The 72,089-nt window shown below is 42.5% G+C and overlaps 1 long non-coding RNA gene across 1 annotated transcript; it reads left to right on the forward strand.

Moving 5' to 3' along the window:
- The first annotated feature begins 35,431 nt into the window (after positions 1–35,431).
- LOC112630746 lies at positions 35,432–51,563 on the forward strand. Its single transcript, XR_003120928.1, has 4 exons — positions 35,432–35,476; positions 46,708–46,839; positions 47,207–47,384; positions 51,339–51,563. It is a non-coding gene; the product is annotated as an uncharacterized LOC112630746 (long non-coding RNA).
- Positions 51,564–72,089: the final 20,526 nt, after the last annotated feature.

Below are 72,089 nucleotides of genomic sequence, written 5' to 3' on the forward strand. Positions count from 1 at the left end.
AGAATACCTTGAACTTGGGCATCAAAAAGACCTGGATCAAACCCTAGCTCTGTCATGTATCACCTTTGTGGCTCTGAGCAAATTTCTCTCTTGCCTCAGGGCTCGTTCCCATAACCTGGGGTGTTCTTTCCGGATGCCCTTCAAGGAAGAAGACATATTCCACTCCTTCAGGTCTCTGCTCAAAAGACCACTTGATCAGGGAAGGTTGCTGAGTGCCCTGCATCACTCCTTTACCCTGCTTGAGGTGGTCATCTGACATAATGACTTTTGAGTTCTTTTATCTTCTGTCTCCTCTAGTGACAATGCAAGCTCTTTGAGAACAAAGATATCTGTGTGTTTTATTCCCTGCTAAACCTCTACATCCTAGAATGCCACCTGGCATAGACAAGGTACATAATGCATATTTGTTGGATAGATGTGGAATGAAAGGGTCTTAATTTCTCTAAGCTTAAATTCTTCATGGAATGAAAACACCTGTCTCCCAAGATCGTTGTGGAGATAGCTTTTAAATGCTTGGCATCAGCACATGGATTGCTGGCAGATGTCAGTGCAATAATAACGGTGAGGTCTATAGATCCCTGTGGCTGTGGCAACACTTTTCATAGGCTGCCCCTGCCCCTGAAAGCTTTTGTCAAAGAAGGAGGATTTGGGTCAGTGTTTCCCACATCTGGCTGCAGATCAGCATCACATGGGAGCCTTGTAGAAGCACAGCTTTCTGGGCCCTGCTGTGATCATTCTGACCCAGATCCCTGGATGGAGCTCAGGAATCAGTGTGTTTTAAATATTGCAGTAGCCCTGGAATTTCCCATTTAGGAATTAGAAAGGAGGCAACTCCAGAGAGAGGTATCGTGATGTCAGTTACCAGTGCTTCCTGTGAGGATCATTATTATTATAAAGAATAAACACTTCCTGAACAATGTAAAGGCTATGTATAAAAAGCACAATTATAAGTGAAGGAAAGGGAGCAAAGAGCTATTGACCAGAGACACCTTGCTTGCAAGGAGCAAGCAGCTTGGTCAGATTCAGAAACTACTCTAGCCATGTCCATAGCATACAGGCTGCATTTCTATAGATGAAGCCAATGAAAGCAACATGATAATTATATTTCTTTTTTAAAATGCTGACACTGCTGAGTAGCAAGCAGGTAGTAAATGCTTGCAAGACTGTTTGCATTGCTGAGTGTTTAATCTTTTAATTATTACTCTTGGAGTTTTTTTCTTTTTTTTTTTTCAATGTAATGCTAATAAGCAAACACATGGCCTCTTTCTTGAACTTAATTTCATGCATGGAGTGTTTACACAACTGTGAATCCCTGCAGTGAAAAATACTGGGGCCAAGAGTTAAACCCATTGGATAAACAAACTGAAATCATTCTGTGTTTACAATAAAATAAGCATATACATAAGTAACCAGGCTGATATTTTCTTAGTAATTATCTAGATCCGTGCTCTCCAATACTGTAGCCATTAGTCACATGTGGCTTTTTAAATTTAATTCAAATCAAATTAAAAATTCAATTCCTCAGTTGCCCTAGCCACTGTTCAAGTGCTCAGTGACCACATGGGGCTGTGGGGTATCATGCTGGACAACACAAACTAGAGCATTTCCCTCATTATATATGCTGCTGGACATGCTGATGGAAATGTTCTAGAAGTGTGTGGAAATCTGCAATGCCTGGTATATGCTAAACAACAAAATGGGCCCAAAGCACAAAAGATGTGTTGTTGAGAAATTTGAGTCTTAGAACCAGATTTTATAAACTTGCTGCCTTGGACATTTAAGAAGGGGCTGTAAATTTTTGATAGGAGGACACTATCCATATATTAAGCAGACGATTGAAGTGGCTGTGCATTGATGTTTGGAAGCTCTCTCCCAAAGACAGTGACTTTGCTTGGGAAGGAAATAGAAAGATGAGACTTCTGTTCTTCCTAGTCTCCCTTGCAAGGATGGCTGTGCTTCTCACAGCCCCTCACCATGGGGAAGGAAGATAAAATGAGAAGCGTTCATATTTGCATCGGTATTTGCATTGCTACACCCTAAGAAAGAAAACCAGATTGGATCTGAGAGTGATGTTACCTGAACTCACGCTGTCTCTGTCCTGTTGATCACCTTCTCTTCTCGTAACAAAGACAAGCTGGAGTCATGCAAACCGGGGGCTGCTTCACTGTGACATTTAAACCACAGAATCAGCCTTAATAAGATCTGACTGTGTAACGTTGGTCAAGTGATTTCACCTCTATAAGCTTCTGCTATCCTGTCAGTAAAATAGCAATAACAGTGTGTCCATCTGATGGAGCTGTTTTCAGAGGAAAATGAGACAGTGCACAAATGCACTGAACACGGTGCCTGCCTCACGACACACACATAATACATGGTTTATCATAGTGCATGCACGCGGCACCAATCTCAGCTTTGCTATTAATTATCTGCTTCACTAAATGTATTAATGCTTTTGTGTTGATTTCCTCATCCGTAAGTTGTCAGTGATGTTACCGTTTATGTGGAAGTTTGTTATGAGAATCAAATGGAACGAACCACACCAAGGAGCACTGACATAGGTTGACACACAGTAGGAGCTTCATTGACGCTGTTGCTACTTTTGGCCTAAAAACATCTTTGGGAGCAAAACCTTTTTAATTCTGAAGCTTTTAAAGTTTCTCTATCAAGACTGAGCTGGACCATATTCAACAGTAAGTGGATTTCCCCTCTATTCATGAGCTCTGCTGGCCCAAGCATCCCCTTCCACTCCCCAGAGGACAGGGTGGAGAGCTCCATTCCATATCAGAGGGTCCCTGAGTACCATGGGCAGGTTCAGTGGATGAGAACAGAAAATGTCAACTGGGCTTGTTGCTGAAGCCTCAGCTTCTTATGTAGAGAGACTCCATCCACTGGAAGCTGCCTCCCTGCAAAAGCTGGGCTGTGTGCTGGTGGGAGAGTGGCAGCACTGTGGATCTGCTCTGCTTTCTCCCCCTACAGTAACTAATCTGCATGTTTACCTGGAGATTTTTTTAAAAATTTTTTTTAAAAGGGTTTAACCTTTTTTAGAGACAGGGTCTTGTTCTGTTGCCCTGGCTGGAGTATAGTGGCAGGATCAGAGCTCACTGCAGCCTTCAACTCCTGACCTCAAACAATCCTCCCATCTCAGCCTCCTAAAGTGCTGGGATTAAAAACATGAGCCACCACACCCGGCCACCCATGTGGTTTTCACATGGTGAAAAGGCAGGCAGAAGGCAGATTGTACAGATGTGGAAGCTGGCCCTCAGAAAGGAGGAATACTTTCTGCAAAGATGTAGCTTGTACATGGCCAGGCTGGGCTGAGAGCCTAAGACCTTGAATCCTACTTCTGTTTTGCTTTGTCTTTTTCACTGTAACTTCCCTTGCACTGTCTCTCAGAGCTCTGTATCTTCTGTAGCATCCCCCAGGCCCTGCCCAGCCTTGTTTTGCCTACTGCAGCCCCTGCTCCATGCATACCCCATCTCCTCTAATAGCTTCATCCTCACAGCATGACTGAAGTAAATGTAACTTGACCAAAATGATTCTTTCTAAAGGCACAATGATGAATATTTACCAGCTCAAGAAGGTTTGGAAAAAAAGAGACTGGATTGTTCTAACCACATCCCATTGTGGCGAATTCCAGGCACTTAATAACAGCAGATATCGAGGCAAGAGGCAGAGTGGGAGGCATGGTTTTGCTGCTAATCGGCAGGTGACATCAGGCTGGCTTCTTAAACCTGAACCTCAGCCTCTTCATGTATGAAATGAAGTCATTCAACCCTAAAGCTTTCAGAAGGCACATCCAGCTCTAGGATTCTTTGAAATAAGGAGAAACATTTCAACCGCTGAAGAGATCATGTTGCTCCATTCTTCTCCTCCTGTTTTGGGTAAGGATGCACCTGGATTTGGAGGCCATATCAAGGCGAGACATGGTCAGTTTCCCTTGACGTCCTGCAGCAACTCCCTGTGCAGGGAGCTATGGGCACATAAAGCTCAAGATTCCACCCTCCTTGGAAATACCTAAGGATTCTTCCTTTTTCTTTAGGCTCCGGGGAATCTCCTGTTCCCTTTTGGACCAGGTCCAAAGGTTGTCACTATTCAATTCTTACGTTTGTCTCCGTATCTTCTCCTGCCAACAGCCTGCACAGTTCCCCTAATAGCCGGGAGAAGTGACTGTGTGTGTCTAAAGTTTCTTCAGCTTTTGACACAGCCACAAATAAAACCTTTAGTCAAGGAAATAAAGCTGTAGTAGAGAAGAGCAAACTATCTCTGATGGTGAAGATGAAATACAAATTAATACTCCAATTCTGTCGTCTACGTGTATACGTATACATCAGCCAGGGGCTAATGAGCACAATTCAATACTCGCCAAACATCTATTGAGCACCTACCATATAGGTGCTTATTTGCAAATAGCTTTATAGTTTACAGAGCATAGATTATACGCTGAATTAGTGAAGGTTCTACTGGTGGCAAAAAAATAAAAACCAGTTCTAACCGTAACCAACTTTTTAAAAACGTAGGCATATGTGTGCGCATGTGCATGTGTGGCGGGTGAGATTTACTGGACGAATACTAGGGCAGTTCAGAGAAACAAACAAAGAACACCTAAGATACAGGGGGGTAGGAACCTTGGGCCCTTTGGGACTGCATCAGTCCGAGTCGAACTTAGTGAAATGAAACTATTCTAGGTCTTTTGAACGGATGGCATTTAATACAGGGAAGTGGTTATACAAGAGATGGAATAACTGAAAATCCAAATGGAGGACAGCAACATTACCCAGATTAGCAGTAGCAAAAAGCCTACTTCTTCTGGGGCTAAATGTTTTCATTTCATTGGGAGAAGGTGATACTCAAATTCACAAGTGGGACTCTGTACTAAGAGCTGGAACCATGATAGGGCTGTCTCCTCAGGTGCTAGGACATCGGGGTGAGAGGGTTACTCTAACTTGGCATTGAAGCTACTGAAAAGAGACAAAGCCACTACTGAAGACGCTAGAGGGAACAGAAAAGTGGGAGAAATACCTGGTTCTTCCCTCCCCTTGCCCATCAGTCTTCTGTCTGAGCTTCCTACTTCCTGAGCCTACCCAGAAGGCAGCTGGCAAGGGAACTGGGGTATGCAGCTGCCTGCAATGCAGAGTATTGCAGAAGAGAAGGGTCTGCAAGGAGGCAGGCAAATGGCCAGCTTGGAAACCTCAGCCATCCTTACTCCAGAGCACAGCCCCCAGTATGACTCAGCTAAGCCAACTTTAGTCCCTAGCTTATTCTCTTAAAGGTTCAAGTTCCCAGCAAGGAATGTAGTGGACCCAGCTTGCTTCAGGCAATTCCTCTGGAAGCTCAACTATGGTCAAGGCACAGGTTCAGTAAGGGAACTGTTGGGAGTTTCCCCATCCCTGACCTCCTCCAATATAAAATTATAGCAGATACATTTTCTCATTGAATGTCCTGGGAACTGGTCTTTATTTTCAGCTTACTCTGCAGACAAAGACACTGAAGCTCAGCAAGACAGAATAATTTCCCACATAGTGTGTGATGGCCAAGAGCTATGTGGAGTCACAGAGTTTGGATTCAAATTATGACTTTGACTCTCATTGGCTGGGTAATGTTGAACAGACAATTTGACCTCACAGCATTATTGAGAAGATACAATGAGATCACACACACACACACACACACACGCGCACATGCAGGTACACACAGACCTGGCAAAGCTGGTATTCAGAAATCCCTGTTTCCAACAGAGCAGCTGCTTTTCTTTGCATGCCATGGCCCAACTCATGGAAGGTTTTAGCCAGGTTAGTGAGCTTTCCCAGCTCATTAAATAAGGCTGTTGTGATGCAAAAGGTCACTCAGAGTGATCTGTATTACACGGAAAGATGGAATTAATATCTTATAATCCATGCATTCTCAACATGACGCCAGGGGATGGTGGTGGTGCAAAAATATGTTCTTCAGGAAAGAAAATATGTTACTCTTTTTGTGCACAGAGCACATATACATATATATAATATGTGAAGGACTATAGAATAATGCTTTTGGTATTAAAATGTCATGGGGGGAAGTGGTGATTAGGAAAAACATATGTAAAATGCTCCTGAGGCAGGCAATAATAAGATCCCCTTAGCTCTCACTAGAAAGTCTTTTATTGTTCAATAGAGAGTCATTCCTGCCATGCCAGGTGAGACTTTTGGGGGCAGGTAGCTTATATCCTCTGACTTAAGAGAAGCACCGGACATAGGGGTCATGCTATGAGCATGAATGAATCAGATAGAAGTGACAGTCTCTATTGCATCCTAACTACATGCCCTGGGATGCTGCTGTGCCTCTCTGAGCCTCAATTTCTTTAACTCTGAATTGTGTATGGTGATTTTTCCTTGCAGAGATGTGGAAAGTAAGGGAGACAAAGCCTGTGAGGCACAGTAAGTGGCACATTTTTGCTGCTCCATGCAAGGTGCTTGGATCACCCTAACTTTGCTCAAGGCTGAGACTTGAAGCCTTTTTCTCATTTCTGATTTTCATGTCATGCTGTCTTGTTCTCTCTCTCTCCCATCTCCTGACTCCTTACTCCTCCCCACCCCTGACTCATGGGCCTGATATCTTTCCCTGCATCTGACTTCCCTCCAATGTATAGGACCCACCCTGGGGTCCACACCGGTCCTCCCAAGTGCTAGGCTTTCCTTGCCTGCCCTTAGTGCCTTTTGAGAGTAGATCAGACAGTCTTGTCTGTCCCTGAGTCCTGTCTACTCACCCTCAGCCATACACTAGATGCAACAATCATCCCATGCAACGATTATCCTGTGTGGCTTAGATAGTGGTTCTGTCTTCAGAATTCCAAGGCAAGGCATTGTTCCTCATGCAGTCTCAGAGGCCTGGCATTGCACAGCCGATATCCCTGTGCCCAAGCTGGCAATTCTCTAGCTTCCTGCCTGGGTGCTAAGTCTTTAATTCTGCCCTTCCTATATTATTGCCAGAGAGTGGTGGAGAAGTTCTGTGCAAACACTCAAGATCTGTCTCCTTCACAAACGACTGCTTATGCTTTGTCTCAGTTCACCTATAGGTTCTTCAAATACAGACCTGGCTCTAAATCCCTCTGCATTGGTGTTTTTTACTAATTCATTCACCATTCATCCATCCAGCCATTTGATCACTCAGCAAACATGTATCAATCACTTACTGTGTTAGTTTCTTAGTGCTGTCCTAACAAAGTGCCATAAAATAAATGGCTTGGAACAACAGAAATGTACTGTCTCATGGTTCTGGAGGGTAGGATTCCACATTCAAGGTGTGGTCATGCTCCCTCTAAAGGCTCTAGAGAAGTCTTCCTTGTCTCTTCCTAGCTTCTGGTGGTTCCTGGAAATCTCTTGGGTTCTTCAGCATGCAGATGGATCACACCAATATATTCCTCCTTCTTCATACCATCTTCCCTGTGTGTCTCTCAGTCTCTTAAATTTTTTTTGTAGAAATGGGATCTCCCATTTCTGGGCTGGTCTTAACTCCTGTCCTCAAGTGATTTTCCCACCTTAGCCACTCAAAGTGCTGGAATTACAGGCATAAGTCACTGTACCTGGCCTCTCTCTGTCTCTTCACATATCATTTTTATCTCTGTGTATCTCTCTGCAAATTTCCCTCATTTTATAAGGACCCGAGTCATAGAATTTGAGCCCACCCTAATCCAGTATGGCCTCATCTCAACTTGACTACATCTGCCAAGTCCCTGTTTCCAAATAAGGTCAGATTTACAGATAACGAGGGTTAGGATATCAACTAATCTTTTCAGGAATATGATTCAACCCACAACGTCTACTATTGGCCAAGGCCTGTCTGTGCTAGACTGTGCCCAAGCAGTGGACTCATTGCTCAACTTTATTGTGAGTCTGGGAAGGAGACAGGAGGTGACACTCAAAGCTGTCTCCCAGATCTGGGATGAGCCAAGCTTTTATCTCCCGGATGTGGGATGAATCAAGCTTTTATGGCTTTTCTAACTAGTCCCAGGTGATGCTAATGCAGCTGCTCAGCCTGGCTGGTCGTGTTAACAATTAGAAGGTTAAGGCTTTTTCCCATTGAGCATGCCCAAGCTACATGACTTGCAGTCTTTGCTCTACCTTATCTATAGCAACTTAAGCAATGACTAATTGACTTGAGCTGGTCCCATGGTTACAGTATTACTGCCTAATTCTTAGTGTGGGCTCCATGAGTTCATACCTTCAGGGTACATTCAAGCCATAAGGGGTCATCAAACTAATTCCTTGTTTCTGCCTAGTCATCATTCTCAGGCAGCTACCTGGATCTCTGGCCATCTCTTTCCACTAGAGCCAAAAGTTTCAGATTGTTAAAAAATTTTAAAAAATCATCCCATTTTCTTTGTCTAACTTCTAGGAAACAAAAAGTTTAGCTCAGTGGCCTATCTGTGCAAACATCTGCCAGGATGAGGCTGTGCTGCTAGCTCAGAGTACAATAAGGAGAAGAAATGAGAAAAGGAATTGAATTAGAGGGAACAAGAATAATCACCTGTCTCATGTTCTCTTGGAGGGAGAAAAAAAAACATGATTTCAATCATTTTCAGAGGAATCCTCTCTTCCAGCTTCACAGATCCAATAGCTCTATGCAATTTTCCCTTTGGAAACTGGCAGATTCAACAGTTTCTCAGAAAAATCAGTTACTGCAAGGGTCAGCAAACTCATTCTACAAAGGGCCCAATCGTGAATACTTGTAGCTTTGTGGCCACAGGGTCTCCATCACAACCACTCAGCTCTGCTGTTACAGTGAAAGCAGCTGTGGACAATCCACAAAGGACTCCCCCTGGCTGTGTCCGAATAAAACCTTGTTTGCAAAAAGAGGCAGTGAACTGGACTTGGCATGTGGACCATACTTTGCCAGCCCTTGGGTTATGGCAGAGAATTATGAAGAACCTCCAAGGAACTGCATCTGAGAACCAGAAAGGGCCTTGAGTATGAGCTGGTGGCAGGGGGTTGGACCATCTCTGCACAGTCAGCCTAGCTTGCATGTCTCACAATGGCGATGGGTACTTCTCCAGATCATGCACTCCATCCATTCTGGAAGGAAGTTCTTACTTATGCTGACCTGAGATCCATCTCCCTGTATCTTCCTCTATCGGTCCTTGGGGCCACATAGAACTGCCCCAAACTCTCACACCCAATAGCCCTTTGAATATTTATATCTCCCGCGTCTTCTCTCCTCCAGATAAAACATTCTAAGTTCCTGTGATTATCTTTTTGGCTAACATGGCTTTAATTACTCCCCTTTTCAAATCACCCTCATCATATGGAATGTTGGTTACAGACAGAAAATCAGAAAAGCAGAAAGAGTTGTTACCTGAGACACTCACCTGGAGGGCGAGGTGATTGGCTTCTGGGTGGCAGAGGCCCCTCACCTGGGGAATGGGGTAAGGATGCTGAGCTCACAGGGTTGCTGTGAAGAGGAGATGGAAACTATTTGTTCCTATGGGGCCTGGCACACAGAGGGCTCTAGGTAAGTAATTCAGGTCCTATCTTGGGACTCCAGAAGGAATGGTCAGGGCCGATGAGGAGAGATGACTCCTGACACAGCTGTAGGGGGAGTAAAACCAGGCAAATGAGGGAACCCACCTGAGTCAATCAGGGCGTGCCCCATTGGGGAGATTTATTCAGGTGTTGGTGGTGATGCAGGTATGCCAACAAGCCAGAGGAGACCAGAGCAGAGGTGGTCTTGGCCTCGAAGGGACTGGCAAAATGTCAGCTTGCTCTTCTCTCAGGATGACTTAAGGATTCTTCGTGTCTCCTCAATTATGTTAATTCCGATCTTGCAGAATTCTATTTTCAAAGTGTGCTTGATTAGAAGGATGGGGACTGGGTTGGCGTTGGGAAAGTCTATGGGCCTCTCTGTCTCTTTCCTTCTCTCTCTCTCTCTCTCCCCCGCTCCCCACCACCCCCATCTCAATCTCTTCCTCTCCCCATCAACCTAGTCCAAAGGTTTGAAACAGTGGTACTTGCTTTGCTTCAAAATATCCCACCTCCTCACCATCCCTCTCCCTCTGTTAAAACAGACTTTGCAAACTATTCAGATTACATAGGAAGAATGGGGACCAAACTTGGCCTGAATAATGTTAACAATTGCTATTTTGTAAGTTTAAGGTTCTGAGGACAGGCCTGACTGGGTGATAAACTGCCCTTATTTCTCCAAGAGCAATGAATTATTAACCACCCACCCACTTTATCCCTGCCATCCCCCTCCCTCAAGGAAATAAAGCATTAACTACCCTGAGGTTATTCTCTTCCTAGTGTGGTGAAATACCAAACTCCCTTCCCGTGATGTTCCAACTTGGGGTTCATCCTCTTTCTGGTCCCTCTCCTGGTAGATAAAGTTAACATGGGGATTCTGATTTAATCTATATGTTTGGTCAAATAGACTTTCAATTTAAAAACATGTGTTGAAGTCTACTATATATAAGCCCCCTGCGCTGGGCAATAGAGGTACAAGTATGAAAATACTGCCTTTGACTTGTAAAATACCGCAGTTCAATTTGGGTGATAGACTCATAAGCAAAAATTATCCTGTGACAACATGATTAATTAAGGTGTGTATTTGTGGTATTGGGACCATAGGAGAATAAGCTTAAATGTCACAGGCAGGAATAGAAAAGCAGGCACACGGCTGGGCACGCTGGCTTACACCTGTAGTCCCAGCACTTTCGAAGGCCGAGGCGGGCGGATCACCTGAGGTCAGGAGCTTGAGAACAGCCTGGCCAACATGGTGAAACCCCGTCTCTACTAAAAAAATATAAAAATTAGCTGGGAGTGGTGGCAGGCATCTGTAATCCCAGCTACTTGGGAGGGTGAGGCAAGAGAACCCCTTGAACCCAGGAGGCAGAGGTTGCAGTGAGCCGAGATCCCACCACTGCACTCTAGCCTGGGCAACAAGAGCGAGACGCCGTCTCAGAGAAAAAAAAAGAAAAAAAGAAAAGAAAAGAAAAGAAAAGCAGGAACACAGGGTTCCATGAAGGAGGCAGCATGAGAGCTGAGTTTCCTAAGCAAAGACACTTGTGGCTGCAAAGAAACAGTTTGTACAAAGTGTTGAAAGAAGCATCATCTTTGGACATCCCAACCTGGAGATGAGAACAATTTTCTTCATGACTCAGTAGTGTTCTAATTGGATGCCATTCGTGAAAAATAAAGCCTTTATTGACTCCCAGTTGATCTCCTGATTGGCACTTTTTTGACATGTAGGCTGGGGGTCTGGTATTTAACGTAGATTGTGTTCATGCATTCATGATTTTTATGGACCCTCTGCCATTTGCCAAGCACTGTGGTAGGAAATGGGGATTTCCTGATATCAGTTTGGGTTCTCTGGAAGCAGATGCTGAGGCTGAGTTTTGGGTGCAAGACATTTGTTTGGAACCAATGCCTGTAAAAGGGATGAGGAGGAAGCAGGGCTAGGTGAAAAAAGAGTTTGAATTTCGAGGCTGACTGCAAGAAGCTTATGTTAGTAAACCCAGCGTTTCTCAGACTCAGCCCTGTTGACATTTGGGGCTGGATAATTCTTAGTTGTGGGGGCTGTGTTGCGCATGATAGGACATTTAACAACATCTCTGGCCTCCACCCACTAAGTGCCAGCAGCACCCTGCTACGTCATGACAACAAAAATTATCTCCAAAAATTGTCAGATCTTTTGGGAGGAGATGGGGGCACAATCACCCTTGGTTGAGGGCCACTGAATGGTGGGCTTGGATCAAGATTCATCTCTCCGAGTTGCTTCAGGGTGAGCAGAGACATGCAGGTCTCCACTGCTCAGTCACTGCCTGGGGCTGTCCTGGTGGAGCTTGACCCAGAAAGGAGCCGACAGAGGTGGTGAGCCACATTCTGCACAGCAGGGCAGCCTGCCCTTTCTTGAAGGGGGTCCAGGGCATCTCTCCTGTGTAACAGCCCACGCTTGCATCTTCAGCTTCACTTCTCCATACACCGTGGGAGGCAGCTGCTCTAGGATGTTGGCTAGCTCTTTGTCCTAAGGAGAGGACCACAGCCCCTGCCACAGCCATTGGCATGAGGATCACAGTTGACACTCACTGCTTCACTTCTCCTGTCTCCAATCTAAATTCCCCTCAGCCTTAAATACCACCCATCCATCTGGCTACCTCTGAAATCTCATCTTTATAGATGGCTGGATGCAATGCCCAATGCTGTGCTCACTGGGAAGCATTTCTCTTGCTACTATCCTTCAAGGCCCCTGAATGGGGCCAAAGTCCACGTTGGGTTGCAGCTACCCAGCAAATTGACCCATCTGTGAACTAAGCTCAGACATTTTTCCCAACTTCAGCTAGCCATACGACATCCCCCATACAGGCCTGGGTGTGAGCTGGGAGGCATCCTGCTGTGACAGCGGGGAGGCCATGGTAGTCTGCAACGCCCATTCATGCAGCTGGCACGTGCTCTCCAGTCCTGCTTGAGCTTGGATGACCACTTCCATTTTGCACTGGATGGCTGCTCATCCTGCCCAGCCTGCGTTAGTGGTTCTGAGTGGACCCAGCTCATGATGGGCAATTCCAGTCAGATGGTCACATGGTGTTACCTGGCCAGCCAGTCTGTCTCCACCAAGGGGCCAGTAATAAAAAGGAGTTGTTTCGAAAAGACATGTGGTTCTGTTTTGTAAGTGACATAGCTTTCGGCTAAAATCCAAGGAACTGTCTGGGATCCAGTTCCTGGAGCTTGCCACAAACTCCATATGGCATCTCTCTCCACCACTGACACCTCCAGCGGCATAGGCTTTGTTGAGTCCTATGGCCCATGAGGTACAGCTGTTTGCACCACAGGCTGGACCTGTTGTAGAGGCCCTGTGTGGTCCTGTTTCCCCTCAAAGCTGGCCGTCTGTTATGTCATCAGCCTAAGAATCAAAGCATAGAATACTAAGGGTGGCATGTGCTCTGACAAAAACCTGAAAAGACCCACCAGATGCTGTGCTTTCTGATTTGTGGAGGGAGGTTCAAGATGAGGGAAGTTCCCTGTTACTTTGTAGGCAATGTCCAGGCCTACATGCATGCCTCTGGCCACTGGATCCATAAACATTCTAGGGATGATGGCAGGACTTGAATCTTGGTAGGATTTCTCTGCTAACCTGGGGAACATGTGCCTTATCAATGCCTCCAGTGTGCCAGCACCTCTTGCTCATTGGGTCCTATCAATATAACATCACCAAGGCAATAGATCAAAGGGAAGGTCCGTGGCACATCCAGTGAGTTCCAAGCTCTTTGATAATGTTATGAAAGGAGGCCAGAGAGCTGATATAGCCCTGGGCTCTGAATATTCATGGTTGTCTGATCTGCACGAGTGAAACTATCTGTGATCTTCCTTTCTTATTTTGTTACAACAGAACACATCTGCCAAACCAGTGACTGCATACCATGCCCTGAGGTTATTTTAATGTGCTCTAGTAAAGATACCACAGCTGGCATATAGGCTACCATCAAGGGCAACCTGTTGTCTGAGCTCGCAGTTGTCTAGAGTTGTTCTCTTGGATCGATCTGATTTCTGCAGGGGCCACACCCATGAACTGAATGGAAATACAGTGAAGATTACCAACCCTACCTGCAACCTTAGATTCTTAAGAGGGGCTCTTTTTTTCCCCACCTCCCTCAATCGGGGATTGTTTTTATTTGCCATTTACTGTATTGACCAGTTGGGGGAGGGCACAATTTTAGAAGTTCCTTCTTAGTCTTCCTCTCTGTGATAGCTCTTATTCCTCAGGCCCAGGGCCCAAAGTAGAGCATGACATAACCAACTACCTACTTTCTAGTCTCTTAGAACATGTGTTTCCAACCTTTCTCTAGATCAATAACTGTTACGTGGATTTGGTATTTGCCCCATCTGTAGCTATAAGATTTCAGGAAGGATGTGTATGAATTAAACTCATGTCTTTGGTACCAAGATGTCAAGAGCACCCAGGGCTCACGGGAAGGTACTGATGTCAGCAGGGGACCAAATGCTCATAGGAGAGCCAGGTCCATCCTCAGAAGACCATGTCTCCACTGTGGCTGCTTTGAGGCTCTCACTCCTGCCCCACTGTGCTCACTCCTCTTTTGTATTTATTTATTTATTTTTGAGATGGAGTCTTGCTCTGTCACCCAGGTTGGAGTGCAGTGGCGTGATCTTGGCTCACTGTAACCTCTGCTTCCCAGGTCCAAGCAATTCTCTTGCCTCAGACTCCTGAGTAGCTGGTTTTTGTAATTTTTAGTGGAGATGGGGTTTCACCATGTTGGCCAGGCTGGTCCCAAACTCCTGATCTCAGGGTGATCCTCCCACCTTGGCCTCCCAAGTGCTGGGATTACAGGCATGAGCCACCACGTCCGGCCTCACTCCTCTTTTTATAGGATGTGATTGTTATGCTGATAGAAGAATGAACTTGGAGCATCTATAAAAGTGGGGAAATTGGGAAGATGTAATTTAATCAAAAATACTGCTCCAAATTACTCTTTTACAATGGTCCTGAGGGGTCACATTGCATCACCAACAAAAGACTCAGCAGAGGCAACCAACACAGAAGATCACAAAGGACCATGGAGGTCACACCTATTTCCTTTGGTCATCCCGATGAATCCTGGGGTCCTGAGCTGAAATTCTAGATGGAGGAGAGAAGAACAGGTAACAGTAAAGTCTCTTAATAGTAAAAGCTGCTTGAAAATGACCAAGTGATCCACTGATGGGCTTCCCGTTGTGGGTAACCCAACCTTTCTCTCTGGCTGCCCTTAACATTTTTTCCTTCATTTCAACTTTGGTGAATCTGACAATTACGTGTCTTGGAGCTGCTCTTCTCAAGGAGTATCTTTGTGACATTCTTTGTATTTCCTGAATTTGAATGTTGGCCTGCCTTGCTAGGTTGGGGAAGTTCTCCTGGATAATATCCTGCAGGGTGTTTTCCAACTTGGTTCCATTCTCCCCGTCACTTTCAGGTACACCAATCAGACATAGATTTTGTCTTTTCACATAGTCCCATATTTCATGGAGGCTTTGTTCATTTCTTTTTACTCTTTTTTCTCCAAACTTCTCTTCTTGCTTCATTTCATTCATTTGATCTTCAATCACTGACACCCTTTCTTTCACTTGATCAAATTGGCTACTGAAGCTTGTGCATGCATCACGTAGTTCTCGTGCCATGGTTTTCAGCTCCATCAGGTCATTTAAGGTGTTCTCTATGCTGTTTATTCTAGTTAGCCATTCGTCTAACCTTTTTTCAAGGTTTTTAGCTTCTTTGAGATGGTTTCGAACATCCTCCTTTAGCTCAGAGAAGTTTGTTATTACCAATCGTTAACACCCCACTGTCAACATTAGACAGATCATCGAGACAGAAAGTTAACAAGGATATCCAGGATTTGAACTCAGCTCTGCATCAAGCAGACCTAATAGACATCTACAGAACTCTCCACCCCAAATTAACAGAATATACATTCTTTTCAGCACCACATTGCACTTATTCCAAAATTGACCACATAGTTGGAAGTAAAGCACTCCTCAGCAAATGTAAAAGAACATAAATTATAAAAAACTGTCTCTCAGACCACAGTGCAATCAAACTAGAACTCAGGATTAAGAAACTCACTCAAAATTGCTCAAGTACATGGAAACTGAACAACCAGCTCCTGAATGATGACTGGGTACACAAAGAAATGAAGGCAGAAATAAAGATGTTCTTTGAAACCAATGAGAACAAAGACACAACATATCAGAATCTCTGGAACACATTTAAAGCAGTGTGTAGAGAGAAATTTACAGCACTAAATGCCCACAAGAGAAAGCAGGAAAGATCTAAAATTGACACCCTAACATCACAATTAGAAGAACTAGAGAAGCAAGAGCGAACACATTCAAAAGCTAGCAGAAAGCAAGAAATAACTAAGATTAGAGCAGAACTGAAGGAGATAGAGACACAAAACACCCTTCAAAAAATCAATGAATCCAGGAGCTGGTTTTTTGAAAACATCAACAAAATAGATAGACCGCTAGTGAGACTAATAAAGAAGAAAAGAGAGAAGAATCAAATAGATGTAATAAAAAATGATAAAGGGGATATCACCACTGATCCGACAGAAATACAAACTACCATTGGAAAATACTATAAACACCTCTACACAAATAAACTAGAAAATCAAGAATAAATGGATAAATTCCTGGACACATACACCGTCCCAAGACTAAACCAGGAAGAAGTTGAATCCCTGAATAGACCAATAACAGGCTCTGAAATTGAGGCAAAAATTAATAGCCTGCCAACCAAAAAAAGTCCAGGACCAGACGGATTCACAGCCGAATTCCACCAGAGGTACAAAGAGAAGCTGGTGCAATTCCTTCTGAAACTATTCCAATCAATGGAAAAAGAGGGAATCCTTCCTAACTCATTTTATGAGGCCAGCATCATCCTGATACCAAAGCCTGGCAGAGACACAACAAAAAAAAAGAATTTTAGACCAATATCCCTGATGAACATCGATGCAAAAATCCTCAATAAAATACTGGCAAACCGAATCCAGCAGCATATCAAAAAGCTTACCCACCACGATCAAGTTGGCTTCATCCCTGGGATGCAAGGCTAGTTCAACATATGCAAATCAATAAACGTAATCCATCGTATAAACAGAACCAAAGACAAAAAAACCACATGATTATCTCAATAGATGCAGAAAAGTCCTTTGACGAAATTCAACAGCCCATCAGGCTAAAAACTCTCAATAAATTACGTATTGATGGGACGTATCTCAAAATAATAAGAGCTACTTATGACAAACCCACAGCCAATATCATACTGAATGGGCAAAAACTGGAAGCATTCCCTTTGAAAACTGGCACAAGACAGGGATGCCCTCTCTCACCACTCCTATTCAACATAGTGTTGGAAGTTCTGGCCAGGGCAATCAGGCAGGAGAAAGAAATAAAGGGTATTCAGTTAGGAAAAGAGGAAGTCAAATTGTCCCTGTTTGCAGATGATATGATTGTATATTTAGAAAACCCCATTGTCTCAGCCCCAAATCTCCTTAAGCTGATAAGCAACTTCAGCAAAGTCTCAGGATACAAAATCAATGTGCAAAAATCCTGAGCATTCCTATACACCAATAAGAGACAAACAGAGAGCCAAATCATGAGTGAACTCCCATTCACAATTGCTTCAAAGAGAATAAAATACCTAGGAATCCAACTTACAAGGGATGTAAAGGACCTCTTCAAGGAGACCTACAAACCACTGCTCAACGAAATAAAAGAGGACACAAACAAATGGAAGAATATTCCATGCTCATGGATAGGAAGAATCAATATCGTGAAAATGGCCATACTGCCCAAGGTAATTTATAGATTCAATGCCATCCCCATCAAGCTACCAATGACTTTCTTCACTGAATTGGAAAAAACTACTTTAAAGTTCGTATGGAACCAAAATAGAGCCCATATTGCCAAGACAATCTTAAGCCAAAAGAACAAAGCTAGAGGCATTACGCTACCTGACTTCAAACTATTCTACAAGGTTACAGTAACCCAAACAGCATGGTACTGGTACCAAAACAGATATATAGACCAATGGAACAGAACAGAGCCCTCATAAATAATACCACACATCTACAACCATCTGATGTTTGACAAACCTGACAAAAACAAGAAATGGGGAAAGGATTCCCTATTTAATAAATGGTGCTGGGAAAACTGGCTAGCCATATGTAGAAAGCTGAAGTTGGATCCCTTCCTTACACCTTATACAAAAATTAACTGAGGATGGGTTAAAGACTTAAATGTTAGACCTAAAACCATAACAACCCTAGAAGAAAAGCTAGGCAATACCATTCACGACATAGACCTAGGCAAGGACTTCATGACTAAATCAGCAAAAGCAGTGGCAACAAAAGCCAAAATTGACAAATGGGATCTAATTAAACTAAAGAGCTTCTGTACAGCAAAAGAAATTACTATCAGAGTGAATAGGCAACCTACAGAATGGGAGAAAATTTTTACAATCTACCCATCTGACAAAGGGCTAATATCCAGAATCTACAAAGAACTTAAACAAATGTACAAGAAAAAAATCAAACAACCCCATCAAAACGTCAGCAAAGGATATGAACAGACGCTTCTCAAAAGAAGACATTTACACAGTCAACAGACACATGAAAAAGTGCTCATCATCACTGGCCATTAGAAAAATGCAAATCAAAACCACAATGAGATATCATCTCACACCAGTTAGAATGGCAATCATTAAAAAGTCAGGAAACAGCAGGTGCTGGAGAGGATGTGGAGAAATAGGAACACTTTTACACTGTTGGTGGGACTGTAAACTAGTTCAGCCGTTAGGGAAGACAGTGTGGCGATTCCCCAAGGATCTAGAACTAGAAATACCATTTGACCCAGCCATCACATTACTGGCTATATACCCAGAGGATTATACATCATGCAGCTATAAAGACACATGTACACGTATGTTTGCCACGGCACTATTCACAATAGCAAAGACTTGGAATCAACCCAAATGTCCATCAGTGACAGACTGGATTAAGGAAATGTGGCACATTTACACCATGGAATACTATGCAGCCATAAAAAAGGATGAGTTAATGTCCTTTGTGGGGACATGGATGAAGCTGGAAACCATCATTCTGAGCAAACTATCACAAGGACAGAAAACCAAACACCACATGTTCTCACTCATAGGTGGGAATTGAACAATGAGAACACTTAGATACAGGTTGGGGAACATCACACACCAGGGCCTGTTGGTGGGGGGGAGGGGGGAGGGATAGCATTAGGAGATATACCTAATGTAAATGACAAGTTAATGGGTGTAGCACAGCAACATGACACACGTATACGTACGTAACAAATCTGCACATTGTGCACATGTACCCTAGAACTTAAAGTATAATAAAAAAAAGAAAAAAATGACCAAGTGAATCAGCACCTGCTCACCTCTTTATCACTGTAGCTAGATTGATGTGAGGTTGACAGGGAAGACATGGTGATCCCGTTTTACAAAGAATGGAAAAGAGGATCTGGGAGATGCAGTGAGTTTCCAAGGCCACGTGGTCAGTGAGAGGCAGTGCTAGGCCATTCTCCAGGAACCCAAGCTAGTTCAGTGCTTGTGTGACCACCATACTCTATCACAGGCAGCTTAGAGCCAGAGCTGGGACCAAAAGCCTGTCTGCCTTGGCATTATTGTCCCTGCTGTGTGGGAGTAGTGAGGGTATGTACTCTGTGCCTTCTTTAGCAGAATCCTGAGGCTCATCAGTGTCAGTGAAGAGGAAAGTGACAGCCAGCACCAGCCCATCTCAAAGAAAAGCATCCAGTCATCTCAAAGAAAAGCAGTTGGGGAGACAATCTGTGGCAGACACTGTGTTATTAGCTTCCAGGATAGGCAGTGGGACTCAGGAGGGAGCCTGCTGAAGAGGATGGATCCCAGGAAAGTGTTGGGACACAGCCCTGGGGCAGGTGAGGGAGGGATGGGCCAGCAAGCTTACCGAGCCATTGGGACACTAAGCCCACCCCTGGATGCCAGCCTGGCAAGGATGGAGGTGGAAGAAATGGCAGGTCTAGAGAATGGCTCAGACCCAGAGAGAGAAGTGGTGGGGTCAAGTCCTTGCAACTTGGTAGCCTTCAGGGTGAGATTAGAAACCCATCTCTAGATTGCAAGGCTCAGACTTTGGTATACAGCCAGCACTGCTCATGGAGCCTCACCGCAATACTCAGCTGTCCTTCCTTTCCACATCCACCCTCCCCACACATGTACCCTGGGCTGGGCAGGGCTATAGGCACCATGCGGCCCCCATCCTCCCTCCATGTAAGCTCTGACCCTGTATCCCCATCTCTAGTAAGTTCTCAACAGCTACCTCAGTCACTGCCACCCAGGCTGGGACACAAGCTGTCCCCCAGCACCTCTGCTATTCTCTAGCCTGTCCGGCATTAAGCCCTGGTAGCCTGCAGAGCTATGAGTTCATTCCCTGCCTGTCACCCCTGTCATCTCGGCCGGCTTCACCAGATTTTTCCCTGACTGGCCTCCCGCTCCTTCCTCACCCTCCTTTCAGTTCACCAGCACCACTCTTTCATCCAAGCACTTGCTTGATCATTTAACCAATATGGGTTGAAGCCCTGCTATGTGCTGGTCACTTTTTTAGACACAGCTGTGAATGAAATGAATAAACCTTGTCCTCATGAAGCTTATATCCCAGAGGCGAGAATGCAGACAATAAGCAAATCAGTAAGCAAATGTGGTATGTTGGGATGATAAAAATACACACAGCAACACACACACATACATACACATACACACGAACACACACATGCACACACACACACGAAAGAGGGATAGGGAACCTGGGGTGAAAGGTTGGTGTTTTAAACATTTTGGTTAAGAAACACCTTATGGAATGGGGACTTTTTTTAAGTGGCTAAAATTTATCTTTTTAAACATTTTATTTTATTTTATTTTATTTTAAGCTCTGGGATACATGTGCAGGATGTGCAGGTTTGTTACATAGGTAAACATGTGCCATGGTGGTTTGCTGCACATATCAAACCATCACCTGGGTATTAAGCCCCCCATGCATTAGCTATTTATCCTGATGCTCTCCCTCCCCATACCCCCCCCAAGAGGCCCAACCCAGTGTGTGTTGTTCTTATCCCTGTGTCCACACTTTCTCATTGTTCAGCTCACACTTATAAGTGAGAACATGTGGTGACTGGTTTTCTGTTCCTGTGTTGCTTTCCTAAGGATAATGGCTTCCACCTCCATCCATGTCCCTGGGAAGGACATGATCTCATTCTTTTTCATGGCTGCATAGTATTCCATGGTGTATAGTTACCACATTTTCTTTATCCAGTTTATGATTGATGGGCATTTGGGCTGACTCCATGTCTTTGCTATTGTGAATAGTGCTGCAATGAATATACACGTGCATGTGTCTTTATAATAGAATGATTTCTATTTCTTTGGGTATATACCTAGTAATGGGATTGCTGGGTCAAATGGTATTTCTGGTTCTAGGTCTTTAAGGAGTCGCCACACTGTATTCCACAATGGTTGAATGAAATTTACATTCCCACTAACAGTGTAAAATTGAGGAACGGGATATTTGGGCAGGCCCTGAAGGAGGCCAGGGAGGGGTCCTGTAGCTATCTGGAGGAGAACATTCTAGGCAGAGGAAAGAGAAAGTACAATGACCCTAAAGTAGGAATCACTGGGTGTGTCCAAGGCACCAAGGAGGCCGTGGGCTGCAGTGAGAGGGACCCATGGAGAGACTGGCAGGGGAGGAGGTCAGAGGGGAAATGGGGCTAGCTCTGGAGGCTAGCGCAGGCCAAGGCAGGGAATTTGGCTCTTCCGCTGAGTGAGATGGGAAGACATCAGTATTTGGAGTTCAGGAGTTGTGCATCTGACTTGCACTTTGAAAGGATTCTTTTGCTACCACTGATCCACTGTTCTTGGCAACAATCAGGTGACAGAAAAGGGTGGGTGGGAGGGTGCTGGCAGTGGAGATGGTGGGATGGGGTCAGGTTCTGGCTATGTTGTAGTGCGGGAAGAATTTGCTACACTTTGGGTGTGAGTGGAAGAGAAGGGGCAAGTTTTTTGACCTAGAATCTTAGAAGACTGGAAGGACCATTTACAGAGATAGAGAAAAGATTAAAAGAAGTAGGTTTTGCAGGGAAAAGATGAGGTGTTTAGTTTTGATACCATCCAAATTATCAAGCATTTGCTGTTACAGAGCATTTTTAGTATACATTCTTTGATCGGATTTCATCCTTATAACAAACCTGTAAAGTAAGCAGAAGAGTGCACGTGCGCTCATGCACACCGCACCCACCCCCCCGCCACCACCAGCCCCCCGCAACAGGTTTCCAAATACACCAGGATACTTTTCAGAAAGGGGACAGATACATTCCAGAGAGGGCAGTTGCCACAGCTATTATTTTTATCTTGTCATATTCTTTACTGCAAAATTATAGAAGGTTATTTCTCTCTTGTATAACAGGGTAGAGCTAAGTGTTTCCGGGAAATCTATTGTCCTCTGTCTCTGGTTCTAAAACAGTGGTTCCAGTCATACCTGGAATGGAGAAAGAGCACGGGAGGTCATGCTCCTTGTCTTTGAGAAGCACAACCTGCATGGTGCACACAGTGCCTCTGCTCACATCCTGTTGGACAAACGTGAATCACACAGCCTTCCCCAGCTGCAATGGAGGTGAGGAAGCAGAACGTCTGCAACTGGGTGGCCGTGTTTCCAGCTACAGCTCGGAGAGGTCTACCCCTGAAAAAAAAAGTGAATTCATTAAGGAACCATGCCACATTTATCCTCCCCCAATCCCATTTAACAGAGAACCCGACCTCAGCAAGATGACAATTTTCTCAAATCACCCATCTGACTGTTAACGTCCTAAAGCATAATACATCCCTGCACTGATTTTCTGTCTCCAACAAAGGGTCAGTAAGAGAATGATTCCACTGTATAACATCCTAGAGACCTTCCCAAAGTCTTCTTTACCTAACATCTCTCTCCCCCAAATCTCAACCTCAGCTTAGCTTATAAATGTCATTTTAGCTTCTGTTGATCTTTCTATTCCTATCTCAAGCCAATCACCAGTTAGCAAACTAAAGCCCAGGCAAGCAATTTAAACATACTCTAGATCATCAGGAAGGAGAATGGAAGGGGGAAAAGTATGAATAATGATAATGTAATGTTTTGACACATATACATGCATATGTGTGTGTGTGTATGTGTGTAACATCTGAGTGGTCTCCCTCATAAAAGCTCCTCAAATCACCTAATGTTCATGCAGTTAGAGGCTGAGGTTTCTTTCCTCTGTCCAAGACCTATGCATAGATTTTCTTTTATTATTGTTATTATTTATTTGTCAACCAGGAAAGCAGGGACACATGAGGGAGCCCAGAACCTCAGAGTCTTCCTCTGTCTCCTTGCTCCAGCTTTTATGCATACTCTCAGGAAAAATGTACACATTTCTCCCTTTTGTTTTGCAGCAAAATTCCATTCCAACTAGGAAGAAGCAAACCTATCTAAAGGGATGAGTTGTGGTTTGCCAGGCAGGCAGGTAGATGGCATTTCAGCATTTCAGTTGGGGCAATGGATAGGCCTCTGAGGTCTTCCCCTATGTAAGCTCCCCTGATGTTTGAATTTTATGTATAATTGTTCTGGCCCATTGAACACCTTCTCCTTCTCCTTATCTCCATAACAATTCACACAAAAAATAGTGAAAACTGGAGATACCCAGTTGCCTGCTCATTCTTGGCTATCTTAGATCTCTGCAGGAGGAAAAGCAGCTGTTGGCTGATTGTGTTCAGAGTGTGGCAACAGAGTGATCCACAAATTAGCCAGAGCATCTGCAAGGAGGTGGGGTTGAGAAACCCACTGGTGCCACTTGAGGCACCACATTGCAGAAATGAGCCACAAAGTGCCTGGAGAGCATGGGTTGGGAGGAGTGGGGCAACCCAGAGGATGTGGGTGGGCAGCCGGGGGCAGAGGCATCCAAAGGTTTCAGCTCTCTTTCTGGCTCTGCCACATCATGCCCTGTGCCCCTTCTAGCTCTTCTGGGAATCTGTGCTTTCCCTGCTTCTCTGCCTCTCCCTTTGGATAATAGGAGCTTCTCCTCTTTCCACAAATGAATTAATGACAATGACCCCCACTCCCAGGCTGGCCAAGGGAAGACTGACTACATAATTTGTGGGGTGTGGTGTAACATGAAAATGCAGGTCCCCTTATTCAAATATTATTAAGTATTCCAAGACAGCTTCCCCAGTGTTGAATGAAGCATGGAAGCTCCCTGGGTGAAGGTGTACTCATCTCACCCTGAGTTTTGGTGAGGACAAAGCACATCGAAGCCATAGCAAGGTTTTCACAAAAGTCTGTTGAGCCAAGCTGACCCAACAGTTCATCATCCGTGTCACATCTGCCTTAGAGAGTTCTTACACAGATTCCACACAACAATAGAAGACGAAGGGCTGAGCACAATGCCTGGCGCAAAATTGCTGTTTAATAAATGGCAGCTGTCTTTGGAATAGAATAAGAATAATAGCAGCTATGTCTTCTTTAGTGCTTACAATGTGCTGGGTATTAGTCGAAACACTTTTCATGCATAGTAACTCATTTCAGCCTCAAATGCATCTTATGCGGCTGGTCACCATTTTCACTTTACAAAACTGTGCCTGTTCAGTAAGTGGTGGCACTAAAATTTAAATGGGGGCAGTTGGGTTGGAGTCTGTGCTCTTAGCTCCTAAGCCTTCCTCGCAACACAATATGAACCAGGGCCTTTAAGTGAGCTCTGATGGGGCAAGGACCTGCAGATGTTCAAAGCTGCATTTCTTTACTTTCTAGTGATACCATTTAATGATTTATTTCACTTTTTAATTTAAAATTTAAAAGAATTTTAATTGTGGTAAAATACATATAACAAAATTTACCATCTTAACTATTTTTAAATGAACTGTTCAGTCATGCTACGTACATTCACATTGTGTGCAACCAACCTCCAGAACTCTTTTATTTGCAAAGCAAAATTCTATATCCTTTAAACAACTTCTCATGTTTTCCCCTCCCTAGCTCCTGGCAACCATAATTCTACTTTGTGATTCTGTGAATTTGACTACTCTAGATTGCTCTTGGAATCATAGTGTTTGTCTTTTTGTGACTGCCTTATTATACTTTGCATCATACCTGTCAGGTTCATTCATGTTGTAACAGAATTTCCTTTTTTTAAAGACTGTATAATATTTTCTTGTATACATATATTATGTTTTCTTTATCTATTTATCCATTGGTTAGCACGTGGGTTGCTTCCCACCTCTTGGTTGTTACGAATAATGTTGTTATATACATGGTATGGAAATAATTTTTCAAGGCCCTGCTTTCTTCCTTGGCTATTATTTCAGAAACAGAATTGCTGGATCATATGGCAACTCTACTTTTAATTTTTTAAGGAATCACCATACTGTTATTCACAGTGACGGCACCATTTTGCATGCCTACTAACAGTACACAAGGATTCTGATTACTCCATATCTTTACCAACATTTGTTATTTTCTCTTTTTAATAGTATCCATTTTAATGGATTTGAGATAATATCTCATTATGGTTTTGATTTATGTTTTCCTAATTATTAGTGATGCTGAGCATATTTTCATTTGCTTGTTGGTCATTTGTATGCTTTCTTTGGAGAAATGTCTATTCAGATTCTTTGCCCATTTTTTAAATTGGGTTATTTGGTTTTTGTTGTTATTAAGTTGTAGTTCTTTATGTGTTCTGGGTATTAACCACTTATCAGATATTATATTATTTGCAAATATTTTCTGTATTTCATGGGTTGCATTTCACTCTATTAATTATGTCCTTTGATACACAGAAGTGTTAAATTTGGATGTAGACAAATTTGTCTATTGTTACTTGTGTTTTCTCTGCCTTTCGCATCATATTCAAGAAATCCTTGCCAAATCCATTGTCATGAAGCTTTCCCCTATGTTTTCTTCTAAGAGTTTTATAGTTTTAGGTCTTAAATTTAAACCTTTAATCCATTTTAAGTTAATTTTTATGTATGACATATGGTAAGGGTACAATTTTATTCTTTTGCATGTGGATATCCAGCATTCCCAATACTAACTCTGTCCTTTTCCCATTGAATAGTTTAGGCTCCCTTGTCAAAAATCATTAGACCATCTATCATTTGGTTTATTTCTGGGCTCACTGTTCTGTTCCATTTTTCTATAGGTCTGACTTTATGCCAGTAACACACTGTTTTGATTATTGTCATTTTGTAATTAGTTTTTTAATCAGGAAGTGTGATAATTCCAACCTATTTTTTAGGATTGTTTTGGCTATTTGGTGTTCCCTTTGATTCCATATGAATTTAAGGATGGATGTTTTTATTTCAGCAAAAATTTCCATTAAGATCTTGATAGAGATTGCATTGAATCTGTTGATTACTTCAGGTAATATTGTCATTGTAGCAATATTGTCTTTCAATTCATGGACATAGAATGACTTTCCATTTATTTATATCTTCCTTAATTTTCTTCAGCAATATTTCACAGGTTTTAGTGTATAAGTCTTTTTCCTTCTTGGTTAAATTTGCTCCCAAATATTGTATTTTTTTGATGATCTTGTAAATGGATTTATTTTCTTAATTTTCTTTTAGCTTGTTTATGATTACTGTATAAAATGCAACTGATTTTTGCATGTTGATTTTGTATCCTGCAACTTTGCTGAATTTGCTTATTAGTTCTGAAAGAGTTTTTATGGAATATTTTGGTTTTCTCTATATAAGATTATGTGACCTTCAAATGGGGATAATTTTACTTTTTTCTTTCCAATTTAGATGACTTTTCATTTTCTGGCCTAATTGTTCTGGCTGAGACTTCCAGTACTATATTTGAATGGAAGCAGCAAAACTGGGCATATTTGTCTTATTGCTAGTCTCAGAGTAAAAGCTTTTACCCTTTCACTATAGAGTATGATATTATTTTGATTGGTAGGTTATTAATTACTGCCTCAATTTAAGAACTTGTTATTTGTCTATTCAGGGATTTGACTTCTTCCTGGTTTAGCCTTGGGAGGATTTATGTGTCCAGGAATTTATCCACTTTTTTCTAGATTTTCTAGGTTATTTGCATAGAGGTGTTTATAGTATTCTCTGATGGTAGCTTGTATTTCTGTGGGATCAGTGATGATATCCCCTTTATCATTTTTCATTTGTCTATTTGATTCTTCTCTCCTTTCTTTATTAGTCTGGCTAGCAGTCTATGTATTTTGTTGATCTTTTCAAAAAACCATCTCCCAGATTCATTGATTTTTTTTTGAAGGGTTTTTCATGGATCTACCTCCTTCAGTTCTGCTCTGATCTTAGTTATTTCTTGTCTTCTGCTAGCTTTTGAATCTGTTTGCTCTTGCTTCTCTAGTTCTTTTAATTGTGATGTTAGGGTGTTGATTTTAGATCTTTCCTGCTTTCTTCTGTGGGCATTTAGTGCTATAAATTTCCCTCTAAACACTGCTTTAGCTGTGTCCCAGAGATTCTGGTATGTTGTGTCTTTGTTCTCGTTGGTTTTAAAAAACTTATTTATTTCTGCCTTAATTTTGTTATTTACCCAGTAATCATTCAGGAGTAGGTTGTTCAGTTTTCATGCAGTTGTGCGATTTTGAGTGAGTTTCTTAATCCTGAGTTCTAATTTGATTGCACTGTGGTCTGAGAGACTGTTTGTTATGATTTCCATTCTTTTGCATTTGCTAAAGAGTGTTTTAGTTCCAATTATGTAGACAATTTTAGAATAAGAGCAATGTGGTGCTGAGAAGAATGTATGTTCTGTTAATTTGGCATGGAGAGTTCTATAGATGTCTATTAGGTCTGCTTGGACCAGAGCCGAGTTCAAGTCCTGAATATCCTTGTTAATTTTCTCTTTCGTTGATCTGTCTAATATTGACAGTGGGGTGTTAAAGTCTCCCACTATTATTGTGTGGGAGTCTAAGTCTCTTTGTAGGTCTCTAAGAACTTGCTTTATGAATCTGGGTACTCCTGTATTGGGTGCATATATATTTAGGATAGTTAGCTCTTCTTGTTGCATTGATCCCTTTACCATTATGTAATGCCCTTCTTTGTCTTTTTTTGTCTTTGTTGGTTTAAAATCTGCTTTATCAGAGACTGAGATTGCAATCTGTTTTTCTTTTCTTTCCATTTGCTTGTTAAATATTCCTCCATCCCTTTATTTTGAGCCTATGTGTGTCTTTGCATGTGAGATGGGTTTCCTGAATATAGCACACTGATGAGTCTTGACGCTTTACCCAATTTGCCAGTCTGTGTCTTTTAATTGGGGCATTTAGCCCATTTACATTTAAGGTTAATATTGTTATGTGTGAATTTGATGCTGTCATTATGATGCTAGCTGGTTACTTTGTCTATTAGTTGATGCAGTTTCTTCATGGTGTTGATGGTCTTTACAATTTGGTATGTTTTTGCAGTTGCTGGTACTGGTTATTCCTTTTGATGTTTAGTGCTTCCTTCAGAGGCTCTTGTAAGGCAGTCCTGGTCATGACAAAATATTAACTGTAAGCTTTTTTTTTTTTGGTTTTCTTTTTTTGAGACAGAATATCACTCTGTTGCCCAGGCTGGGGTGTGCAGTGGTGCAATCTTAGCTCACTACAACCTCCACCTCTTGGGTTCAAGTGATTCTCCTGCCTCAGCCTCCCAAGTAGCTGGGATTACAGGCATGCACCAACACCCCTGGCTAATTTTTGTATTTTTAGTAGAGATGGGGTTTTGCCATATTGGCCAGGCTAATCTCAAACTCCTGGCCTCAGGTGATCTACCTGCCTCCGCCTCCCAAAGTGCTGGGATTACAGGCATGAACCACTGTGCCTGGCCATATAAGCTTTTCGTAGATGGCCTATGTTATGCTTAGGCAATTTCCTTCTATTTACTAGTGAGTGGAGTGTTTCATCATGAAAGGGTTTTGTATTCTGCTAAGTGCTTTTTTTGCAACATTTGGGATGATCACATGTTTTTTCCATCATCCTGTTAATATGATATGGTATACTGCATTGACTAATTTTCATATGTTGAACTATCCTTGCATGTCAGATATAAATCCTTTTAACAGTAGAATCCTTCTAAGAGTGATATTTTTGTTAAGTGTACATGCTGTGCTGTTATTAATAATATCAACAACTTATGAATATTATTTATACTACTTCAAGTGGCATTATTATTAACAATAATTCATGGTATATATACAGTACCTAAGAGCAATTGACATTGAACTTTTGCAAATCAAATGCTGATACTCCTAGTTATCCTATAGGTAAAAGAAGGTAGTTTTATCTCCATTTCATAGATCACAAAACTGTGAAACCAGAAAGGTGAAGTCATTTTCTCTAGGTCATCAGTAATAGTCAAATAGCCACTATATGAATATAAATTATTGATTAGGCCTGTTCTGTGTGGTCCTGATGAAGATAAGTAGGGACTGTTTGGTAAATGGCACATGAAGACAGGCTTTAGTCAGCAAAATTACAGCACTCTGATTCTCAGAACTACTTAAAGTGAGAACGGGATGTAGTAGGCAGTGTGGCCTTCATTTTAGGAGATTTTCTTGCAAAGGTGAGGAGGTTTTCTCCAAGAAAGACGCTGTTAAGGAAATGGCTGAAACAACAGATGAAGATGAGAAAATAATGGATATTGTTTAATACATCTCCAAGTCTTTGCTATTTTTGTAGCTTTTTTCAGCCCTAAGCACTAAAGGTAAACAAATTTAGAATTATCACAATGTTCCAAAGCTGTACCTATATTCTAAGAAATATTATTTAAGAAGAGAAATATCTAGAATCTAAAGACAATTCCTCCACCATGGGTATTCTTGAAGACAATAGCTTTGTCTTACACATTTCTTTATCTGTAGTGGTTAGCACAAGACATGGCCCATAAATATTTGTTGAATGAAAGGACAAAATAAATAAATGGATGAAATAAAAGGAATTCATCTTCCTCCAAACTAATTTCAAAAGGTTTTTCATAGCTGGTTAAGGAAATAATTATTGTAGAGATCATTAATGCCACTTGTCTCTTTTGATAAAAGGAATCAATGACCAGCAAGATTCAGAAATTTACCAAAACTTAATTTGGTGAGGTTGTGTTCCTTCCTTTCCTTCCTGATCATAGCTGTTACAGACCTGTTACCAGCTGTTATGGACCAAATGCTTGTGTCGCCCTAAAATTCACATGTTAAAACCCTACCCCTTAATCCGATGGTTTTAGGAGATGGGGTCTCTGGGAGGAAATTAGAACTAGGTGAGGTTGTTAGGCAGAGCCCTCAAATAAAATTAGTGTCCTTATAAAAGTTTCAAGAGAGCTTGCTTCTCTTTCCACTGTGTAAGGACACAGGAATAAGACAGCTAGCTATCTATAAAACAGTAAGCAGGCCCTCACCAGACACCAAATCTGCTGGTGCCTTGATGTTGGACTTCCCAGCCTCCAGAACTGTGAGAAATAAATGCTTGTTGTTTATATAACCTAGTTTATGATATTTTAAGATTCAAGGTACCTTGCATATACCTTTTAGCAGCCCAAGCTAAGACACCAGTTAACACTGACATCTGCTCATTTTTCTAGTATATCCCACAACAACAACAAAATGTTTTTATATGATTATTGAATGTATTTTTAGAGGACTTGCTCTAGAATACTTATCAAATTCAGTTTCATGCAAAGATAAAATTCACAAGTAGTAGTATTCACTTTGGAAAGATCTTTTAGGGCCTAATCTGCTACTGAGTTTCTCCTTGTAGTTTACCTTAGTCTCTCATGCTATAATTTCTGAGTTATCTCTTATAATGCTGAATTCATATATCCACTATTCTCTGGGCTCTCCCAAAGTCTTCTATGAAAGATCTTATACTCTTGAGATTCCGGGTACCCTGTGTGTCTCCCTCACTAAAGAACATGCTGCTTCAGGCCAAGGATCCTGCAGGTGCCAGTGCCAACCATGGATGGAGCACTTGGAGCATAGCCAGGAGATGTGTTGAATCACACCAGCCTAGAAGGAGCCCTAGAGACCATGGGGTGCTGTGCTTTCATTGTACAGTCTAGGAAACACAGGTTGCAGAACGTATTCAAAGTCACATCGCTATTTTGTGGCAGAGCTGGAACTCAATGATTTCAGGCACTCAAATAACAAAGATGATGATGTCATGAAAGAAAAAGCAATACATCTTTAATTTTTCCAACACTTTGCTATTCACAAAGAATACCTTTGTGTCTGGATCAGGTATCTTCACAATAACTTTATCGTTATTATGGGTGTGACAATACCACCCCAACTCTCAAGGTACCTAAAGTTGAATTTAGGGAAAACTCTTCTCAGACTTTCCTCCACCACCACCTTGTTCACCTGAAATTCCTATTTATTGAACAGAAAGATGATAGCACTTCTTCGTAGTATTCACTGAACGTCCTGTTTTAGGCAAAAGTAAGTACTTTCTGATCTACTTTTCTCTTTCTGTTTTATACATTCCTTCCCAGCATTCTCTTTTTTTAGAATAAAAGTTCATAGCAATCTGCCCTCTACCCATTAACTTTATTTATCTAATTTAACTTTCAAGTGATTTGAAAATTATTTTAAATGCCTCAATGAATGACCTGCATTTTTATTAAGGACTATTCAACGACTTGTGATAAAAATACAAATATTATTTGTATTTTTGCATGACAAAATCAGACAACTCTTCTCTCATGGAATTCCCATATCTTGACCACATTTCTGTCTTCATTCTTATGTCTATACTTTCTTTCCTGCAGATGGAGAACTAGAGTAAACCCTCGTGGTGTCCTGGCTTCTAAGCATTTTGTTGGGGAGAAGGGATGACCAGGCACCCTGTTCATCTGCATGAACAAAGCCTGCAACACGGGTTTTGATGAAGAATAAACAACATTGAGCAAGCTGCTTGTCCACACACAAAATTGTGAACTAATATGACTGGCCAGATGCACTGAAAAAAGTACTGAGACACTGAACTCAGAGCACATGGAGAAAAAGAGAGGGAAAAAGATGAAATTTTATCTAACTGCTCTTGTATGTTTCCTCAGTCCTGTCTTGAAAGGAGGTAAGGAAAATATACTCTCAACTCATTTTTAAGCCACATTGTACTACCAAGAAACAAAATCTCAAACCAACCACTCCTCCATCTCCTGCCTTCTTCCCTGTGTGCCCCTTGGATGTTATCTGTGAAATCAATGGACTGAGTGTGGGGACCAGTACTTTGCACACTGACTTAAGACATTCTTCTTAGGGAAATGTGATTCTTCTTATTATATAGGGAGATATAAAAATGCATATGAATAGGCAATTTTATTGCTTGATTTGAGCATTAAATTTTATTAGCACAGTGGGTGTGTTTTGTCATATCCATTATTGTCTGTTAACAGTGAGGATCAGAGTGTTGTACTAGGTTGCATGAAGAGGGACGGTCAGGACAGTGTTCTAGGGGAGCCCCCTGCAATATTTCACCAGTTTTCCAAAGCACCAGTCTCATGAGTCACAAGTTATTTGATGCTCTATTTCTGCAAGCATTACAGGAAGTTGTCTCCTTGTGGGCAAGGAGTACTTGTTAACTCTACCTGGTATGTGCCTGGTGTACAGTTGATGCTCAGTAACTATCTTGATTTCCATATCCTTCTTTTGATTCTGATTGCAATGTTTTCCCTTCTGTCCTGTGCTGCCCTTAGACATAGATCAGTCTTTTTGTGCTTCCTCCAAAGCTCATGCTTTACCATTCACCAAACCATCCTTCCCTGTGCCCACGGTAATGTGTCCAAGGATGGTGTGTGGCCTTGCTGATGCAGCATTCCTTGGAGAGGCTGTCTCCTGTCCAAGGCCCTGTGAGAGCAGAGGCCAGCAGGGTCCCATCTTGCCACAATTCATCTCTGTGTGATCTGCTCAGGAAATGAATTGGCAGGCAGGTTGGGAAAAGTTGCAAAATGAATAGTCACTTATAAGGGATCAGGAGTTGGAGCCAGAGTCCAAGAGAAACTTATTACTAAACACTAAGACTTAGTGAGAGGTTCCCCAGGATGCTAACTTCTGTGCTGAGAGCTCTTGTTAAGCTATTTAAGCCCCTGCAAGAGAGATGTCTGCAATCATAGAAGAAATGAAGAGTAATCCTGAGTCATGGCAGCAGAGGCCCTGGAGCAAGGCGGACCTGAGTTCAGATCTGCCCCCTCCACTTACTAGGAAGGCTTCGAGCAGGCTGCTTAAGGTCTCTGAGACTCAGGCTCTGTAAAATGGGTACCAGAACACCTTTTTCTGTTAGAGGTACATGAATTAGTAGAGATCCAGTGGTGAATAAATAATCTGTTGAATGAATCATTTAATATAAATCACCTTTCCCAGTGCCTAGTTCCTCATTTATGCTTTTAATGAGTGAATAAATAAATCAAGAATATATTTTTCCTACCATAATGCATGATATATAGTCTGTTTTTAAAAATAAAAAGTTAGCTCTTTCCCCCACTAAAATTTCACTCCCTTCAACTTCTTTTGTTTCATGATTTGTAATGTCCGGCCCAGAGAAATGAAATGAAATGATGAAGGTCACAGAGAGCCAGCAAGTTAGAACTCGCTCTATCGCCCCTCACCCCAACTCCTTTTTTCTATCTGGCACCTTGTGTTTTCTTTTCTACGTAATTTACTATCGTGTATAGAATTTGCATGCCTTTTGTCTGTCTGGGAACACCTTGAGGGCAGAGATTCTCTTATTCATCTCACATGTTGTAGCATAGAGCAAAGTTGTATTTTAAAAAAAGGAAGGAAGGAAAGAAGGAAGGAAGGAAGGGAGTAAGAAAGGAAGAAAGAAATGAAGGAAGGAAGGAATGGAGAGAGGGAGGGAAACAAAATGGCCCAAAAGAAATGCAATACCGGACTCCATTGATGGGACCGTGTCACAGAAGCAGAAGAACACAGGAGAAGAACCAACCAACTGGATGCGCTCCTGATGGCCAAAGCTGGAACAATATGAACAAGGAAATGAATGAATATTGGATTAAACCCAAAGCATAAAATATTCATGAGTACATGCTCATATAAATAACTGAATTAATGAATGAGGAAAATTTTCAAATAATTTATGTAGATATTCTATCCTCTAAGAAGAGAAACATAACTTTCTACTTCTTAGGTGTCAACCATACATTGGTGACTTTCTTCTAAAGAGAACAGTCAGGAAAGAGGGAAAAATAGCAACTTTTCAGTGAAGAAACCTGGCAAACACTACCTCAACCAGGTGATCAAGGTTAAACATCAACAGTTATAAATCATGTTGATTATGTGTACCCTGATATGATGTGAAGAAAATGGCACTTCAACTCTTCCTCCCAAAAAGTCCAATCATGAGAAAAAAAATTAGAAAAAAATTCAGTAGTGGAACATCTTACGAACCATCCTCAAAATTGTTAAGGTCGGGCTGGGTGCAGTGGCTCATGCCTGTAATCCCAGCACTTTGGGAGGCTGAGGCAGGTGGATCACCTTAGGTCAGGAGTTCAAGACCAGCCTGGCCAATATGGTAAAAACCCATCTCTACTAAAAATACAAAATTAGCCTGGTGTAGTGGCGGTCACGTGTAATCCCAACTACTTGGGAAGGTGAGGCAGGAGAATCATTTGTACCCAAGCGGTGGAGGTTGCAGTGAGCCAAGATTGCGTGAGTATGTTCCAGCCTGGGTGACAAGAGCGAAATTCCATTTAAAAAAAAAAAAAAAAAAGTCAAGTTCAAGAAAAACAAGGTAAGTCTGAGAAAGAGCCAAGTAGAGCCTTAAAGAGACATGACAAGTAAATGTAACGGGGTATCTCGGATGAATGCTGGAACAGAAAGAGAACATTAGGTTAAAACTAAGGAAATCTGAATAAACTGTGGACTCCAGTTGGCAATATGGTATCAATATCACTTTATTAATTGTAACAAATGTATCATGCTAATGTAAGATGTTAAAAATAGAGGGAACTGGGTGTGGAGTACGTGGAAATCTGTAATATCTTCTCAAGTTTTCTGTAAATCTAAACTGTTCTAAAGCATGAAGTCTATTAGAAGAACAAGAAAGAAGAATAAGAATAAGAAAGAATAACATCAGCCTACAGCAAGGTCTTGAACTTCCTTATTTGGACCTTGATTCACAACAAACAAACGACAGCAACGAGAGAGTGAGAGAGAGAGAGAGAGAGAGAGAGAGAGGAGAAGGGAGAGAGAGAGACAGAAAGAGAGAAGAGTGAGGACGGTGAGAAAGAGAGAGACAAAAAGAGAGAGCAAGAGAGAGAGACTGGGGAAGGGGAGAGGGGAGAGAGAAAGGGAAGGGGGAGAGAGGAGAAAGGGAGGAGAGGAGAGGAGAAAAAAGAGAAAGAGAGAGAGATTGAGAACCAGGACTCAAACCCAGGGCTGCACCTTTTAGTAAGTCTATACTTATTACCTGTGAAAAACAAAGTATTTTTGTTTCTTCTACTTATTTTCCCTTCTCGTAGAAGATTATACCTAGAGCTTAGTTTAAGTAGCAAATTCCAGTTTAGCCTTAATCTTTCAGGTTTGGGAGACTCATCTCCTTTCACCCCAAGCCTAGCTCATAGCAGTGATTTTTATTCTGAAGAGGGAAATCAACTAACAAATAGGATGAGTGAGGACAATATCCAGATATTAGCTCCTCCTCATCAGCCACACAAGTTTGTGTCTACTCTCTAGCTCCACCTACTGGATCTTGTGTAAATCACCTGAATAAATGCACAAGCGCTCACTGCAAGACCCCATGCTATGCAAGGCACTGAGGGAAAGGAAGCAACATGCATTCTTTCAGGGACTGCTAGGATTAAAAGGAAGTTTTAAGGTGAATCTCCTCTTTTACTGAAGAGAAAACTAAGTGCTAAATGCATTGGACATTTGCTGCATGTGAAGTCAAATTGGCCAGAGTTTGAACCACGGTCCTGCCACTTCCTGATAATGGCAACTCAGGTAAGTCACTGACTCTCTTTGGAAATCGGCTTCCTCCTCCGTAAAATGAGGATAGCAAACCTATACTCCGTGGTTGTTGTTATTGTAGTTTTTAATTTTTATTACTTAGTTATTAACCTTTAATATGAGGGCAAAGATATTTTTGGTAGATATTTCTTGATGGTACTTGAACTTATAATTGTCTTTTTTTTGGTCACCCTACACACACATGTGCACACACACATTCACACATGTACGTCATCTTTCCCTTGGGAGTTCTGGAGAATGGACAGGCAGCAAGACTTGAGTTGGACCATTTCAGTCTAGGCTGGGCCAGGTTAGAAGGAAAAAAGGCAAAAGAAAGACAATTGGAACCAATAAGATTAGCAAAGTGAACATCTGGCTCCATCTCACTGTCACATTGCATGAAACCCACTATATATTCATGCATCCAAAAATATTGACTTCATACCTTCTATGTGGGTGATCTCTGCCCTCATGCCACAGCATCACTAGCTATTGGACTTTCATTGCAAAGAAATTTCTATAAGAATGGTTTTTGGTTTCTCTAGTAATGTTCTCAAAATGTGAGTGATTGTCAATCAGTATCTGGTCAACTGAGAAGGTCAATCTTTAGGCAAACATGGGCCATCAGGCTACTATTGCTCCAAGTCCATAGTTATTAAGATCCTAACTAACTCCCCTAACCCCGCAGCTCATGAGCAGCAACTTTCAAACTAGTAACAACAAATCTGAATGTAGCTTTGTTTCCAGGAATCAGATGTTCTGCCCAACAGATGCCCACATTCTGGTCTTTCTCTTAGTTACACATTCCAGCCACTGTCACCTGATGGTAGGACATAATAATTTCTACATTGTAGAAGCTCAGTTTATATCTGTCGAATGAATGAATGAATACCAGCCTCTACATAATGTAATAGTTGTAAGTTAAGAGCAAGAGACAGTTCACCTCTCCACTAGTCAAACGGAGATTTTGACTTGAAGATCAGACCTTGGGGTTGTACTAACACCAGGAAAACTTCACCCATTTGCTTGTAAATAAAGCACAGAGACAGCCTCAGTTTCTTATGACTCAGTACATGACACCCAGTTTACTGCTTGATTGCATACATTTTAAAGGTCATATTGCAATTTTTACCAATATACTTGCTTATATTCTTAGATTGTGAACTACTTTTGAAAGAAAAATCCTCAGAACATGTTCTCAAACGAAGGCACTGGGGTCCTTGTCCATCGGTCTGACTCTTGCTTCTACCTGATTCATTCACTTTTATCTACTGAGAGTCCACTGTGAGCCAGGCATTGTACTAGGCTCTTTGAAATAAGGATCTACACCTTTTACTGCAACACTTTTTCCCCTCTCACTCCTTCGTGAAGTATTGCAATTTGGTGTCTTTATCCTTCTACCAGCATAAATGTGTCTGATAAGGCAGTGGTTCCCAACCTTTTTGGCACCCAAGACCGGTTTTGTGGAAGACAAGTTTTCCACGGATTGTAGTATGGGGCATGGTTTCGAGATGAAACCGTTCCACCTCAGATTATCAGGCATTAGTTAGATTCTCATAAGGAGCACACAGCCTAGATCCCTCAAGTGCACCCTCTCACAATAAGGTCCACGCTCCTATGAGACTCTAATGCCGCCACTAATCTGACAGGAGGCAGAGCTCGGTGTCTGAGTACTGGTCCATGGCCTGGGAGTTGGGGACCCCGTAACAAGGGAAACCATTGACCGCTTTGTTACAAAACCTGATAAACACAACTCTTTATTACTCTATCAGACTTCTCTGTGATATCCAATTCCATTTACCATTCCTTTCTTACAGAAAGTCCTTACTTTTAGTCAGATGCTGTGACTTATGCCTGTAATCCCAGCACTTTGGGAGGATAAGGCAGGTGGATCACCTGAGGTCAGGAGTTCCAGACCAGCCTGACCAACATGGAGAAATTTTGTCTCTACTAAAAATACAAAATTAGCCGGGCATGGTGGCACATGCCTGTATTCCCAGTTACTCGGGATGCTGAGGCAGGAGAATCGCTTGAACCCAGGAGATGGAGGTTGCGGTGAGCTGAGATCGTGCCATTGCACTCCAGCCTGGGCAACAAGAGTGAAACTCCATCTCAAAAAAAAAAAAAAGAAAGAAAGAAAGCCTTTCCTTTTTCTGCTTTCCATGTCAACACTATCTTCTAGGCTTCTTCACTTTCTTTCTGGAGCTTTGAAACAACAGATTCAACTCTATCCTCTCAAGCATTGTAAGTTCACCATATCCGAAATTAAACACGTCATTACATTCCACCGAAAAAACGGTACTGAGAATAAAGGGGTGTTTTCTGAATGGGGCACTCAGATTGGGTCAAAGTGCAGATGGTTGCATTCCAAAAAGATTTTGAGGTCAAAGATGATACCACTACTCCAAAGCTAAGTGGTCAATGCAAGGATCTAGATGCAGAACAGGAGGAGATGGCTGTGAAAACAGGAGCACTGCAGCTGAGTGGGAGATGGATGGCAATATTAGAAAATTAAAATGCTGACATGGAGATGCTAATGAAATAATTTTTAAGCTGCTTTATGTGGATGTATAAAGTTCGTTTAAATGGGCCGGCTGTCTGCTTTCAGAGCCCAAGTCTTTTAAACTATGAGAGATTTCAGACAGGAGAAAGTAATATATGGCCAATGAGAATGATATTAATGGAAATCCAATAAAGCCATCCTTGAAATGGGCCCTGCAAACTCTACAGTAAAGGGAACTTAGAATTCTCAGTGCAGAGAAACAAACACATTGGTGACCACATGCATGGCGGTCTTCTCTTTCTAAAGGACTCACAGTCATATGAAGTCCTCACAGCCATATGCTGCAGACATCCAACTGATAGAGTCCAGGAAAAAAAATTGGCAAGAATTGTCCTACATGTTACATGCTTTTGCTTTAGAAGAATGAGAGAAGAGAGAGAAAGAGAGAGAGCAAGAGAGAAAGAGAGAGAGATATGTGAAAAGGTTAATTAGTATTTAAACACACAGTTGTGTTTTCTATTTGGTCTGACTGGGAAAATAAATTATGTTCTTCAAAGCACAGGCTTGCAGGCTATAATTGAAAATAGGCATGGTGAGTACAGCTTTGCCAATGTGGCACAAAGAAACAAAAGAGAATCAAATAGAAACAAACAGAAGAGTTACCCCCCCTCCCCAAGCCTGGGGCTGAATGAGAAAGCAGAGAGGGGGCTGCAGCCGCCGAGAAGCTTGCTTTTTACTCCGGCCCTGCCACTTTCCTCAGGTCACCTTGGGCAGGTGACCTGGCTTTTCTGAACCCCAGGATTTTCATTTATAAAATGAAGGTAATAATGCTTTTTTCTGAGTGTTGTTAGGAGTTAATGAGATAGTGTTTGGGAGACGGACTGGCATGGTGTCAGGCACAAAGTGGTTATTCAGGAAGTGCTTGTCCCCAATAACTGTGTGTTCAGTCTAATTTCATCTCCCTCGTCTCTGAATTTCTGTAATTCTATAAAAGTTGGGAGAAGTCCTTAATGAGGTGGGGTCTCCTATTGTTCTTTAATTATATCATGTTTAGGTTGCATCTTTGTCAATTCAATCCAATTTCATTCCATTTACTTTAGTTCAATTAAAAAATATTTGTTAATAAGTGACTATGTTCCTAGAACAATGCTTGGGAACACAAACACAAATAAGAACCAGTGTATGCCTTCAAAGACCTTAAGCACTTTGCGAGAAATAAGAAAAGTATTCGAGGGACTCCAATCAGCATTTGGACACCCATTATTAATCAGTGGGGAGCTCCTACAAAGACGTGAATCAACAGGTCCATCATCATTTTCATTGCAATCTCATGAAGCAGTGACCATACAGATCGGGAAACTAAGACACAGAGAAGGGTAACTGACTTGCTCAAGGTCAAGACAAGCGGTGGGCCCTGAATACACATCTGCTCGCCGGAGGTCCCTCTGTGCTTTAGTTTGCTCCAGGACTGCTGTACCACCCTTGCTCAGCCCAAGGTATCTCTTATCTTCCAGCGCTCAGTGGTGCCTGTGTGCTAAAGCCCAGCTATTTGCAACTCTTCATGCTAAACCCATGGGATGAAGACATACACAATACATCAAATATGCTCATTGCTAAAGACAGTGGCATTGGGGTTCTCATCAAGAAGACTTTCTTTTTCCATGACCATCAGGGAAGCACCCTAATATAGTTTGCATATTTGTCCTTGCCCACATCTCACATTGAAATGTAAGCCCCAGTGTTGTAGCTGGGGCCTGGCGGGAGGTGTTTGAGTCATGGGGGCAGAGCCCTCATGACTTGGTGCTGTCCTTGCAGTAATGAGTAAGTTCTCACCAGATCTTGTTGTTGTAAACTGTGCCACTCCCCTGACCACACAACTCTCTCTCCCCTCCTGCTTTCACCATGTAACGTGGCTGTTCCTGCTTCACCTTTTGCCATGAGTAAAAGCTCTGTGAGGCCTCCCCAGAAGCCAGCAGATGCCAGTCATGCTTTTCCGTACAGCCTGCAGAACTGTGAACCAATGAAACCCCTTTTCTTTATAAATGGCTTCTTTCTTTCTTTCTTGAGGCAGAGTTTCACTGTTGCCCAGGCTGCAGTACAGTGGCACAATGATAACTCACTGTAGCCTTCACCTCCTGGCCTCAGGCAACCCTCCCGCCTCAGCCTCCTATGTAGCCAGATCTACCATAAGCTGCTAATTTGGGGGTTCTTTTTGGTAGAGACAGAAAAGATTTCCAGCCTCGGAATTTTTTTACAGCAATGCAAGAATAAACTAACTCATATCCAAAAGGCAAGTCCCTCCCCATATAACACTCTACCTATAGTTTATATGCACCACCTCTTTCTAGAAAAAACAAAACAAAACAAAAACTAAAGTGGGTCTCAGCATTCTCGTACGTAACCAAGGTGACTCTAGGAATACATTACAATTTACATTAACAAATCCATGGAAAAAAAAATCTTTTCCATCTTGCTCATCTCTGTATCATTAATGCCTAGAAGAGAGCCCCTAACAGGAAGGTACCGGATACTTACATTCACTGCAAGATGATGACGATTTCCATTCTTTGTGCTGTTAAACTTTATTTCCAATATTCACACTCAACCAATTACTTTTCTAACAAATTTTACATTTATTATTTATCTCAATCATTCTCATAAGGCACATATTATCTCAGACACTTTACTTATTAAACATCCCAGTATCTTCTTTGTTATTAATTTTAATTTCACCACCTGTAAAACACACAATAGCAATCATTATTAGTTTCTTGAAGTCAATTGTTAAATGTACTTTCCACTATATTTTACTACTTTCTGTGATCACCTGTATTTTCTCCACCCCGATCCATCCTCTTGCTGATTTTTTTTTTTCAGTAAGGGCCAACGAGTAGTGAATTTTTTGTATTCCTACACGTCTTTATTTAACTCTCATTATTAAATAATCATTATGCCGAATACAGAGCTCTACGTTACCATACAAGTGTTCAAAAATGGATACCTACTATTTATTGCTTATATTGGATTGTTAATCATTTCTCCTCAGCATTTCCCCGATGATACACTATCTTTCCTGACATCTGTTGTTGGGGATATAAGGTCTACTGAATATATAATTGCCATCCCTTTGTAGGTAACCTTTCCTTTTCCCTGATGACTTTGAATACTACCATTTTCACTTTGATGCTCTGGGGCTTCTCTCTGAAAAGTCTAGTCAGGGGCTGCCTGTAATCCACCCTTTGGGCTTCCCACCTATGGGGCGCTGAGGGGCATCTCCTGGCACTCTTGTCTTAGGGCTGGAACCATCAGTATCTGATGTCAGCTCCTCATCCTCTCCTGACAGTGTGTGCCCAGAATACATGCCTCCTTCCTTTCAGTCACATGGAAAGATCCATGGTGGTTCCTCACATGCCAGGTTCTTTCACAGCTTCTCACCAGGGCTGGGGCTAGCGTGAGGCGTGTGAGGCACCCAGGGTGCATGACTGGAGGAGGCTCTTGCTCCCAGGCACTGGCCCCACACTTGCCCAACCCTGTAAGCTAAAGTCATCCTGAGTTAGCAAATAAGAAAACCAAAGCAGCCCAGCACAGTGACTCCTGCCTGTAGACTCAGCTACTCAGGAGGCTGAGGCAGGAGGATTGCTTGAGCCCAGGAGTTCAAGATGAGCCTGGGAAACACGCAAGACCTGTTTCTTCAAAAAAAAAAAAAAAAAAATTGGCTGGTTGTGGTAGTCCCAGCTACTTGAGAGGCTGAAGCAGGACGTTTGCTTGAGCCCAGGAGGTGGAGGCTGTAGTGTGTTATGACTGTGACACTGTACAGTCATATTGGAGCACAATATTGGAGCAATATTGAGACTGTCTCAAAAAAGAAAGAAAGGAAAGAAAGAAATAGAAATAGAAATAGAGAAGGAAGGGAAGGGAAGGAAGGAAAGAAGAAAAGGAAAGGAAAGGAAAGGAAAGGAAAGGAAAGGAAAGGAAAGGAAAGGAAAGGAAAGGAAAGGAAAGGAAAGGAAAGGAAAGGAAAGGAAAGGAAAGGAAAGGAAAGGAAAGGAAAGGAGAGAGGGAGGGAAAGAGAGAGGGAGGGAAGGAGAGAGGGAGGGAAGGAGAGAGGAAGATAGGAAAGAGACAGAGAAAGAAAGAAACAGAGAGAGAAGGAGGGAGGAGAGAAAAGAAAGGAAAAGAAAGAGAGAAAGAAAAGAGAGAAAAAAAGAAAAGAAAAGAAAGAAACCAGGGCAGAGGGAATTAAATACATTGCCCAAGAGTTGGTGGCTTATCAGAGACAAAACTTGCATTGAATCTCTGATCAATGTGAAGTCAAAGTCATTCTTTCTAACAATCCTGGGCACAAATCATTATCCAGCTCCTGCTCACTGAGATGGGGATGGAACAACTGCCATACACAGGCAGAATGGGCATGGAATGCAGGAGGGTTCCTGGTTTGCCCACATGCAGGGCTCACTAGCATGGAGGCATCATATTGCATTGCTCTTCTTTTAGCTACAATTTGGGTTTCACTTCTGCATCAAAAAGGTCCTTCTGGGGCTATAGACTTTCTGATGACTAGGAGGGGTTGGGTGTTGCTGCTCAGAGAGGCCCATGTCCTGCAGACTCTTGCTATGTCAACCTTTATTCAAGCTCTGAGCCTCTGTACTTCAAAGACCGAATTTGGCCATGGTTTTCAGAATCACAGATGGAAGCCAGTGTCTATCGGCAAAAAAAATTGTGTACATGGAGCTCTGGGCTAAATTCCAGCTCTTACTCCATGCGCGCGCACACACACACATACCACAAGCACACACACACAGGAGCATTGAACAATATCCTATTGCAGACTTACTGGATAACCTGGAGGCATGACATTTATTTCTTCTCTCAGAAAATCAGGTTTTTATTAAGTAGCTTTTATGTGCCAGGATCATTTGTGATATATATATATACACACACACACACACACATATGTGTGTGTGTGTGTATATATGTATTCTGGGTGAATAAATACATAAGTGGGCTAGTATGATAATCACAACACAATACCATGCTCATTAAAGCCTGGTATTTATCTTACAGCCACCCTCCCATCGTCCCAAGACTGCCGCATGCCTAACTGTTCCATCATACGTATCTCCCTACCACCTTTCAGTGTCTCCTTTCTCCCACTTATTCCTTCCAGATTCATTGTGTTAAAGTTCAGTTTTGATCACATGATTCCCTTGCCCAAAAATACTTATTGACTTCCCTATTGCCTACTTGGTTATGTACCGAATATCTGGCTTAACTCCTAAGTCCATCTATCTGGGAGATCTGTCCTTCAATTTTTACCTCTGAAAGCTCCACGAGGAGCTTACCTCCACGAGCTGTGTTTACTTTCACGAGGCTCTTCCTAAACCCCTAGTGAACAAGAAGCAACATGCACAGCATAGCTATCATGCTGGATCCAGCTAGCGGGCTCATCCTTCAGCTCTTCTGTTTACCAGCTGTGGGATCTTGGGCAAGTTGTCTATAACAGCATCAGTTTCAGAACGGCATTGTGAGTGAGATGCATTGACTCAGTGTGAAGCCCTCATAACACTGCCTGGCACATGCTAAGTGCTCTGCAATCTCTTGTCTTTGCAACGAAGTCCCTGGGCACTCTGTTTATAATAGACTTATTTTTAGCTTTGTGCCTAACATTCTAGATAATTGCATATTTTAAAAAATCTTCTCAACTCTTGGAGGATGGGGACAGTGTCGTGTTAATCCTCTATAGTACTTACAACAGACATTAAACTAACACTAATGAATGTCTGTGAAATGGAATTACTTATCAAATGAACATCCAGAATGTGTATGTTCAGGTTTGTTGGGTTGTGCCAATAGCCCACTTGGACGAGTCAGTCTTCTTTGCTAGCTCGTTTATTCCACCCTTGATTGTAAACACTGTCCAAGAAGCCTATGTGACCTCCCATAGAAAATGAAGAATAAGTGGGAGAGGCCTGGTGTCTGAGGGTCCTAGAGCACTTATGCCAGACCAGTCTTCTGAGAGGCTGGAATTCATCCCCCAGGTGCAAACCTGATATCTGGGCTTGGAAATTTCCATAGATGACTCAGGGTTTCATGGCCGCCTGTAAGTAGATCTGAGTTCCCCTTCCATTCTGAAAGTTTTCCCCCCAAATAGAGGAGTGAAGCAGCAGATTTCTGCCTTCTATAAGAATTCTAGAATACTACAAATTCGGCCGAGGCGGGCGGATCACAAGGTCTGAAGATCGAGACCATCCTGGCTAACATGGTGAAACCCTGTCTCTACTAAAAATACAAAAAATTAGCCAGGCATGGTGGCAGGCGCCTGTAAGTCCCAGCTACTCGGGAGGCTGAGGCAGGAGAATGGCATGAACCCGGGAGGCGGAGCTTGCAGTGAGCTGAGATGGCGCCACTGCACTCCAGCCTGGGCATCAGAGCAAGACTCCGTCTCAAAAAAAAAAAAAAAAAGACTACTTCAAATTCTTTCATAATTCCTCTTGTAGAAGATTTGGACATCACTTTCAAGTGGGATGGAAATCAGATGTCCATCATGGTTCTGAGCTTGACATGTGGCCAGGTGGACCACCAACCTTGTATTTCAATTCCAACTTGTTCGTGTGGCTCCCAGCAGGGCTGGTAACTCTCTAGAAATGACAGATACATTTTCCTCACTAGACTATTTAAGGTTTCCCTCAGTCCCTTACGGAATAGAAATAGAGTTGATGTCATAACCATCTCCTTTACTGTGAAGTTTATTGAAGTTATGCACAGTTACATCACCTGTGATGTAATCAATACCACTTGCCACATGGCATGTGTTGTCTTTTATTTTTAATTTTTATTTTTGACTTTTGTGAAGTGTAGATTAAAAGACACCTTCAGTTAGTTCAAATCAAAACCATGCCAGTCCCCATATCTCATGCATTCCAAATACCCACATGACTGCTGGTGGGCGTGTTGACTTGGACAGCTGTTTTGGAAATCAATGTGGTAATATTTGTCAATACTCTTCAGGATCTCGATCACTTTATTTCAGTAATTTCACTTCTAAAAATTTACCCAGTGAAAAGAAGTAGAAATGTAGACAAAGACCTACATGTGTGTAGGTATGTATTTTGAAGATGATCTTTTCGGTAAGAGCACAAAGTGGAAACACCCTGTCTAACAATATAAAAATGACAGTACATTGGAAGCCTGGGATATAATGCAGCCACTAAAAATGACATTTATAATGAATGTTTAATGATGAGGAGCAATATCATGATGTGACATTAAGCGAAAATGCAGAATTTAAAATGGTGTGTGGATCTCAACTGTGATATTTTACACATGCATTTGATTAAAATGTATTTTTTTCATAAAAGAACAAGAATTCATATGTGATTGATCCAGGTCAATGGTTCTCAACTGGAGGCGATTTTGCCCCCCAGGGCAATGTCTGAGGACATTTTTGACTGTGATGCCTTAGAGGAAGGGAGGCTGCTGGTCTTGAATTGTAGAGGCTGGAGATGCTGTTAAACATCCTATGAATTGCAGGACAGCCCCCCCCATGGCAGAGAATTTTCCAGCCCAGCATGCCAATGGTGCTGAGGTTAACAAACTGTGAGTCCTCACCTTCTTTCAGCCTCTTTCTAACATGGGTAAATTCCCTTATCTCTTCCTCCCTCTTTTCCTCTCTTTCTTGGTCTCTTCTCTTTCTAATATTTACTGAGGCCTTAGTATAGGCCAGGCACTGTCTTAAGCATTTTACCACATGTTAATATGTTGTGTAATGTTGTGTTGTGTAATGTTAATACACAACAACCTCATGACAATAACTGTTATTGTCATCCTAGGTGAGACAACCTTTCAAACTGTTTTGTGGTTTCAAAATAATTAATCAACAGTGCTTAGTAGTACAGTGTCTGATAGACAGATAAATACATACATATATGTGCATGTGTATGTACACACATATACACAAAGAGTGTATATGTTACCTATGTATATTTTGGCAAGATTACAGAAATGACTAGTTTTGGATAATGGAATTGGAAAAAAGTTTGGTGTTTTTTCTTTATATTTTTCTATATTCACACATTTCTGTATCTCCACATTTTCTTCAACACTTATAATTTATTTTTGTTACTGAAACAACCTAATAGTATATTAGAGCCCCAGAGTGTGTAAGGGCTGTCTATGAGAAGAACAGTCCCTGCTACATGAGAAAGTTTAAAGAAACTCTATTCTCAATAAGCCAATTGCTTCACTAAAATAGAGCAATGGATCACTTTGCCAAAACAAAACTTCACTTCCTCCGATTCAATGCAGTCAGCATTGGGGCCACAGATCCTGCTTGTAGCGATCAATTTGCTTGCTATGTTTTGCCGAGGCTACCTCCCTTGGGGTTAATCATTTCCTATTGATCTCATTATGCAACAGAAATCTTTTTCATTTATCCTTTGAATGACCCTTCTCGTTTCCTCTCAGTCAAATAACACTCTAGTAGGGCAGACGTAGGCTTTTCAACTTTGTTTACATATCAGATTTATCTGGGGAGCCCTTCAGAAATAAAAATGACCCATCCCTATCTTGAGAGATCATGATTTCACTTCTCTGGAGCTGAGCACTATATTCTTAAACTTCCCAGAGTTTTTCAAATGTAGCCGGGTTTGAGAATCACTGCCTGAGCTGTAGTCATGCTTACAATTTTTGAACTGGCCCAAAGAGGAGGGAATTAACCTTTCAGATGCAGCCTACATCAAGGAAGCTGCCTGCTGTTAGGGGAACAGGATACCTGCGGAGACTCAGGTCCTGACAAGCCTTCAGCTCCACCTCCCACCAAAGACCTGTGTGGTGTCAGTAGCAGCCCCATTCGCAGGTGAGGAGAGAACTTAGAGCCCTGACTGCTGGGACACTCTTCACCTAAAATGCAACCCCTTGAGGTGCTGAGGAACATTCCAGAGGCTTCTTCCACTTGCCAGCCTTTCAGCTATTTACAGGTGGGCCTCACGTCCCTCCACAGTCTTCTCTGCCGCCTCCCCTCCCGCCCTCCCCCCCAGATAAACATTCCCAGTTTCTTCAACATCTCTCAGGGGATAAACGTGCTCCTCACACATTCTGTTTCTCTTGGTTCCTGCTTTCTATCAAACAAGTTGTTTATAGCACCTGGCTGATCCTTGCCATATGTTACTGCTCATTTCTGGAGTCTGAATAGTCTGGCTAATTATCATTTCTCCCCTGGGCAGAACTTTCCAGAGCAGGTTATCTGCGACGGAAGCAGTGATGCAGCACCCACATGTCCCAGAGGAAGGGTTGTCAGCTGACAGCTCACAGCTGGATCACGCTGGGGGATTTTTTCTTTCCCATGGGAGAAAATGTATCTAATGACTGATTGAGATGGGGAACAGAAGCCTGGCCCTTTGCGTAAGTATAAAAGGTCTTTGAAGGGCCTTGTCAACTTCTGCACTCCCCATGGAATCAGCTGAGATGTCTGTTTTAACTGTATGACAAGTTAACCTTGCCTTCTGCCCAATTCTGCTTCCTTTATCGCTTTGGTTGCTGATCCTGACAGTACACCACAGTAAACCTTCTGCATAGATATTTTCATCTCAGAGCCTGTTTCCCAGAGAGCCCAACCTAAAGACACCTGCTCGTAAATGCAAAATGAGCCTGTGAATTAACTGCCCTGAGTCAGATAGTTAAACTCATGATTGGCCATAACTTTCTTTAGGATAAAACAGCCTAGGGTTAAGGATAGAGCTGTTTCCTTTACAAAGGAATGATAGGAAGGCCTATCTCCATGACCATACCAGAACAAAATGCTTTTGAATTCCTTTGCCACCCTGGCTCCCTTCTCTGCTTCAGTTTTGGTGGTCTCAAAGGTCTTATATAGGACTAGAAACTTCAGACGGGATCTGGATAGTGGAGAATGGAGATGGAACCTCACACCATAAATAATTGCCACTAATTTATGTACGATTCTAGCTCCAATAGCTACAGTCCTGTGTTTATTAGCCTGAATATGACCTAAAGTTGTGTTGTAATCTTGGCTAGCCTTGTTTCTCTGACTGTATCTCCTGACATAATCCTGTGTTGCACCCATTGCTATAGCTTGTATACTCTATTTACTTTAGTATAGCCAGTATATGCTATAGCCATAGTATAGGTCGTCCTCTCTGTGACTGAAATTGCCACCTGGCTTGAACTTCTTTGTCTTTTCACCAGCTATTTCCCCTGCCTACTTCAGTCAGCCTGAACAACTTCTGTATTTCCTTGAAACCCCAACTCACTCATCATCTTCTTCTACATTCTTAGCACCTTTGCTGACCTCTTTAAGCTAGATGGGTCATCTCCATTTGTGCTCTCACCCTAGTTGCCCTGGAGACCTCCATCACAGTACTTGCCATTTTTCTTTGCAGGACCATATCCTTCAGGGCACTGGTCACATTTCATCCACCTTTGTACCTCTAGCAGCTAGCACAGTGCCTGGGACATATGTAGTGGAATTAGAGTAAACTAAACTCGAATTTTATAGCTCTAATTTTGAGACTTTCAGTCTATTAGAGAAGTACCAGCTCTGCCAACCTACCACATTGCCTTGTGATACATTAGGCAACTTTGCAAGTAGTTTCAAAGTTTCCATTTGTGATCAACCTAACTAAATCCTCCCTAAACCCACAGGAGGGAAGTGAGAAATGGGCTTGATGTTTACAATGACAAAACTAGCCATGGAAATCGCTTCTGTTGGTTTTGAGTCAGAAATATTTCAGCACAGAGCGTTGGATTAAGGGGGATGCCTGAGGGAGGTGAAACATGTGATCATCTTGACTTTATGTTTGGGGCTACTCCTGAATCATGACTTAGGAAAGGGGAATTCAAGCAGAGCATAGCAGGTTTGCTTAGCTGGCGAGGCAGAAATTAGAGTTTAAAGTTTACGAAGTTTCAGGATAACAGAAAGAACAGAGCTGCAAAAAAGAGCAGCTCCAGAAATTTATGTATCAGTCCCCTTAAGACACCGGAAGGAATTAAAGTATGCATGTTTAGGGCAAAACTACCCAACCTTTGGCAAAAACAGCTTCTGGAGAGCTATGAGATGAGCAGAGATCACTGATGATACACAGTGCTCAGAAATATAGGTGTTCCAATCATCCAGAGTAGAGAGAAGACCTCAACTGAGACCCAGAAAGACCATATCTGGGAAGCAGTGTTCCTCTCATCCTAGAGTGAGAGTGCTCTAGAACTACTCTAGCAAAGCTTAACAACAAACCTTAAAAGAATCAATCTAATCTTCCAGCGAATTAACTGTCTATGATAACAAAACTTAGCACTCTCTGAAGAAAAACCACAAAATGCAGACTCTCAATGTAGCATTACAATGTCTAGAATACAATAAAAATTTAAAGACAAACATAGAAGCAGGAAAATGCAATCTATGCAAACATAGCTGATGAAAACTGATCCTAAGATTACCCAGAGGTTGGGTCAAGAATTTTAAAGCAGCTTTATAAATATGTTCAAGTACATAAAGGAAAATGTAGTGATAATAAATTAACAGATGTGGAATCTTAATAGAGAAATGTAAATTATAAAAAGGAACCAAATTAAAATTTTGGAACTATAAAGTACAATATTTGATGTAAAACATTAACTGATGGGCTTAACAATCAATTGGAGACAACATAAGAAAGGACTAATAAACTTTTATAAATTAATAGAAAATTTCCAGCAGAAAACAGCTGGCAGGAGTGTCAATATCTGGTAAAACTAATATTTATTTTAATATTAGTTTGCCTTAAAACATTTCTCTCTTTCTCTCTCTCTCTCTTTCTCTCTCTCTCTCTCTCCACTCATTTCTCTCTTTTTCTTTCTATTTCACAATGATAACTCCTATTTTAATTTAGCACCATAGGGTTGATTCTAGTTTTCTCTTTCCTATACTTGTCACTCCCTTCTCTGACAGTGCAAAACCTAGGTCCCATTTTCTTTAATACCATTACTTATTGGATCAATCCTCTACATATGTTTCAATCATGTATGTCCCACACCATCACCACCCTCTCTCTCGGGCAGGTACCCTCCTCACTCTGCTTAGGCTCTGAAAGCCCATGCTAAACCACTGCCTTCTGTGGACACTCTCCTTAACAGTCTCTAGCTTAGCTGCCTCATTGTGTTTCCCCCCCAACCTTGCAAGTGGAAGACTTAACATTATTAGACCACTTGGATTTACGAAACATGCCAGACTCACTTGTATTTCTGCCCATCCTCAAATTTTCATTCCCTTAGCATGGAATCACCTCTCTGACATGACCAATGGGCAAAGAGTCCTCTTTTTAAATTTGAGTTTAAGTATTTTCTAATCTCCAAAGTCTCTGTGCCAGGGATGGTTGCAATGCTCCTTTATCCTAGTCTTGATCTTCCATGCCCCTGCACTGCTCAGGTATTTCCAGACCCTTGTGTACCCTGGTGCACTCTGAATTCCTTGCAGGGAATCCAATGCTCTGCACTAAAATATTTCTGAATCAACATCTCACACATCAAAGATGCCTGATGGTGTGGCCACTGAAACTTATGCCTGTTGCAGCAGCACCAGGGAGGTGAGAATGGCTGTGTATGGCAAACAATGTGTGAAGTTAATACACCAGCTTCAAGTGTGTTTTGAGGCACCCGCATATCTATCTCTCATGCCTTCAGCTCTACCATGATGGGTCAGATTCCGCCCCCTGCCGCTTCATTGCTGGAGGATCCTAAGAAATGCAAGATCATTTTACTCCTTAGTTGTTTTTCAGGCTTTGGACAAAGTCTGCTGCCCACAGTGCAGTTTTTGTCCTATCAAATAACTTGGGAATAGTTCTGTCTTCACAGTTAAATGAATATGAAGCTTTGAAATCCATAAAATAAATAGAATGAAAATTTAGCCCATCAGATTTGGCAGCTTCACAAAACTCACCTAAACCTTCTTGTGCCTCTTGGATTCCAGTTTCCAGCCTGAGGCGGGGAATAAGAGACATGCTGATGTACTTAATACTCATGAGAACCACTCCAAGGTTGGAAAGGGAACCCCAAGAGGAAAGTTTCATGAAGAAATAGGAGGTGAGAAGGGACTTCGTTCTGCCTCTGAACATAACACACAGGAGGAGGCTGGTTTTTAGTTTGGGGCTAGTCTGCATTTCTTCATGGCGCAAAGTAAAGAAAGAGGTTTTGGTTGCAGGATTCAGGATTCCCTGAAAGATAGGAGTGAAACACTCCCTCTCTCCACCATGCCGCCACCATCTCAGGGCAGCCGCCATCAGATCTCTCTGGGATCCTGAGGGGCCTCTCAACCTGGCCTGCCTGATTTGAATCTCTCTCCACTTTGATCAGGTAACTTGTCTCTTTCAGGTATCTGGGCTGCTGACCCAATAAAATGGAGACGCTGTGACCTGCTGTCAGGGCTTTCACAACTGGTCCCGCATGACCATCCTGCCTGACAACCTTGGCTTGGCTTCAGCCTTCCTTTTGCTGGATGACTTCAGCAAATCAGACACTCTGCCTGCATTTGCCTTCTCGTTTATAAACCAAAGACAGGATTATTGTGAGAATCAAAGAAAATAATGGATATAAGCATTTGTTGATTGTCAAGTGTTAAAAAAGTTGTTATTGTTGTTATTACAAGAACTCAAGGAGACATGTTAAAATGAGTTTCTCAGTGATTTGGATAGTTAAATATTATAAAAATTACTTGAGAGACATGTGGAGCCTCTCTGAGTGGATCATAAAACCAAAAACTAGGAAAGACTGGGGCAGTGATTCAATCTACCACCCCAAGCCATGGCTTTGTGATGACTATCAACATCTTGGTGTTCAGTATATGCCCTTATCAGTTCTATGATATTTAGAGCCTAAAGAAAGTCCAGGATCTTGCAATCTGATTCTGAAAATTCGTAAATGAGGAACTAGAGCCCCAAGAAGCAGCATGGTTTGCTCAGTGTTGTACAGCTAGAAGAAGTGCAACTAATAATAAAAGTAGAGGACTGTACGCTTTCAGCAAAACATCGTTCCTACATGACCTCACTCTGGCTTCAGAACTGCTCAGGATGGACATTAAATAGCTTACCAGAGTTTCTCGGATACTCATTTTTCAAACCAATCTCTGAAGGTAGGCTACAGATGTTCTTCAAAAAACAAACAAAACCAAACAAAAACTAGTTACAGGTTTCTCCCCCCAATCCAAAAATGGAGATTTAAATGTTCAGGGAACTCATGTGTTGCTTTTATCTGTTTTATGATAATGTTGGGGTTTTGTTAAAAATTCCCTTTGAAACACAGGGTCTGCTACTGAAAATTCTACGAAAATCATTGATCTAGAAGAAAACAAGTATGTGAAGGGAGCAAGGATAAGATTGTAGGCAGTTGGGTTTGTGCGTACATATAGAGGGGTGGCGTGTATTCAGATGGGAGCAGGGGGAAAATCAATGCATTCATCAGATATTTTTCAAGTCCCTAACATGTAAATGTGTCAACAATGGAAGTGGATTTTACAATTCCCCAAGTACACCAGAAAGTATTTTCCATGCCACTGTCTGTTACTACAGCTCTCTCTGGAGTCAAGAACTCCTGCCCTTGTCTACCAAGTCATCTGCAGAACACGTTCGGCTCTATTCTATGAGGACAGATGGACTTAGCCCTCAGATAGGAGCTATGAACACGGGTTACTCTCTATGTTCCTAAGGATGTTGCCATTGAAGTGCTCTCATGAGGAAACATATCAGAGAGTCCTTTTATTTTATTTTATTTTATTTTATTGATAAGGGCTTTCTATCTTAGAAAGAGAAGAGAGTATGCTGTGGATAATTCCAGTCAATGGGGCTCCAACATTTCTTATGTAAGAAAAGCTTAAGATAGTGTTTTATAAACAGCCTTGTCCCATGACGTACAGTAAAAAAATATACTTTACATTATACTGTAATATGCACACATGTACACAAAAGACAAAACAGAACCAAACATATTACACAATACTCACTACAGGCAATACACTCATTCCATTCTATTCCATTCTATACTTTTTAATTTTTAAACATATGGAAAGTACCCACTAAATTGACATTAGCATCCACTAATATATCTTGTAGTTTTAAAACATTTACTAAGGGGCAACAATCTGAAAGCTGGCAGCTGGAGGACTAATCTTAAAACTGGTTTTGCACTGTGTGTGACAGTAGATTGAGGCTATGTCACTGTCCATATCAGTGAAGGGAACAGGTAGAGATTATGGGGGAGTTTTCACCTCCACTGACTCCATGTCGCTCTCCGGCATGGCCACTGATGCTGATGACATATTGGAGCCTATTGATTTGCCACACATCGACTCCCCAAAGTGTTCCCAGAACAGAGTAACCAGGTTGGGAGGGGGCTTCACATCTGGTCTTCTGAGGAGCTAGGTATTTAGGGGAAGAGGTGGCTTGGGGCAATTGAGCATGGTTTGAGCATGGACTTCCAAGGACAGGGTCAGGGGAAAGTGTGGAGACTCTAGGGAGAGGGACTGGTGCCCTGTGAAGGCGGGCCCTTTTTGCAAGCCACCACTGCTTTCAGGGGCTGAGTGCCCAGGGAGGGAGTCAGTGTGGGGAGAGCAGAAGCCGTGAAGAGGCGCTTCCAGGCAGACTGTGCTGATTCTAAATGCATATTTCCTGCCTCTTTTGTGACAGTCATTTATCTACTGATTGTTAATATTAGCTGATTGTACACAGAAGTCATTAGGTGTCAAGAGCTGTTCTAAGTGCTTTATATATAAAAACTCATGCAAGCCACACAAGAACCCAGGAGGTAGGATTTATTATTAACATCCTGCTTTACAATTGAGGAAATGGAAGCCTGGAGAGATTAATTGCCCAAGATTGCCAATTCAGGTTTGACCTCATGTGTCAGGCTCAAGAGCTCCCCACTCACCACAGATCTGTGTGGATTTTTGCAGGGCAGCCACGTGCCCAGCATGCTGGCTGACACAAGTCAGGGACTGAGTGGACTCGCCGTTTCCCGTGATTGTTCTCTTACAGCACAAACTATGAAGCAGGGATTGACAAGACATAAGGCTGCAGAGACAGAGGACATGCATGATGCCCTGGGCCATCTACATCCTGCCTGAAACCTTGTACTCTAGTCTATAGGTTGAGGTTTTCTAAAACACTGGTTCTGAAGGACAGGATCAAATATGTTTTTTAAAATATTAGAGTTAAAAAATTAAATAGGTTCCTGCTATGCAGGTTCAGACAACCCTTGAGGCTGGGGTGAGGCATAGCCTACAACATTCCCTTCGGGTGTTCTAGGCTCTGGGCAGCACTGATGAGAGAACAACTCTTCCAGGCATCAGAAGTTATCTCGAGGTCTGACATGGGGGCAGTGATATGAGGGGCCTGCATTTTAGAAAGATCGTTCTGGTTTCAGAGTAGAAAATGGATAGGGTGGGAGGCTGGATGGAGTTGGAGGGATGTTGCTCGGAAGACCCATTAGGAGGCACATCCACCAATTCTGGGTGAAAAATGCTTAGGTAAATAGAAGATAATCTGTATATGCTACAATGATGTATGAGGAGCATTTGTGGAGGGGAAGGATTGCAACTTGTGTTAATTTTCAAATGTAATTGTATGTGTTGTGGAAAGGAAACAGCTCAATTAGCGCATCCTAAGGTGAAGATAATTACATTTTGGAGCTTTCATTTTCCTAGAAACAGAGCACATGGATTATAGCCTCTTTCCCCGATATGAACATTGTCAGAAAGTAAAAACAAAAAAGCTATTCCTTGTGGTTGACTTACAGGCATTCTCTCTGATCCTTCTTCAGGTTGATAAAAAACTAAGAACCAGACCCCTTGACTGCGTTCTTTAGAAATAGAGGAAAGATTGTATCCCTTGACGATGTCTGTCAGTTTGAAAGAGCTATGAATCACAGCAAAATGGCATTTTATATTTAGTTATTCATTTCCCATTCAGATCCAGGTGACAAATCTTGTGCAAAACAGCTCCCTATGACTCACATCAGCTTTTAAAGATGTTGGTAACAAAGTCTGACGAATCATTATTGACCCAGCTTTGAGGGTATACACAGTATATCTCAGCTATTAATAAGACACGCAATCTTCATTTGGTTCAGAACGTAATTATTATTATTTTCTCCCTTGTCATGACTCTCATGACAAGAGGGAAGATGTATTCCTGACTTAACAGGGCCTCTGTGAGCCATGTCAAAAGAAACGCTTCCAGATTTTACCACATCTAGAAGTCTTGGAATGGATTCTAGATATAAGACAAAAGTGAGGGACACATAAAAATGGACATGTTACAATAATGATAATTTTATTATTAATAGATCAATAATTTATTAATATCAAAATTTATATAAAAAGTGCAAAAGGTGGAAGTGATGCTAAACATACAGGTGGTTCAGAATCACCCCATTGTTGTTTCTGGTGGCTCAAGCCTGGGATTTTTACTATCAGCCCCTCTGATTGGTTGTGCCAAATCTGACTTTGTTATTTAATTAGTTAACTCATTTTTTGAATGGATAGTTTTTCAGAAAACATATTAGGTGCTGGAATATGAAGCTGGATAAGGTCTTGTTTCCAGCTGAGAAGGTGCTCACAGCCCCAGGGAGAAGTCCGTGATACTCACAATTCACCTTGATTCTGCATAGATTTAGGTAGGCCTGTGCGACCACAGAGAAGAGACTGGGCAATTTTGTGTGTGTGTAGATTCCCCTCAGATTTCAGAGAGGAACAGATATTTGATTTGCAGTACAGCACAGTAATAAAATCACAGAATTGGGAGTTAGTGGCTTGGACTTGAGTCTTAGGTTAGAAACTTTGGGCATGGTGTTTACCTTTCTAGCTCTCACTTTTTTCTTTTGTAAAATGGGATTCATCATCTTTGCGGTAAAGGGAGGCTTAAATGAGCCTATGCATGTGAACAGGCTCACAACAACACATGAAAAGCATTTAGAAGTGTGTTTGGAGAGTCATACTGAAGATCTGCTTTCTGAAAGAGTAAATGAATACTTACTCTGGGTCAGGCATTTGGCAGTCTTAGAAACCCCCTGCCAAGCGTGAGCTGGAGGAGTTGGATGGACTTGAATCTAGACCATTTGAGGTCCTCCACACTGGCAGCAACCGCTGTCTCTCTGGTGTCCATATGCATATGTATCTTGGTGTAATATGAGAGATGGCTTCTTCAGTTATTTTCTCTTCTGTCCTTGCCTGCTCCCTGCCTCACCTTGTTTGTGCCATCATCAATCTCATACTTACATGCATTCAGTGGCAAATAAAAGACAACTCAAGTAATGAGAGTTTCACCACCAATGGATTTTTTTTTTATCTCATGTTAAACTGTTGTGTTGGAAATCATTAGAAACCAGTGCCTACCATGCCATCTCCATGTTTGATGTTGTGACTCATCCTCATAGTCACATGAAGGCTGCTGCATCTCCAGGCTTGCTGTTTACATTCTAAGCAAGAGCAAGAGAGAAAGGCACAGGAGCAAAATGAATGGCTACTGGGCTGAAGTTCATGCTAGCTGGGTCTCTCTTAAAGAGTTCTACCCAGGGACTTCTGATATTCCACAGGGCAGACTGGGCCACATGGTCACTACTATCTATAAAGGAGTCTGAAAAGGAAGGCAAGGAGACAAGGAGTTGTGATGGTTTGGGGGTTGCCGTAACATGGTGTTTGTAACACCTGCCAACCTTCAGGTCCTAATTTAACATCACTGGTCCCATTAATCCTCTCTTGACAGTTGGCATCATGCCTGTTACTCTTGTCCCATGAAAGGCCATGGCATTCGCCCTCCATACCCCATTGTTAAGCCTTGAACACTGACATTAATGACAACACTGGTGAGCACATCACTTCACAGTTAACAATGTACTTTCTACCATGACCCCATGACTTCCTATTCAACTCTAAAAACTGTTCAGTGAGCCATACAGCTTTTCTGAGGTTCCAAGAAGGAAATTGCCCAATCTCACACAGTAGGATGGTGACAGAAGTACTAGATTTAGTGCTGGAAGTAAGAACCTTTAGTCCTAGCTTAGGAGTATTTTGGAATCAGGTGGAATCAAATTCCAATGTTGGTTTGGCCACTTATTAGCTATGCTAACCTGGTGTCTTAGTCTGTTTTGTGCAGCAATAACAGAATACCACTGACTGGGTAATTTATAAGGTGCAGAAATGTCTTGCCTTATATTTCTGGAAGCTAGAAATTTCAAGATTGCAGGACCGGCCTCTTGCAAGGTCCCTTCTTTCTGTGTCATCCCATTGTGGAAGGCAGAAGGGCAAGAGAGAGAGAAAGGGGATTGAACTCACTTTTATAATGAATCAACTCCCATAATAAAGGCATTAATTCATTCATAAGGAAGTTAGACAACAGATTGCAGCCTTGATTTTTGTAACAAGTGAGCAGAAACAAAAACAGCCTGATACAGAAGGAAATAAAATAAGGTCAAAAAGCAAAGATACTAAGGACTGTGTGATGGAGCTTCATCTGGTTGCTTATGAAGGACTGAAATTCTAAGATACAAGTGTTTTTCTCAGCTCACCTGCAATGCCATGCAGCAGATAGGATCCAAGTCTCGGAATACCCAGGGCAGGTGTCTTTCCAACACACTTTTCATAAATAAACCAAATAAGCAGCTAATGTCCAGAGTGTATCTCTTCAGCTTTGTTCAAGAGGAATGATGTAGCTATTTGTTCAAATTTTGTAGCTGGGACTCCAGAATGAGATGAATGGTAAATGTCGTTGCCAAAGTCCCATTCAATGCCCAGATGCTATGTTTCTTTGGAAAAATTTATTGTTCTTGTTGTTGCTTCCCTTTCTTTTTCTATAAGTCATTCATTCCTTCATTAATTCTGCTATAGATATTTATTAAGCACCTACTGTGCACCAAGCAGGCTGCCTCCATCTGGCTCTTTCCTCTCTCCACTCACAGTGTGGCCCTGTGGATGCCACACTGAATGAGAGGAGTTGCTTCATGAAGCTTTGAGTCTTGTTCGGAAAGAAACTCATCAGGTAACAAACAAATAAACAAGTTATAACAAACAGAAGAGAAACATTAGGGAGGAAGCCCACTTTCTGGCACGAGGAAGAAACCAGGGGTGATCCACATGGTTAAGGAGGTCGGGAAAGACCCTACCGATCAGGAGACATTCAGTGAGATGTGAGGAGCGAGATGGACCAGGCGTGGTCTCCAGACTCTGCATCCCTCAGCACCCTCACCTATGTGGGCAGACAGATTGCAGGGCCAGGACAGGAGCTGGGATGAGTGCTTAGGAACCCAAGTAATCCAGAAGCTTCTGAGTGATGAGTTACCAGCCGGAATAACACAGTTTCTTGAATTTTCAAACACTAGACTCGTCTGCAATTGAACAGATGCACACATGCTATTCAGCATCTGGCAGAATGGAGGTGGGCTTTCAGCAAGGCAGGCAGTTAACATGACTCTTTGCCAGGAAAGCCCTGCCTCCTGGTGGATTTTTAGGGAGACCCTGCAGGGGTGGGCTGGGGAGGGGGAGCATCTCAGAGCCCCCGAGAAAGGAGGGCATCGTTGGTACAGGGGCTGTCTAGCAGCTCTGGGCACTCCATTCTCTGGCTTGCACAGGATCTTGTTCCATACCTTCTCATGGCCCTAATCCCAAGATATTTTGCAGTTTATTTCCACATCTGTGTTCTTGGATGGAAGAAGTTTCTCAGAATGTTCTGAGTAGAAACTATCATCCCCACCACCATTCTCCTCGTCTGCATCTCAATAAATACATCATTCCAATAAATTCCCATTGCAACAGAAACTACAAACTAAGACTTTTACATAAACTATCTCCCTTGCTTCTTACAGTAAGGCAATGGCACAGGCAGTGTGCCAGTTATTCCCACTTCACAGAGGAGAAATGAAGCTCGGACCTTGCTGTGTGGAGGGTAATGGAAGAGTTGGCATTTGAACTCAGAGCTGACTCCAAATCAGATGCTTTAAGCCCTACAGAAGACCACTTCCTCCTTGAAACAATGTGTTTATAGCCCCCAGGAGCACCATGTCTTGTGGTACTTACTAGTAGAAACAGCAGCAGCACTAGTAGTAGCGGTACTGCTAGCAGCAGCAATAGTAGTAACTGTATTCATAGTAGCAGTTGCAATAGTGGTAGCAGTGGCAGCAGTGGTAGCAAGAGTAATAGTAGTAGCATCAGCAGTAGTAACAATAGCAGCAGCAGTAGTAACACTTTCTGAGCACTGCCTACGAGTCAGGCACTGCTTTATGTGATTTCTGTGAGTCAGCTCATTTAATTTCAGAACAATACTGAGAGGTAGATAGTATTGATGTCTCCCTTTTCCCTGCACTGAGAATCACAGAAGGTAAGTAGCTTGTCTGCAGTCACACAACTGATAGGTAGCCATATAGGTTTTCTGCCTCCACCTGGCCCTTTCCTCTCCCCACTCTGCCTCTTTCTACGTTTTTCAAGTGGAATGTCTTCATGTCATAGATTAGAAGGTGGGTGATCACAAAGGGCAAACATGGCTATGATGAGACTCAGGTCGACCCCGTTGAGATTCCAGTTCTACTGCTTACTCAAAAAGGACTTTACCTTTCTGTCCTCAGTTTCCCCTTACATAGATTGGGGAAGGGAATAGAGTCCAACTAAGCAGGTTGTGTCAAGAGGACAGAGGCACTCAGCATGTAGTTGGCTGGTGCAGGACTGGCCCTGCATGCCTTGCAGCTCACGTTAAGAGGTGTTAGAGAAGTCCAACCCGGCTCCCATCCAACATTCCAACAGCCCAGTGCATTGCTAACAACCATGCATTAGCCACAGTCTGCAGGCGTTCGTGGAAGAAGCTCACTTGTCCTGCAGCCGTCCATCCTAATGTGAGGATCCTAGAGGACTCTGAAAGGAAAATAAAATCTCAGGACCCCAAACTGACTATGCCAAAGAGAAAATTTAAGCTTGGAAACTGACTCATGGAAAAAAAAAAGCCTGCTTTTCCTTTTGCTCCTAAACAAATAGCTACAACACAGAAGGCCACATATCTCCCTAGGTGGCCTCTCTCACCCTGACAATGTAAATTAACAGCTTATCTTCACAGGTACAGGAAAAAGACAAAACTAGACATCATCCTTCTGCCTATCCAGAGACAAATGCAGATTTGCTGAGCATGAGATGAATGCATAATTGACTACTCTTCTACCCTCTCCTTTCCCATGTGACATAGGGATTCAGTGAGCACTTCTCAAGAATGTGGCCACTTATTTCACTACTAACCCTACATTTTTTTCTTTCCCCCTTCCCTCCTGCCAGCTCTTTTTCCCCAGTGGGTGGGGTGGCTCATACCTATAATCCCAGAACTTCAGGAGGTGAAGGTGGGAGGACCACCCAGGAGCTTGTGACCAGCCTAGGCATAGTGAGACCCCCATCCCTACAAAAAAAATTAAAGAATCAGCCTTACATGGTGGCGCATGCCTGTAGTCCCAGCTACTTGAGAAGTTGAGGAAGAAGAATCACTTAAGCCTGAATAGTCAAGGCTGCAGTGAGCCATGATCATGTCACAACATTCCAACCTGAGCAAAAGAGTGAGACCTTGTCTCAAAAAAAATATATATATATATATATATATGTGTGTGTGTGTGTGTCTTTGTGTGTTTCCAAAGAGGGTTTTGAGGGCATATATATGTGTGTGCGTATATATATGTATAAGCCCTCGAAACATATATACATATATATACACACACATATAAACACACATATTTGTGTGTGTGTGTACATATGTAGGTGTGTGTATGTGTGTGTGTATATATATATTTGGGCTTATATATACATATATAAGACCTCAAAACCCTCTTTGGAAAAACATGGGCCACAGATTTTACTGTGATGTGTCTCTTTTTCCCAGGCACATCCTCAACCTTGACAAAATAAACCTCTAAATTTATTGAGACCTGTCTCAGACACTTTTTGTTTTACAACACAAAACAGACACAATCCCTGTTCCACGTGTGGTGACACCCTTGAGCACGCTTTCCTGTCCACATTCTCAGGGTGGAGCTCTGCAGGCCTGCCAGCTCTGCCTGCCATACAGGGTCCTCTTTCCTGAAGAGAACCCAGCCTTTCTGGTTCTTCCTTGGCACCTGTGTTCTGGCCACTTTTTCTCCACATCTTCCTGCTTCTTTACCCTGCATTCATTCCGCAGAGACCTCACCCCGCATCCAGAGGAAATTTCTGGGGCCCTTGCTTCACCTGGCATGACCCCAGCTCCTCACCATTGTCTAAGCTATGCCCTCTGCTAGTGTGTCCTTCCTCCTGCACCTGGGGCCATTCACTCCTGCACCATCCAAGCACTGAGGGACTGCTTGGCAAGGAAACAGGCAGGTAACCGGTCATGCAAACCTAATTCATACTCTAGGGAGAGAAGTGAACACAGCCTGTCCTGATGATGCCAGCAGAGGAGCTTCTTAAGAAACTTGGAAGGAGGAGATGGGGAAGTCCAGGAAGGCTTCCTGGGGGAGGTACCATCTATCTGCATTGGAAATGTTGAGAAGGCCTTTGCTTGGTGAAAATGGGGCAGGGGTCTAAGCAGAGGAAACAGTGTAAGCAAAGTCATGGACAAGAGAAGAGCTGGTATGTAGGGGAAGCACTCACCATCTGCAGCTTGTTGTGTGTGTGGGAGAGAGGTTGGAGCCATGGGCCAAGGGCAAATCTGTGGAGAATACTCTGTGCCAGGGGAAAAGCTGACTTTACTTTGGAGTCTTGGATGGGTTCTAGAAAAGAACGTGCCACAGTCTTTTGGAAATACTACTACTCATCCTTCAAACCTGCAATTCAATTCCCACTTCTCTGAAGGGCCACCCGTGCTCCTCTCTCACGAGCAGTAGGGGAACGTGGTCCCAGGAGGAGACAGCCAAGTCAAAGGCCACGCACTACCATGTCTTCACTGTGCAACCAGCAAGTTACCCAGCCTCTCTGTGACTCAATTTTCTTATCTATTAGTTGGAGGATATTGTAATCCACTTCACAGGCTTTTTTTTTTGATAATTAAATGGGATGCAAAGTACATTCAATAAAAATTCTTATTTTCCCCACTAGAATGGAAGATCTGTGAGCTCAAGAACTGTGTTTTGTGCACTGCTACATCCCTGCTGCTTAGAGGAACATGTGCCATATTGATGTTTGATGAATAAATAAAGGAATGTAATACAAGATGACATAACATGGTATGAAGGGATGTATTGTTCTTAGTAATTTGTTTGTCTGCCCACCTGGCCTCTGCCCTCCAGGATGAAGGTCTTTTTCACTGGCCTCTGAATCCCAGTCCTCAGGCTGTGCCTGGGACACAGGGAGTCCTCACACAGTCTTTGATGAATGAATGAATGAATGAATGAATGAACATGTAGCTGAAAGGAGTCCCTAAATCAAGGTGAGTATTGGCAGAATGGAGGTAGGACACTGCACAGCCTAGGCCTGATGAACTCCTTTGGTGGTCTTGTTTAAGGAGCCTCTCTTGGCAGCTCTGAGAGGCTGGTGATGGGGAAGCTGCCAACCTCAGTCTGTGGCTCCATAAGCACATGCTGTGAATTGGAGGCTGAGTCCTCATTTAGACCTTCAGGATGCTCGAACTGTCATGTGGGAGATTTGTCCAGCCCTGGTATCGCCAATTTACACCTCTCAGCTGCCCTCAACCACCTCCTCTGCAGGAGCTCGAACTTGCCAGAGTCTTGTTACTCTTTTCAGAGGCTCCCTTTCTGCCAGCACTCACAGGTCTCTTTAGTATAGAAATTGACTTTGCCTCTTTGGCTAAGATTTTGTCCCCTTCCTCTCATCTCTCATGTTGGAATAGTCTTTTTCTGCTCTTTGAGAAGACATGAAAATCATCTTGTAACCTCTCTAGGAAGTACTTGCCTTGCATTGTGTACAATGGTAAAATAAGGGTTGCATGTGTTAGTAAATCCTGCCCCTGTTATAATGTTAATGCAATCCACATGTTGATAATTACACCTAACAGTTAATAACTGTCAAGAATATGTTGTCTTCACGTACACTGTCCCTCAAAACTCAGAAAACTTCAATGAAAGTGTGAGTGCTAAGTTGCCTGCATTTAGCTCTACCTCCTCCTTGCCAGGGCCTAATGAACCCGTCAAAGATGCATGGATGCATCTTCTTACACCGTGCATGGAGGTGGTTCCTCTCTCTCTGCCACTAGGGATGAACAATAAACAACCGGCCTCAGCTGCAAAGGGAAGCAGTACTGATGGCAAAATGAACATTGACAAAAAGGCCAAAATTCATGACAAAATGGGTGGCAACTGGTCACCCCACGCCTGGGCTCACACTTCCCCCTGATCCTGCCCAGAAATGTGCTTCTCAGGTCACTTTAACTCAGAAACCCACTGACGTGTTCAAAGCTCTAAGATTTAGGGTGATCTAATGGTTTTCTTTTTTCAATTGTCCAAGACATCTGAATAACTTTCTTCTTGACAAAAGTGTCACTTCCATATTTCCAGCACTAAACATGTGGGATTTTAAAGATAAAACCAGAAAAAAATATTGACAAGAACGAAGCGATTTCTATTCCCGGGTTTCTTCAGGGTCTTTCTGTTTGGAAGCAGCTGTGTAGAAGGGTCGGGCTGGCTGTTGACTTCATCATGCTGGTTGCAGAGCACTGACCTCACTGTTGACTTTGGAACATGTTCTAGGCTCCGAAAAGAAAAGAGAGTCTCCACCAAGTAACTCCATGGGATTAAAAGCAACTATAAGCAATAGTTTCCTTTGAAGCTCAGCTCTGGAGAGAACCCATTCATTTCATAATCAAATTATATCAGAGGGTGAGAAGGCAGCCCAGCAGAAGGTCCTCATGAGATCTGCCGGCCCTTGGATCTGAGGAATAACTGAGGAAGAGTTGGTCTTAAGAGAAGAGGCATCAGCCAGGTGCAGTGGCTCAAGCCTGTAATCCCAGCACTTTGGGAGGCTGAGGCGGGTGGATCTCCTGAGGTCAGGAGCTCCAGACTACCCTGGCCAACATGGTGAAACCCCATCTCTACTAAAAATACAAAAATTAGCTGAGCGTGGTAGTGGGTGCCTGTAATCTCAGCTACTCGGGAGGCTGAGGCAGGAGAATTTCTTGAACCCAGGAGGCGGAGTTTGCAGTGAGCCGAGATTGTGCCATTACACTCCAGCCTGGGGGACAAGAACAAGACTTCATCTTAAAAAAAAAAAAAGAGAACAGGCATCATCTTTAGCAAACTAACACAGTAACAGAAAACCAACTACCACATTTTCTTACTTATAACAAGGAGCTAAATGATAAGTCATGGAGGAACATCAGACATTGGGGCCTACTCGACAATGAAGGGTGGGAGGAGGGAGAAGATCAGAAAACTTAACTATTAGGTACTAGGCTTAGGGCCTTGGTTATGAAATAATCTGCACAACACACCCCTATGACATGAATTTACCTATCTAACAAAAATTCACATGTACCCCTGAATCTAAAAGTTAAAAAAATTAAAGTTAAAAAAATTAAAAAAAAAGAAGAAGAAAAGAAGAGCAATGATCAAGGTACACATTTGGTTCTAGGGCCAAGCTACTGCATTGGAGAGGACTGGGGAGTTCAGCTGAGGTCTGTCACTGGGACTGTCTGTAGACCCCCAGCCAGGCCCCATGTCTTCCAGCCTGAGTTGGAGGTGAGAGGGCTATTGCCTCAAGGCTCTCTGAGACACTGGAAGCCCAGAGCTGCTGTGCCTTGGGGTGTAAGGGTACAATGGTGGGATGGAGAGAGACCCTGCCTTGAGCAGAGCACACATGGGAGCTGTGTGGTGCAGCATGGCAGGGCTGAAGCTGCCAGTTAGTTATGAAAGAGCAGCCCCTACTGCTCATGGGTAGGTTTCAGCAACAGGGTCCCAGACATCAGGAAACCAGAGCCCCAGCAGGAGAGGCCATGGCAAGTCCCGTGCATCTGAGCAGGAAGGTAATCCTGCCCCTCACCAGGCTCCCAAAAATGGATGAGCATCCCTGGTCATGGGAGAGGCTAAAAGCCTTTACTGGGTGCTCTCCTTCATTCCCCAGCTGGAAAAATCTCAGGGTTAGCTCAGATTAAAAATACATTAAAAATACAAAGACATGTTGTCCTTTATAATAGAAATGTTAGGCCGGGCGTAGTGGCCCATGATGGCCGGGCGCAGTGGCTCACACCTGTAATCCCAGCACTCTGGGAGATCAAGGCAGGCAGATCAGGAGGTCAGGAGACTGAGGCCATCCTGGCCAACATGGTAAAACCCTACCTCTTCTAAAAATACAAAAATTAGCTGGGCATGGTGGCGTATGCCTATAATCCCAGCTACTTTGGAGGCTGAGGCAGGAGAATCGCTTGAACCAGGGAGTCGGAGGTTTCACACCACTGCACTCCAACCTGGCAACAGAGCAAGACTCCCTCAAAAAAAAAAAAAAAAAAAAAAAAAGAAAGGAAGAAAAAGAAATGTTAGGCACCACTGATTGTGTTTGTTTATTTTATTTTATTTTCTGTTCAGACACCTGTTTCCCAAGGGAAACCAGTCCACTCCCTGACTTTACCCACCCAGATTCTGCCCTCTCCAAGCATAGGAGACAGAAAAAAATTCCAGGTTCTATGCAGTACCATGTCACTTGAATAGTGAGAGAGGCAAGCAGGGAATCAAAACTTTTCTATGAAAAATGATACATAGATTCTGGGAAATAAGTGGTCTTCTTTTTTCAGGGATCGTGAGCTATAAAAATACAGGCATGGGATATACAGAAGGCATCTTTTCTACTACCATTGCAGGAAGTCCAACTGAGAGTGAAGTCAACAAACAGGAAACAGGCAAAGCGCTGCTGGAGCCATAGAGACCAGGCATCCGCCGAGCCCCTAGACCTGATGTGTCTTTAGCCAGTTTCTACCTCGGATTTCCTCCTATTTTAAGCCTACATTTTCTTTCCTGCATCCCTTTCTTCCTTCTTAATTTACTTTTAGTTGAGTTATTTTGAAAGATTTCCATTTAACCAAGAAATTAGTGCTTGGAAGTGACTAACTCTGTAAAACAGGCTCACCTGGGTCAAGACAAGGTGAACGGTGTGAGGAGTCCCCTGTTGCATCTGGGAAGCTGGAAATCTCTGGTTTGCAGTAGTAACAAAACAGTCTGTTAAATTGTTACAATGCATATCTAAAGCCTCAGTCCCTGGTCCTTCTGAGAGGAGGAGTTGGTAGTCAATATCAGGAGGTTAAGAAGTAGACTCCTATGGCTTTAACTATTGCACACTCCATCCAAGCCAGTTATTTTTAAAGAAGGAAGGAAATGGTGGAAATTTTGTTTACAGGCATTTTCTGCCTCTGGGCAGCTGTTCAAGATCACGGAGAATCAGATTTATGGGGCCTGTAAATTTGCAAAAGCCCTGTTCCTTACCCCAATAAAGCTAGTGAAGCTGGAAAATATAACTGGAAATAAGATTGTGGCCCGGAAGGAGGTGGAAAATTAGGAAAGCCTGACTCCCTGTATTCCTCCAGAGATATTCTCTCTGTGCACTCTGTTTTACAGCCTGGAGGCAGAGCACAAGGAACAGATCGGCCTCCCTACTGAGCCAGCCACCCAAATGGAGGCCATGCAGCTGAAAAATATGGGAAAGGGCAGAGCTTTCAGATCCATTAATAAGTAACAAAACCTATGGCCTGGCGCGGTGGCTCACGCCTGTAATCCTGGCACTTTGGGAGGTCGAGGCAGGTGGATTATGAGGTCAAGAGATCGAAACCATCCTCGCCAACATTGTGAAACCCCGTCTCTACTAAAAATACAAAAATTAGCCAAGCTTGGTAGCCAATGCCTGTAATCCCAGCTACTCGGGAGGCTGAGGCAGGAAAATTGCTTGAAACCTAGGAGGCAGAGGTTGCAGTGAGTCGAGATAGCGCCACTGCACTCTAGTCTGACGACAGAGCTAGACTCTGTCTCAAAAAGAAAAAGTAATGAAAACTTCAAGGGAGTATCCAGATTCATGGACTCTGACTCCAAAAGCTCTTGTCTTGGTTACTGGCCAGTGGTGTTTTCAGAAATTGCATCAATTAACAGATGACTGAGATGTTAGGGGATTTTGTATGGCAGGAGGAACTTCAATCCTGGTAAATGCAGGATGGTGGTTACACAACTCCCCAGGCCTCTGAGACAACAGGAAGCAGACTGACAAGTGATTGCAGGCCGGGGAGGGGAATCCTTCCAGTGCTTGTTTCAAATGCAGCCTAGGGAGCAGTGGACAAAAGCAAGCTGTTTAAAGAGCAGAAGTGGATGGGCCAGGTTGACTGATCAGGAAACTTCCTGACTTGCCAAAACAATTGAATCTGAATCTGCTGCCCAACAGGATGGCTGTGCAAACATAAGCCATTTCCCCCTCCCCATTTATCCAAAGGTGGAGACAACCTTGATCTTTTTCTTTTCTTGTTTTTCCTCTACTATTGTATGCTGAGTGTCAAGACTAGTTAAAATTATTATTCATCTCATAGGTTGATCGACCATGAAAAATACACTGGAATATAACTAAGAATTTAATCAGAAAAATGTGAATTTGAAACTGAATGTAGTAATTGAAAACATCTTGGAGTTGTCTCTCTTTGAGGGAGGGGTGGGTACATTTTCATTTATAGATGGGATAGTTCTCTTTTTTTTAAGAAAGGAATATTTCTGGAACTTATGAAAATGAAGGTTCAGGAATGCACAGGACAGCCAAGGGGTGGAATGTAGTGGTGAGAGCATGTCTGTTTTCTTTGGGTCTACTAATTCCCCTCCCCAGTTCTATGTGTTCACACCGGGATTGTTCATCATGGTGGATCATCATGATGATGGACCATCCCAATGTGATTGTCTGCCCTCATTAGTTACAAGGTGTTTCAGTTATCTATTTCTGTGTAACAGATGACACCAAAACTTAGTGGCTTAAAACAACAATAATGCATCACATCCCATGATTTGTGGGTTGGCTGGACTTAGTTTGGCCCTGCTGCTGTTCTGTGTGATTGTTGTGGTACATTCTGCAGGTAACTCATCTGGGGCTGGGATATATCCAGGATGGCCCCAAAAGACTAAAAACGAAAGCTACAAGGTCTCTGATGACATAATCCCAAAAGTTATATGGTGCCACTTCCACCACATTCTATTGGTCAAAATGAATCAAAAGGCCAGCTCGGATTCAAGGGGAGAAACATAGACGCTTCCTCCCTCTTAATGAGAGGAGCAGTATGCATAGACAAGGTTGAGAGGAATGTTGGTAGATCTCTTTGCTGATGATGTATTACACTTCACCCTGGCTACAAATATTTATGTCTCCCATGCGTACAAAATACTCTCAGACCCTCACAAGATCCCTGAAGTCTCATCCAATCATGGGATAAGGCTGCTCCAAGTCCAAAATCTCATTATGTAATGAGGTCTAGGTGCAGATTAAACTTCTTAGGTGCAATTCCTTGAATGTAACTCCTTGGGTGCAACACCAGTTGATCCAGTGGTCTGGGCACTTAAAAAAAATTATTCTCTACATAAACACTCAATATGCAATGATAAGATAGGACCAAAGGGCTACATTTGATGCTTGTATTTATGAATGGGAAAGGAGGAAGAATGGGAAGTACAAAGCCATCTTTAGCCATTCTTAAATTTAGCCAGGCATATGTAACTTGTACCCCAAGCTTAGTAGCTTAAAAGAGAAAACTATAACAATGTATTCTTTGTTGATGATTCTATACCTTGGCTGGGTTCTGCTAGGTGGTTCTGCTCCATTAATTGTTGGCTGGTATCACTCAGATAGCTGTAGGACTAGCTTCATGAGCATGTGACCAGGGCATTTTAAGGGCCCTGTACTTAAAGGGCCTCAAGATTGAGGTTTAAAGCTTTGTGGTCTCTATCTTAAAATAGTGGTCACATTTATCTTTGAATTTGTGTTTTGTAAATAATAGGACAACTGAATATTCACAGAGGGCTTGAAACATGTGGCCCTGCTTCCCACTGTATCACTCCTGTCTCCCCACCACATCCCCAGATGAGATTTTCAGCCACCTTCTCCATGTACCTTGATGTCCTGGGCTCCACCTGGCATTCCTCTCTTGGCTTTTGCCCCATGACCACTGTTGCCCTCCACCTGGGATGGTGACAAGGTTGGGTCAGCAAGGGGAAAGTCTGTGTTCTGCCACCACTCTCTACTCTCTAGTGTTGGAGGGACCCAGGCACAGGGTGTTGGGAGGGTCTAGGTCAGACATCCATGCCCCATGGCTTCTTGGGGTGGGTCATGGCAGTGGCCATTCCTGCCCTGGGCTGGCAGCACCATAGAACCATTTGGTGGGTGACTCAGCACTTGGCAGCCTCTTGCCCACCCCTGACTTGCACATCCTGGCATGGAGGTTGCCATACCCTTGAGGATTATTTGTTCATTATGGTTGGGGTGGCAGGTTATGGGATGAAAAAATGCCTCACTTATCTTCTCCACCCTCATCCCAGTTCTGGCTACCATTCCAATAGTTTGTGGAAGGAGGATCCCAGTGGCCATCAGGCTTGATCCCAGGTTGTAGGGCAGGAACCACAGAGACTTGTGAAAGTCTGCACCTGCCCCATGAGTGTCCTAAGGAGGCCCTCCTTTGATCTACTCTGTGCCTGGGGGGTCCCACTCCCAAGCTTTCTTTTGGCCATCTGGAGGCACTATCCAGAGCTGAGTCACAAAACACAAATTGTGAAATTTCAGTGATTCTGCAGGTGAATTAAGTGCTCTGATGTTTGTACTTAAAAGTAGAATTTAAAATGAATGGTAAAATTCATGCTAATAATTTAGTATCAATGTTCTTTACTTAAAACAATATTAAATTGCAGATTTTTTAAAAAGTCACAAGTGGAGAGATAAACCATGAACTAAAGGGAACACTTTGTATATTTTAATACATTTCATGGTACTTTTTTTCTGCTTTTTGTACAAAAGGCTCCATATTTTTATTTTGCAGAGGGTCCCAGGAATTCTGTAAGCAGTCCTGTGTGGATACAATTAACTGGGAGCTTGGCTAGTGTTGGAACATCCAACACAGCTTCACTCCCAGGTCTGTGGGCTCAGCAGAGAGGCTGAAATGGCTGGGACTACCTGTACCTCTCTCTTGTGTGATCTCTCACCAATGAGCAGTCTAGCTCAAGCTTCTTTACATGGTGGCTTGCTCCCAAGAAGATGAAACTGAAGGTAAGGGAGCTCTAAAAACTTAAGACTGAAAGTCTTACATTGTCACTTCCACTGCATTTATGAGTCAAACTGTATCACAGAGACATCCCAGATTCAAGGGAGAGATTACAGATATACTTCTTGATAGGAGAGGTGACATGTGCAACCAGGGTAGAGAGGGATTGTAGTCAGCCTTGTTGCAGACAACCAACCACAGAAGAGCAAGTGACTGGTTGCTGAAGTTAGGTTAATCAGTATGCCCTCTCCCCTCAGTGGCAGTCGGAAAGTAGTCCCCAGGTGGACACATGCCTCAAGAAAATCTATTCAATTCACAGCATCTAGCATTTATACTCTGGAAGAGGAGTTTCTTTTTCTTTCAGATTGCAGTTGTATGGATTTAGACTTGAAATGATCAGTAGTCATTTTTCCTTTGAGGTAGAAAGAGCCTGGTCAACAAATGAAGCAACAGAGAAACAATGTCCTGCCATCATCTTTGGAAGATCTGGAGCATTTATACACATGGCCAGCATGACTCTTATCTTCCCACTGTGTAAGTCAACACCATTTATGTGCTTAAGCCGTCTTGAATTTGATCTCTGTCATATCCTCAAAATATTTAGTAATACAATGAGGCACTATAGACAGACTATGCACATTGTTTTACATCATCCTTTCAGTACAATTATCCTGTTGCTTAAGCCAAAAGCCTAAGAATCATGACCCTTTCTTTCCCCGCCTTTTCAGACTTTAAATCTAATCTGTTAACATTTCTTTTTGACTCTATTCCAATCTAAAGCCTAAATTCATCTACTGCTGATCATCCTTTCCCCATAATTTAAGCCAACATCATCCTTCTTCCTGTAACAGAATCCTAACAAACCCTCCTGCTTCCACTCTTGTCTCCTTATAGTGAATCATCATGCAGCCTAGTAATTTCTAAAATAAAATGAAATCATAACACTCCACTAATTACAACCCTCCTATGGCTTTCCATTGTGTTTAGGTTAAAATCCAAACAGTTTAATGGCATTTACAAATTCACTATGCCCTGGTGCCTGTTTATCCCTCCAAATAAACCTTGGACCCACCTCAGCTCACATTTTCTGTACACCAAACACATTGTCAGGCTCTTCCATGAACACTTGTGATTTTTCTGTGTCCAGGTTTCTCCTTCTCACTTCACACACATGATTTCCATATGTCTTCCCCTATTCACCCTTTAGGACCCAGATCAAATGTTTCCTTTTTATAGAGTCTCTCCCAGAAGCCTCTCTATCGGTCTAAAAGAGCTTCCTCCCATTCACCCTCAATCATGTTATAAGATAGAGATAATTTCTGTGGTAGCACATGCCATTCCGTGACATTATTTTATTATTATTTTTAAATTTTTGGTTTGTTTGTCTACTATCTGAATTTTTCTATTAAAATATAAGCTCCTTGAGGGCAGGCACTATTTTCAGTGCCTAGCACAGTTTTCTAGACATTCAACAAAAAGTAGCAACAATGAAAACCAATAAAACAAAAATCCACACTATGAGGCACATGTTGTAATCTTCATTTTACAGATTTAAATTCTAAGGCTCAGAGAAGTCAAATGACATGTCTACGGTCACATATCTAAGAAGAGGTGAAGCTAGTATTCAGGTCAAACTTTGCCCGCCTCCAAAACCCAAGCCCTTGTTGCCTTTGTGTGCCCTTTTTATAAAGTTGATCTACTCATGGGTCACATTTAAAGGTCTTGTAGATCAAGAATCATCCACAGTGGGATGCTGAAGCTATGAGGCAATCAAATGGTGTCTTGGCTCCTCTCACTATGTTCTTACTACCAAGCATAGATTCAAATAATTCTCAAGCATGGCTGTCAAGGTAAAAGATAACAAATGGTAACACACAGCCTCCAGGTGAGTCCAAAGGGTTTCTTCTTGACTCTGGTAAAAGTATTCAGG

Source organism: Theropithecus gelada, chromosome 8 (genome assembly GCF_003255815.1).
Source record: "Theropithecus gelada isolate Dixy chromosome 8, Tgel_1.0, whole genome shotgun sequence".
Taxonomy (NCBI): Eukaryota; Metazoa; Chordata; class Mammalia; order Primates; family Cercopithecidae; genus Theropithecus; species Theropithecus gelada.